This window comes from Agelaius phoeniceus, chromosome 5 (genome assembly GCF_051311805.1).
Source record: "Agelaius phoeniceus isolate bAgePho1 chromosome 5, bAgePho1.hap1, whole genome shotgun sequence".
In the NCBI taxonomy this organism is placed as follows: Eukaryota; Metazoa; Chordata; class Aves; order Passeriformes; family Icteridae; genus Agelaius; species Agelaius phoeniceus.
Window position 1 is genome coordinate 19653390 of NC_135269.1, and position 71901 is coordinate 19725290.

Genomic DNA, 71901 nt, shown 5'->3' on the forward strand with positions numbered 1-71901 from the left:
CAGGCTGTCCCCCTGCAACACATGGGGTCCATGGGGATGCAAGGATCCACCTGCAGCCCATGGAGGAGACCCGTGCTGGAACAGGTGCCCCAGGCAGGGCTGTGAACACTTGGAAAACCCCTGCTGGAGAAGGCTCCAGGCAGGACCTGCAAATCTGTGGACTCCATACTGGAACAGGTTTCTGGTAGGAGTTGTGACCCTGTGAGGGACCCAGGCTGCAGCAGGCTGTGTCTGAAGGACTGCACCCTGTGGAAGAGTGACCCACATTGCAGCAATTAATGGAGAACCGCTGTCCATGGGATGAACTCATGTTGGACAAGTTCATGTGGGATGGACAACTATCTCCTGTGGGAGGGACCCCATGCTGGAGCAGGGAAACGATGTTTCTCCCTGAGCAGCAGCAGAAACAACCTGGGATGAACTGATCATAACCTCCACTCCCCGTCTCCTTGTGCTGCTGGGGGAGAGGAGGTAGAGCTGGGAAGGAGAGAGGGCTGGGGGGAAGGTGTTTTTAAGACTCATTTTACTTCTCACTATCCTGCTTTGGGTTTGTTAGTAATACATTCAGTTAATATCCCCAATTCAAGTCTGTTTTGCCTGTGATGGTATTTGGTGAGTGATCTCTCCCAGACTCTATCTCAACCCATGAACCTTCTGTTATATTTTTTTCTCCCCTGTCCACTTGTGGAAGAGAGGGACAGAAGGGCTTTGGTGGGTACCTGGTATCCAGCCAGGGTCAAACCACTAGGAGAGTGAAGAAAGTTCATATTGACTGACAACAACAGTGGACATTTGTGTACAGGCTTGATAGCAGTTTAAAGGGTTAAGGCTTTCATCTTGCTTTGGCTTCTCAGCTGATTCCAGCAGTCCTTGGCAGATGTTCCTCTTACCACATATTTGAGTGTAAGCCACCAGAATGGGGCCACAGCCTTGGCAGCACTGTAAGGTAATGGTGGCAAATAATGGCCCAAGCCCAGACAGGAGCACTGTGACCAGCCTCACGCAGGTAACCTTCCAGTTACGGCATCTCTTCTATCTATGCATTTCTCAGCACGAACCATTAATTCTGAGGGGAAACGCTCTCCCAGAACGTCTCCGAACGCCCTTGTCTCGCCAACACCCCACAGCCCGCAGAAAAGAGGGCTCGCTCGGGAGCGCAGGGCCTGGGTCCGCCCGGACCCCGCCACGGGCCGCGCCAGCCCCTGGCTGTGCCCGCCAGCGTCCGTCTCCATCGCAACCGGGCCGCGCTGGGGCGCCGGGTCTGAGTGAGTGGCCGCGGCCGCCAGGGGGCGCCGCCGCGGACGGGGAGGCGATCCGGGCCCATCCGGTCCCGTCCCGTCCTACCCTATCCCATCCCAGCCCGTCCCGTCCCGTCCCATCCCGTCCCGTCTCCTGCTGTCCGGCCGCGCCATGGGCAGCACCTTGCGGAAGAGCCAGGCCGTGCGGCAGGCGCGCGGAGGCGCGCCCCCGGAGCGGCGGCGCCCGGCAGGTAGGTAGCAGGCGGCTGCCGGCGGACAGCGCCCGCCCAGCAGCGCTTCGCACCTGGCGGGCTCCCAGCGCAGTGGGGCGGGAGGGCTGCCGGAGGAACCGGCTCAGGTTTCCCTGTGAAATATCCGGCAAGGCGGAGTTGGGGCTCCCTCCCTTGCTGGCGGCCGGGCGCCCCGCGGGGGTACCACGCTGCAGAACAACTTTGCTGTGCTTTCAGCAGGGTGACCGCGGGTCCCTCGCGGGTGCTGGGGAGCTGTTCCCTAACACGGACTCTGCCGCCCGGCTGTCCCCTGAGTGACTTTATCGGGCGGGCTATGCGCATCGTCCCTCTCACGGTAGATGAAAACTATTCTGGGTGTGGGGCCCCGTCCCCAGGAACTGCCACAGTGTGGCTTGAAGGATGACTGTGCTGAGGAGGGAATGAGATTTGGAGTTAGGAACACCATTTGGAGTTAGATGTGAGTTAAATGGCCCTCTGGTCCATGGATATGATTTCTGCCTACCAGGATTGAGGCATCTTACCACGATAGAATGGGGAAATTTGTGTTTCAGCTGACTGCTCTGTACCTCGTCAGAGTCAGAGCTTCAGGCTGAGATCCTCCATGGGCATAGCATTAACCGTGCTCTCATTGGGACTATAAAACCCGATGAAAGAAGCTAAATAATGGGCTTGAAGTAGTGAATGCCTGAAAATGAGCCTATGCTTACATCTGGTGCTGAGCAGCAGTTCTGCCTAAATGAGCTTGTATTACTATAGAAGTGTTCTCAGCTCTACCACATCCCTGGGAGAGGGGACTGTTTTTAAACATGCTCTTACATAAGCAATAATTTGAGGACATGAACCCAAAACCACCTTAGGAGCTTTAAGGTGTTACATGATATTTTAAGTCTTAGTATGCAGGATGGAAATTGTCAAAACCTTGACAAACAAAAAGTAAAGATGCCTGTGCACTAAGAATTTGCATAAGGCACACCAGAAGCTGGCAAACACAAAGATGACATTTGTAACAGTTAAAACTCTTGAAATAGGCTTATTGTTATGGCTCCATATTGCTTAGATCTTTCAATCATACCAACATAAAATCCTTCAGTCTGAACATTGGAAGCACTAGATGGTCCTTGATCCTAAGAGGAGGAATGGGGAAAAAAAAAAAAATAAAAGCAAACAAAAACCAACCTCTCAAAGCACTGTCTAGAGAGTCCTGTTGTCCTTGTACTTTCAGGGCACAGCTGTGACCTGAGAGCAGTTCCCTTACCTAATGCTGCCACTACCATGTTATGATTTTAGAAGTACCTAATTTAGTTTTAAATCTGATACTGGAATCTGTGCAGATCTGGTAGCATGGAGTCTGGAGCAGAGTGAGCTGCTCTAGAGTTATACCCAGACCTGGTTTCTCTTGCCAACAATCTATCTGCTGGCATAAACTCAGAAATGAAACCTGAATCTCAATGAGCATTTTCAGCATTGTGAAGCTGACTCATTTAGGCTAAATGACTTAAAAGAACATGTTGTTTGGACTTTGGTTTATATGTTCTGCTGTATCTTTGGTTTTTCAGTTTAGGATGTTACTACTCCCTGTTGCCTATTCTGCAACTCTGGCAGCATCTTAAAGTAATTCTCCAGGAAGGTTGGTTTAAACTGTGAGACAAAGTTTATATTTCAGTATCAAGGCAGATTTGCTTCTGGGATAGTTGTTTATGAGTAAATTATTATCTGAAACCCAATGTCCACTTCCTAAAGGAACACATCAAAGTTTTTAGTGTCCAATGTTTTTTGTTTTTAGGACAAGAGATGAGAAGAGTTTTGGGTTCTGTTGAAGGACTTACACAGAAAACTAAAGCAAAATAATTTACAGAAATTTGAACAGAGATACATAATTTACATGCAACTGGAAACATAATCCAAATATACTAATTACTCATTGTTTAACTGACTCTGAAACATGAACAATCTAAAATTAACCCCTTTCTATAGGTGGTCATGCCATGTAGGAGAGTTGTTTTAATATCTATATATTTCTCTTGGACAAAGCATATTTAAACTTATGTGTGTAGTAGGAGAAAGAAATTGGCTTGTTGATAGCTGTAATAATTTCTTTGTTCTCTGGATTTTTTCTCACCTTTCCATCTTTTATCAATGTCAAAGTTAGATACAGTTATTAATTCACTGTAAGATCTAAAAATGTTAAAAAAATAAACAGTAGCAAGCTGGCAATAAGCACAACTGGCAAAAAAAAAATAGTGCCCAGCACAGGAAAAAGTAAAAATGTTAAGACAAGGTGCTTATATATAGCTTGCATAACAAAGGTCTTAAATACATTCCCTTGTCCTTACCTTGTGCTTTCAAAAAGGTTATTCTCAATCTTCAAATGGTATTTGAAGATACTTCAGTATCTTGAGTATACTTCAACAATTGCATTTTGCTTGAGTATACTTCAACAATTGCATTTTGCAGGTGCAGTATTTATGACATTTTGTGAGTGTAAAGGTATGAAAATTAGAAGTAACAGAGAAGACAGTGCTTTTCCTGATACATTTGTTAAATTATCTCCACACTTACTTCATTTTCTGTATTATAAACAGCCGCTTTACTGCAGAAAGGATTAAGGACTAAATTCAAAGCTGTACAATAAGGGACTAAACTTACACATCTCAGAATTAAGATAGCCTGGGTTGCAGCTTTTGCTTTATAAGACATATTGTTTGTTTCTGTGGGACTCTAACTTGTTATAATGTCAAGCGCTGCTTTTTTTCCATCCCAGACTGTCATAGTTGAATATTATGAGGGGCTGTGTTTTAGTTTGGTTCGACTTTGCTGTATGTTGAAGATGCTCAGCTTCTTTCGGGACTGGGCACTCAGGACACACTCACTGTGGGCCTGGAAAGTAGACTGGGAATGAAATTTGGGCTGGATTCTACAAAGTCAGTTTAAAAGGTAGTTTTAGCATAATTGTTCCTAATTTTTAGTGCTAATATGAGAGCCTCTGCAGCGTAACTGTGAGATGGAGTAACAGGGAATCCACTTTGGTGCTGTAGTACAAACACCAGTGGTTATTAGGTTATGTTGACATTTACATGTGGTGAGCGTCACAGTAATGAGGCTCCAAATATTTTACTTTTGCAGTATTTCCTGGAAATGTGTTGACCATATAATTTACATGTGCATTGCTCAGGTGACAACAATGGATGTGTCATAGCACTCTTTGTGCAAAAAAGTAGAGTGAACTCAAATGCTGGATGTGGCTTATTGGATGCCCATGTATTTCCTCTACCCTTGTTAATAATCATGCCATGCCCTTGATTTCTGCTGTGAACAGAAACTGTGCTTGGCCTTCAACAATGTATGGTATTCACCTCCTTTTTCCAGTCCTTTTTTATGGTTTCTCTATTTTCAAAACTTTGGAGGTAGAACTCCATTGCTTGTTCCTGTTTGAAGGTTGTTCCTCCATTAAGCCCATCTCAGTTACCCTTTGGTAGGGTGTCTTGTTTCTGTTTTGATTATGCTTGTAGAAAACAAACCAAATAACAGAAAAAAATTGTGCACTGGGGCTTACTTAGTTTACTGAATTGCTAAACTATTCTCCTTTTTCTTTACCACTGCTATCTCTAGAGGATATCTTATCTACAGCGACTCCCTTGCTTTTGATACCTGTTTTTTTATACCTGTCTGTTGTCATGCAGCTGCCTTCCAGTTTATAGCTCAACTCATGTATTTCCTGGTGTTTTTTTCCATTGCTTGTTCATTTTTCCCCCATTCATACTTTTAAATAACTTCCTTTTTGAATGTGCTGTGACATTTTAGGTCTTCCTTGCATAACCATCCCCTAACTTGCTTGGTTATATCTGATGCCCTGTCTTTTTCCTTATCTTCATTTTGGTTTCACCTTCTGTTTTTCCTCCAAAAAGTTCACAAGTTCACAGCTGTTGCTTTCCATAGCATATTGCCTTTCCTATATAAACTCTTTGTGCCATGTAGTATTGGGTATGTAAAGGGATTCTTTTATGATAAACTCCATGGAATTGTGTGATCCCCAGAACTCTATCTGACCCAGCACTGTGTTTTGCATAAAAGAGATACAAATGCAAAGAGAGGAAGTAAGTAGAGCATGCAAATACTTTTATTTCCATAGAAAATAGTAGTGATGTAGTCTAGTGTAGTCCTAGCTTTTCTTAAGAAGCTGCTAATGGACTGGTTTTACTGAGTGAATGGAGATACCATCTCATTCTATCTTCTGTTCTAGCAAAGTTGCCTGTTTTGCTTGTTGAGTCAGATGCTCAAGGAGGAAAGAGCTGTTTGACATGGTCACCTCTCTTGTGTCCTGGCATTGCATCCCCAGCATGGTGGGAAGGAAACTCCCAACTTCCTTATCTCCTCTGCTGTTTGCACAGCCTGACACAAAGCAAGCACTTCTCGGTAGCAGGCTGGCTTCTCTGGCTCACAGGTATAAGGTATTTCTTGTTTTCCAGCCTTGTTTTCCTTCACAATCATTCCCAGCCAGACCTTTGTCAGGGCCATGTGCATAGGGTTGGTTTGCCGGATTGCTTTGGTGGCAGGAGAGTTCAGAGGGCAGTGACTGACCTGTTAGGCTGTGCTGCTTCCCTCTCCTCACAGAAATTCTGTGTCATTGTTTGCTGAGCTGCTAGAAAAAGGATTAAATGGTTCCACTCAAATCCTTTTTTTTTTTCAAAGATAAAAAATTTTATTACTCTGGATTCAAATATCTGGTTTTTTTCCTCACCTCTTAAAAAAGTCCCACTTGTGGGGGGGAAATAAATCACATATTTCTGAGCCAAGTACCGAGGCACTTTTCGTGTTGTTGTACCTGCCTTAAACTTCATGCCCTTACTGTACGATTACCTGCAAAGAGCTTGTTTTCCTTTAATTGTGTTCAATTTTAATAACTGGTTTGTTGGAAAAAAAGCCTGATTGTGTGTGAGTTGTTTTCCACCATTTTTTGTTCTCTATGACTCAAATGCAAGCCTGATTTCAAAGAAATGAATGTGTGAATAAATAAATGGCTTTAGTTGTGGTAGAAACAATAAAGGCATGGCCATTGGCAGTAGGGACTAATGAATGGCACCAGCACCAGGAGATCCTGTTCCATCCCTGCTGAGTACTGTTTTACCTCTCTTGCCTCAGGTGCCACACTTATTCAAGTGAGGCTGGTGATGCTTCCTCCTTGTGTCAAAGAGTTATTTATTTACTGACCAGGAATTAAAAAGAAGGTAGCATGAGAATATTAATCACAGTTTGTGGGAACCACAGGTTTGTGTTGGCCCAGGAATTTCAAAAAGAAAAGTCAGGAAGCTCAGCCCTTTCAGGTCCTTCCAAATAAAGGGTGAGCCAGTATGAATGGCACTGTGAGCACGATACACTTTACAGGTAGTTATATCTGAACCCAGCTTCCTTTGGTTTTGATTTAGATTAGATAAAGCATTAACTAATATGAGTGAATCTCAAAGCAACTGTGACTTTTGAAGGAAATAGACAAAAATCTGTGCTAAAATTACTGGTACTGTAAGGTGATATTTTCCATTAAAATGGCATATAAATTGTTATATGAGATATTGTAGCTTTTACCACAGCTCCAGAGGCAGACAAGTTTTGTATTAAGATTTTCATATCCTGCTTAGTTTAGTTCACAATGAAATAAAATTGAAGATGAAAGTGGTCCGAGATACATAATTAATGTAAGATTGGTTGCCTTTTACTGAGAAGAGAGTCTGAAAGTTACTTTTGTTAAATTTGTACAGCTTGTTCTGTTAAAGCCAACAGAGTTTGTATTGTAGATGTTCTGGAAATACTTGAGGTCAGCATGTGATGCTATGCTTGCAGAAAACATCCCTATTAGAGCTAATTAGAGCAACCTGGCTAATTCCTGTATGGTTTACTGTAAACAATGACATAAGGAATGAGGAATGGCTGAAGACTTTCAAGGGTAAGTACCCACCGCCTGATACTGCTGAGAAACTTCTGTGGGTGAGAGCACTAGTAGGAAAGTCTGTAAGAAAGCCCAAGTCTTGTTGGAGTGGGATTTTAAGTTCCATAATTATTATGGCAGAAACATGTCTTGTAGGACTTCATAGCAAACCAAGAAATATAATGATGTCCCTGTTAAAATCCCTAAAGTAATATACTTTTTCATAAAGCAGTTGGACTTTGTGATAGCTGCATGAATATTCAGAAAAGCAAAAGGAAAACAAAAGCCTGGAAGTAGGAATTACTTCTTTTGCTAGGAACTAGAAACTGAGACCAGTTTTAGGAACCCTGTTTTCAGACTAACTGGATGAGACAGATTATAAATTTGAGTGGATGATTATTAGAGAAGGGGATGTTTGAGTGTTGAGTGTTTTGCCCTAGGTTCTTGGATGGAAAGGTGGTGGATTGCAGCCCTCCAAACACAGTGCTGACCTATCTTGAGTGGAAAACTGATTGGAGGATGTTGTTGAGTAAGTCCCCAGATGTTAATTGGAAAATTAACCTGAGAGGGTGAATTTTGTCACTTAATCCCATTTTTGAGTGGGAACTTTTCTGGTGGGTATAAAGAGCTTTGATTCAGGCTCTCCAATTGATGTCACTTGAAAGTTTGTCGTTCCTTTGATCTGGTGTTCATCATTCCTCTGTCAGTGTTTCTTCTTTGGTTGGTCTTGGTTTTGTAATTCCTGTCCTGCTATGCCTATGCAGAAGTTAGATTAACAGTTATCAGTAGATTTTTACTGTCCTTTGAGAATACTGTGCTCTGGGGCTTTCTGCTGTTTTCTGCCTTTTTCATATATTAACTGCATTTGTTTGGCTGAGAATGATGAGGGTTTTTTTCTCTTCTGGCTTAGAGCACTCAACACTTAGGTTGGAAAGTTCCCCGAAGAAAGTTTGTATCTAAATGTTTTCCCACTTATGGAATTTACTTTAAATGCTTTTTGTACTCAAATAGTTGTGGTAAAAACAAAGAATTTATATTTTCATGAAGGAAATAGGTGTTTTGGAGTAGTACTATGTACCACTGTCAGGACTCTGCTAACAGAAATCTGACCAAGTAGAATCCTTCATAGAGCTTCAACTAGTTGCAAAGTTCAGTTATTCCACATTATGCCTTGATGTTGATCCAAGTCAAGCAGTCCCTTATTTAAATGGAAGGAGTTTTAAGCTCTTAGATATGAAAAGGACATGAACAAAAATAGAATTAAAATTCAAGGGCTTTGCAGCAACATACTGGATAAATATAAGCAACAACATAGTTCAGAGAATTTCTCATTTCTAAGGAAAATGCACTTTACTCTTTTGATTGTCAAATGTTAAAGCTTGATGGGTTTTGGATTTGAGAGCCCAGCAGACAGCTCAGTCCCACTCATCCCTCCCTGGTGGGATGGGGAGAAAATTGGAAGAGTGAAGGTGAGAAAACTCATAACTGGGACAAAGACAATTTAGTAGGTAAAGCAAATGACACCATGCCAGCAAGGCTGCAGGCTTCCATTTCCTCTCAGTTTTGTCAGTTCAGCTGATTGCAAGGCAGCTTCTCAGTGTGCATTCGTGGTATGATCCAGGCTGGAGGTGTATCTTTTAAGGGCCTGGGGATTTTCCCTGGTAATCTGAATGATATAATGGCTCTGTTGCCATCACTACCAAATGTTTGAGTTTGCTCATTAGGGGAGGTAGTGATCTGTGAGGATAGTGCAGAAATGAGCATATCTAGAAGAAGAAAAACATGAAAATTTCTCAAACTACAAAGATAACTTGAACATAAGGTAAATACTCATTGTCATATGAAATAGCCTGTACTTCCCAAATGCCTGAGGATAGGGCTGTAAAGCAATTTATGTGCTTGCTCAGAAACATTTCAAATTTAGAAGTGTCTTCTGAACTCCTGGAGTAGAGACAACCAATTTTAAAAATTATTGTTCATTAAAATGTGAAGTTTGTTCTTGTTGGTAATGTTCTTTTCTGTGATACAGAAACTCTAGGTAAATCAGTGGAGACTTTTGCCTTGAAGCCCCACCTCTAGACCTCCAGAGTGAGTTGTTGAAAGGCAAGTGCTTTCCATGGGTGCCCATGTCCTGCCTCTGCAGCTGGTGGGATCCCTGGATCACTTTTGCAGGGTAAGGCAATTCTTATCCTGGAGCAGTTTTACTTACCAAGCTTGTCCAGGCTGTTGGGTTGGGTTGGTCCTGTTCCCACCTGATCAAAGCCTTCTGAAACCAATCATGCCTTTTTTCTTTCTAGCCAGAAGTTACACAACAAACAGTCAAAAGTTCAGAGGCCTCAGTGCTAGGGAGGACTTTGGTTTGTGAGGAAGCTCCCTCCCAGTAAGGATGGATATGGGTTGAAAACACCACAGTTGTTTCACTGCTTTTTTTTTTTTATCTCCCCAGGTAAGGTTTTTTCTGGTTTAACAAGTTCTGAGCAAACCTGGCAGTTTTGCCACTACCAGCAAGAGGTGTAGCTGCCTCCTCTTACTCTCTACTGATCTGGTCATGCCTTTGTCCTGGCACCAGCAGGGGTGATCACAGGATTGTTCCCTGAGCTGGCTGAGCTTGTTCAACTGGTGGGAAACTGTCCACAACTTTTCTTCTCCTGGGTTAGTTTTCTCCTAGGTTAATGAGTTGATTTGGCTCATGCATGGGTCTGAAGTCTGCCAGAACTGGTGCCAAGTATGCAGACACAAAGAAGGAAAAAACAGTATGGGGAAAGAGAATAGACTTGTCCCCCTTTTTTTAGTATTGGTTGATTATATTAATTCACCCCATACCAAGGAGCACTTGGCAGGTCATAGGAAAGATGCCACCTCACCAGCCACCACCTCCTAGATTGGGATTAACAAAACCAAAAGTTGGTGGTTATGCAGGGCAAGAGCCTCACTGGGCTTCCCTACTACAGACTTGTAAAATAACGCTGATACGTACCTCACCACCGCATCTCGGAGGGTTATCCAGAGCAGATCAATGGTTCAGGTTCTCTTTAGCAGTCTCACTCTGAAAAAAATGTGTCTGCTGACTTGTTTTTGGAAAGTATTGATTATTCACCAGGACTTTGGGTTATCACAACTGCTGTTAACAGGTGGAATTTTATGGAGAGCAAGCTGGTGACACACAGAGCACTTCCTGCTTTGTCATGCTGCCTGTGGCAGGTTGCCCAAACCAACAAGGGAGAGGCCCCCAGAAGCAGAGCCAGCCAGCATACAAACTCTTTCAAGTCTTTGCCAGGGGCTAGGATGCCTTTGGGTTTTGGGGCTATTGCTAAAGCTTGGTACCTCTGGCATGGATCTACCTGAAAATAATTAGAGATATTTATACAAGTGCCCGTGTTGGCTAATGTCTAGATTTTATCTCACTGAAGCTACAGTTTTAGGTGAACATTCCTGAGATTGTTCAAACTTGCAGGAACAAAATATTTCTTCTGTTGCTTTGGATACACACAGGTCTGTAGCTTTAATATAATATAGCAAAGCAAAAATTTATCTTTTGTGAAGGCTGTTCAAACCCTGTGTTCTCGCTTTTCTTTTTTTACATGCGTGTATTCCCCAATTAGAACAGGAAAAGCAGTATCCATCATTAATATTACTGTTAGGAGTTCTGATCTTTAAACCCCTTTGCCAACATCACCAAAGTACTCTTCCCAATATCTTTGTGAGATAAAGGAATTTTAGCAACAAGTTCCAGAGAAGAAGTCAGAAATTACAAGATTACAGACCAGTTTTCAATGACTGCCTTTTTTCATTTGTGTGTATGTGAATGTTTTTCAGGTTTGTGGGCTCAATGCCCAAGGAATGTATACATAGCATTCAGTATGGCTGTTTCTCTAAGTATGGGCACATGTCAGGGTTTGCTAATTAATGCTGGTTGTACAGTGCAAAGTATGTATGTGATTAAGTACAAACAACTGTGTACTAACCTATTTATTAGAAATTAGGCATAACGTAATTCAGGGTTATGTGGAGGAAGGCAGAGCTGATAATTCATTCCAACCCACTTTTTTCTTTTCCAATGCCACATCAAATAAAGTTTCACTGTGTGTAAATATGTTTTTTTTTTCTTTTCACTAATATGCTTAAACTTCTATATTGGGTATACATATATATATATATATATATATATATATATATATATAAGCACTCTGTTATGACCAGTGGGAACACTGATCTTTCCCAGCCTTTTTATCAATACATTGAACTGAAAGAAGTTTCCAGGCAATTAATTGCAGGAGAAAACTAAAAACTTTTAATTAAATTTAAAAAGTACAAGACTTTACGTGTCACTTTCTAGGCAAGAAAGATAAAAATTATCATGTTCTTTTAAAACTGAAGTTTCAGGCTTAGCCACAGGAAATATGATTTCCTTGCTTTGATGCAATCATGTTGTTAGATTTGCCAAAAGTACTGAAATCTCAGCCAACTCTTGTTTGGGATTTTATTCAGCAGGAAAATATTGCAAGTCATCCTAGCGTTGCAAATGAGTCATGAGTCACCTTAGGAAACTCTCCCCTGGGACAGACATGCCACAGATGAGGAAGTGATGAAGCTGCCAGGCCACTCCCCCAGATAATTTCTCTCGAGGAGCACAGCCCTCATAAAGGACATCTCTCCAGACACTACGTTATTTTATCCTTGATTTCACAGGGGGAGCCCTGAAACTGCAAGAAGGGCAGCGCGAAGCAGCAGCAGAAACTTCCCAGCCAGTTGTTTCAGCACGGGAGAAGCAAACAGGAGATCATGAGAGAACTTTAAAGGTAGGGGGAGGTACATTTCAAAGTCTGTAATTTTTGACATTGAAAAATAATCAGCATGTAGAATTTATTGTAAAATCTGTAGTTCATGGGTGAAGAGTAGAGATGATCTCAGGATGGGATCATGGTCATGAAGAAGTTCCCCCAGTAAAAGGGATGTGGAGCTTGTCAAGAGCCTGGCTGCTTTGGAGCAGGGTTTGGGAGGAAGAGGGGAAGCTTGTAATCTACTTTGTCTAATCTAAGCTTTTAATATATTTTCATGAAGAGCTATTATGAAGAATTAATGAGAAATGAACCAAAGAGTAGGAAATAAAAACTGAAGTTTCATAATCCATGTGAAAACAAAGCATTTTTAAAAGGAGGAAAAAAAAAGTAGCATGATAAAAGTAGTGAACTAAGCAAATGAGTAGTTGGTGTGGTTTCCTTCTGTTCATCATCAAGATACCATTCTTGGTAGCTGGGTCTGATGACTGCGGGGGAGTTAGTCTCCCCTTATGCTTCACACTGTCCTGTTTTCACTAAGCTAGCAAGGTGTGCTTTGAAAAGGCACCCTTTCTCTGATTTTATATCTCTAAATACAAATGAAGTGAAGCTGCATATCACAGTACAATACATGCTCCTCTGCTCTTATTGTGGTAGGAAGTTTGATCCTGGCTAATGGCAGTGTTAGCAAAATAGAAAAAAGGGAATCAAGCACAAAGCAGGTTCAGTGGCAGGGGTGGTGGAGCAGGAGGAGAAGAGGAAGGAGAATGAGGTATTTTTGGATGTCTTCACAGCAGCCTCAGGTGTTTTCTAGGTTTTGTGTCTACTGTTAACATGCTGCCTGGGGTTATGAAATACTACTACAATCTAACTTTGTGCAGACAGATACACAGCCTGAATTTCTCCTGGCATTGCTGTGTAATTCATCTAAGCAAGAGGGGATTTTTGTCAGTGGGATGGCTGCACTGGCAGCAGTCAGTAGAGTTGACATAGTTATAGAGGACTAATCAAACCTCAGAGGAGGGCAATGGAAAGGGAATAACCCCTCAGAGGAAGGCAACAGTAGAATGGGTTGAGTACAAAAGGCTGTTTAATGCAAAACAAAATCAGAATGAAAAGACAAGGGAAACTTCTTTGGGCTCTTCTCTTTCCTTTGATTTGCCACAACTATTCCAGTAGTACCAAATCAAGTCCTACCAAGCTAGACAGACAGAAACACATATTTGTAAAGTGGCAAAGTATGGGTTTCTTAGTTGATGGGTTGGGTCTTAAAAGTTTTTTCATTACTTTAGCTGATGCTCACTGATTTACATCAGCTAAGGAATCTGATTTTTACTCACTCCAGGTCTTGTCCTGCAATTTGAGAGGCATTGAGAATTTTGCCAGAACTCCAAAGGCTTGAAGGTCTGAAGCCCTAATAAATTGGAGTTTCACAAATTAAGTATGAAGGCTCATTTTAGAAAGTGTATATGAAGAGAGTGCCATGTTCGTGCCAAATGCATTTTAGGACTAATGGGTAGTTTTTCTGTGGTAGTGATTTCTGTGATTAAAAAAAATAAATCTTTTGTGAAACCATAGTGGTCACGCTTGATCCATTTAATGCCAAAGTTGTGCTAAACCAAAGAGATGATAAACACTGGCATATTACAAAAACACAGATTTCAGACATGGTTTTCTTCATTCAGTTCTGTTCATTCTGTTAGTAAGGCTGGTAATTATTGAGGATTAGTACAGTGCTGCATAGGATTGTTGTTATTTTCCTACAAACATATGCAGGAGGAGGGGAAAAACACTAATTAGGAAAGTCCAGGGCAGATGAAAAGAATAAAATAATTAATGGAATGCTTGTGTCAGCACTTATGTATCCTGGTGTACAGTACGAGGAGGCTCTAGGGTTGCATTGTTGTGGGAAACTAAGTTCTGCAAGGAAGCTCCAATGAACAAGAAAATATATAGTTCAGTATCTGACAGGTATAGAGCTGTTCATAGATGGATTAGAAAAATGAATTAAAAAACTAATTAAAAGCAGAGGTCAGAAAATTCTGATGCGATTATGTTCTCTTACCACAATATTTGCAACTGAAAATACTAATTTATGAACACTGTAGGTAATGTTTCAATATTCCCTAATACTTTTTGTTTTTTCTGTTCAGGCACATACGGAAGAAGAAAATCCTCGGAAGACAATGGAAGTGAATGGGTTTATGCTGGTGCCAGATTCCTATGACTATGATCTCATTGTCATCGGTGGAGGCTCAGGAGGTCTGGCAGCTGCCAAGGTATGAGGAGGAAAATACACACTTATACTTTCCTTGTAAGTAGGTGGGTGACATCCCCAGTGTCTTGGATTTGGTACCTTTAACACTGTAGGGGCATAACACTTTTGTCTGATCCGTGAAATTTCTTTCACTATTTCACTTTTTCACCATTTTGGTTACTGCCAATTATTCAATATACTTTTCTTTATGTTCTGAAGAATGAAAACATGGTATACTCCTTAATATTCCCTAAAACTCCTTACTAGAATGAAACTTGGTCCCCATTTATGGGAGATGATGCTGCTGGAAAACAGCAGGTAGATATCTTAATAGTGTTTTAGTAGTTTAATTTAAACTCAACTCAACAATGAAAAGGTTCTATTCAAAATTAACATCAGGAGGTATCTACTTTTGTATAGAAGTAGTATCTTTTCAGACATAGTTGTGTATCTTTTAATTCTTGGCAATGGGGGAGATTCTGTGATTTTTGAGCTTACATAGTTGCATAAATGGAGATTTTGCCCATACTTAAGCTACGGTCTCATCCTTCCTTTCCAGGGTCTGGTGTTTCCTGCCTGTAGCCAGATGAATTATGGAGTTTTGTTAGGACAGTGCTATTAGAAGCATATCTACAATTAAGTAAAATTTTAAAAAGCTGGTACAAAATACACCAGCTGTTAGAGCTGTCATAATCCCAAATATTTTAAACTTGAAGAAATTTAGTGTAAGTTAGTAGCTCTCCTTTACATCAGTAGTCAGGCACATTGTGTTTCTTCTGTCTATGGTAGGATTAGCTATTTAGAGTGAATTGAGCATTCCTGTGAATAAAATTACTTTGTTGTTCAAGACCTGGAGCTGGATTATTCCTCCATTTGGGAGTATTTCTTTTGTTCTCGAGAAGTGGAGGAGGTCATGCACAGTGAAAGAAAATAAGGAGAAAATATTTCAGAATAGTGTTGGATTCACAGTGAACCCTGGTCCCTTAGAAGTACTTCTGTTATAATGGAAATGTGCAGGGATGAGTGATGGATTGTAGATCCATCTATTTTCATAGTTTACTGCTTTCCTATTGATAGGGGCACTGTTGTCATGGTGTAGGATTGAGGACTGAAGGAAAGATCTATGAAAGTTCTGAGAACCACAAAGAGAAGCAAGTCCTGCTTTTCAGAGGATGGAGATGTTCTGGGTCAGGAGAGAGTAACGAGTAAAATAGACTTTGCAGTAATGCAAAAAGAGTTTGCAGTAATAAGAAACCAGCAGTTGAAATTTCTATAAGAAGACTAACTGACACAGTGATGTTTATTGCATCATTTTTCAGTTGTAGAATAGAAAAAGTATGCAGTAGGTAAATAAACTGCCTAATTCCTTCAACTCAGTATGTGAAGTATATTGATTCTCAGTGTTCTCACCTGATTGTTTAGTAGAACAGAAGATGGTAGATCAATAAAGTCAACATCCCTATCAGTAGTAACGTGTGTATTTCTAATCAGTTTAAAAAAGTTGAAGTGAAACTGTTTTACACACATAAACTTCTGACTTTTACTTAGATTGTTCAATTTTTAAAAAATAATTCACTGACAGTGCTTTAAAATAACCAAACCAAAACAGAAAAAGCCCCAGCTACACAACTCTCATACAAAGTTCCAGATACCTGCACTCAGGTTTGCAGCAGTTTACCCAGACTGGTTAGATGTGTGCTTTTCACTCTGAAACCTCCACCTTTGTGTGCACATCTTCCACTCTACATTGTGAGCTTGTTCCTTTGGAGGCCATTCTCCACAGGGAGTGCAAACACTGTCAGGCTGACTTGGTACAACTCAGCTACAGACTCAGAATGGTGCTAGGCCCCTGCTCTCAGCTCACACAGAAAAGCTACCTAAGCAGCCTTGCTGCATTCCCGCAGCACTGCACTGAGCCCTGAAAGGTTTGAGAGCCTACAGGGCAGGTTTGTAGCTGTGGGCAGATCACTCAGTCCACTCAGAAGTGATTCTATCTGTGTATGATCTCCGCCAAGGTGGCGATGCAATGCTGTGCTGTGTTATGTGAGCATGTAGCTAAAGGGAAGCTTGGGAATCCATGCATTCTGCTTAGCTAACCCTGGTTAAGGCTCTTTGGAACAGTGCTTAAGAGTTGTCATCATAAAGGAGCTTTAATGACACGTCTCACTCCCTAAGTGCCTTTCTGAGGAACTTTCTCAGAGGTGCTGCTAATGGATAGGAATTAGCTTCTTGGCCAGACTAGATCTTTATTGGAAGTGGAAATCCAGTACAACAGTATTTTCTGAAGGTGTCTACAGCCTGTGTTATTTGTAGTGTGATTTGCATTTTGCATGAAGTAAGATTCATTTAAAATTGAAATTCTGATTGTCAAATATTTAGATTAACAAGTATTACTGGTAACAGAATGCTGAAGGCTGTCCAGCTCCTCCCAAACCAAACCTAAGGCCTGCTCATATAGTTGTTACTGCTCACATGTCTAAGAATTCATCATATGATGCCAGCATAGTTGTGGCTACTCCAAGTAGCAAAATTATTTTGCTTCATCTCATGGGATAGTTCTCAGTATCATTTACAGGCATTAATTGTAGATTTGCTAGTGAAACTTAGGGGGAATATAGGATGATAGAGTCATTAAGGTTGTCATGCTTGGCCATGTGACTGGTTGTGTCATTTTCTGATGTGTTTTCAAACAAATGCTGGAGAAACCATCTTTGAAGGGAAAACTGGATTAATTAGGAGTTTGTTAAGTAGGTTAAAAGTAAATGGGTATGTTGGGAAATAGTCTGAACAAAGTGACAAGATGGAGGAGTGAAGAGCAGGTTGGACTCACAGAGTCTCCTGTGTATCAGCTGGTGCCATGTTGTTTTGTAGTAGGATGAATGCCTTTTTTTGCCTTTCAGCTTCTTTTTCCTACTGAATGCACAGGTGAATTCAGAAGATTAATGACTGTCCGCTCCCTTGAAAATCATTCGCTGTTACTTAATTAAAAGTCACAAAGTTTTCAGCAATGCATGATGTTATTGTCTGCTTCAAGTTTAATTTCTCATATTTAGAAATGTGTCTTATTTAATTTGTTTTGCAGGAGGCTGCCAAATATGAAAAGAAAGTGATGGTGCTGGACTTTGTCATGCCTACACCTCAGGGAAGCTCGTGGGGTAAATTTCTCTTCATTGCAATCCTGTTATAAAGGAGCTTTGCTCAGAGACTCTTATTTTCATGTTTGAAATCTGCTACACTGATGTGAAAACCACATTCTGTTCCTTTCTCTCAGGTCTTGGAGGAACATGTGTAAATGTGGGCTGTATACCTAAAAAATTGATGCACCAGGCAGCTTTACTGGGACAAGCCTTGCAAGATTCACGCAAATTTGGGTGGCAGTTTACAGAAGAAGGTAAAGAAGGACACTTTTTCCAGTTTTGTCATTTGCACTGAAAATCCTGAGGTGCTTCATAATCAGGTGCATGTTGCACTGCAGCATATGCTGGCTTTGACAATGTGAGGCAACTTTGGAGAGCTTACACATAAATTGAAGTGCTTTTCGAGTCTAAAGCCATGGGGCTTATTGCCTCCATGTTTTATCTGTTTGTTAGTAGCTCCTGATCACGTTAGTAATTGATGAGACTGTTGGATGAAAAAAAACAATAAGGTGCTCCTCCATTTCTGAATGTACCATGACATCTAAGGGAATACACCAGAATGTTGACTGACAGAAACTTCTTATAGTTACAAGCAAGGATTTCCTTTCCCTAAGTGTCTATCACTACTGTGTAAGAAGATGGATTTTACTTTTTATAATCTCTGATGTGCATGGTTATGGGATTATGATTTATTTAAACTGCAATCCTGTATTTGAAGCATGCAGAGGCACCTCTCAGACATGCATTGTCTTCATTTGTTGAGCAATGTCACCTCTTACAGCTGTCAATATATATCTGTCAATATAAAACTGTCAATAATTCAGTAAGTCTTAATTTTCAATGTTTTAAGTCATACCTATTGCACTGTGACCTCTCATGTTATCTGTGCTGATGTAATTCTTTGAATTTCAGTAGCCTTACCCTGAAATAAAACAGAAGTAAGACAAACCCAGGAAGACTGGGTCATGAAAATAATCTCTTTGAGAATAGCAATTTTGCTGTGGAAAAAGAAAAACTCAGACTAAAATGTGAACCTTCTTCTTTTGTTGCTGACAGTCAAACACAACTGGATGACCATGACAGAATCTGTTCAGAATTACATTGGTTCACTGAACTGGGGCTATCGGGTTGCCCTGAGAGACAAGAAGGTCACGTATGAGAATGCATATGGAGAATTTGTCGGGCCACACACAATTAAGGTACATCATAGCCATTCTTTGCTGTGTCTTCCTGTAGTGCTGTCTGAATAGAGATAATTCTCAAATAGAATAATTTTTCCTTTGGTGGTACTGTAAAACACTCACTTTGCACTAATACTTTGTATGCAGGCAACGAACAAAAAGGGAGTTGAGAAGCTGTACACAGCTGAGACATTTATCATTGCCACTGGTGAACGACCACGCTACCTGGGTATACCTGGAGACAAGGAATATTGCATTAGCAGGTAAAAACAGGGAGGAATACAAAGTCATTCCTTGTGTGTAAATACTTCCCCATACTGAAGAGCACAGTCTACTTGAAAGAAAACTCTGCACTTAGATATTAGGGAAAGTAGGAATAGCATAGCTGCTGATGTTATGAAGTTGGTAGGAATCTGTCTTCATGCATTGGGGCAGTCTTGAAACTCAGCACAATTTTTTTCCCAGCTATTCAGTTTTCGAAAAAACTGCATTTGAGTGTCTGGTTAATTGCTAATGCCAAGCAAAAATGTTATATGAAGATAAAATGTGTTTTCATATCACAGTATCTTTTAAGTTATTTGCTGTAGAAACAGAGGTTGGAATTACAGGCTGGCAAACCTATAGCAATGAAATAAAAATTGGCACAATTCCTCTGAAACCAAAACACCAAGTGGTGTCCTTCTCTTTTAATAAGTGGTAATGAAATTAAAGATGACAGATAATACAGCCTGTAAAGTGGTGCTTTAAAGTAGCTTCAAGATGGAGGACTCAGAAATCCCAGAGTTAGACTATCAGATTGAAGCTGTGTAATCTTCATTGAGTTCCTTGGGGTATAGGAGCTATGCTACAGCCTTTAATTGCACAATCACATTTTGTTGCATCACGCTGAGAAAAGGGACACTTATTTTAGAGTGAAATATTCACAGAATTGTACTGTCAGACTCCAAGTGTGTTAATGTGGTGCCTCCATGAGTCCTGGCTCTGTGGAGAAGCCCTAGTTTTATAGCCTAGGTCCAAAGTGTGGTAGAACTGATGTAGCTTGATGAAGCAGTTGAAAGAAATGAAAAGCAGACAAAGGAGCATGTTTTCCATAATTTCATACTTCTATCTTTGCCTGTTACTGTTGTTGTGTGTATATCTGGCACTGTGTATAATGCTTCAGCAAAAGGAAAAGTCTTCAAAGCGATGATGGTATTTTATCTTAAAGCTGAATCCCTTTCACTTTTAGTTCTCAGGAGTTAAATTTGCAGCAAAATATTTAAAGCAAGATTTAGAGGGGAAATAATGTTGCCTCTGCTTGAGGCAAGGCAACCTGGATCAGGAACGGCACGGCGGCAACCCCTTTGCCACTCAGTCCAAGTACTCGCATGCACCAATGTGGTGGACGGTAAATGGCATTTATTAATGGTTGGACAGGGTAATTTGTAGCAGGGGTTAACGGTTAACAACACGCAGGGCTAAGTAATGGTAAAGGGGAGGGGTTCTGTTTGTAACATCACGATATCCTGCGGCTGGTCCCTGATCTCCCACATTTCCCCCCCCTCTTATGACTAACCAAAAACATAGGAAGTGTAAAGGCTATAAAAACATAAAGGCTAGCCAACTGAAACGTGGTAAAAAACTCACAACTGGTAAAAACAATGAACATTTCCGTAACTCATCTCAAAGCAACTGTAAGTGTCTAACAAACAAAATGTTAACTCTTTCTAACTAATTTTTAACAAATAATGCTAACTTATTTAAAATGTAAGGCCCAAAATCAATGCCAGGGGCATTGCAGCAAGAGGGCCTAATAAGGTGGGACCAAGGGCGATCAGTCATGGGGACTGACTGAACCATGACGCAAAATATCCCTGCAGGACTTCTTCCTCAGTTTTTTTGGCGCTTTTGCAGAGGCTTCTCCCTGTTGATGCTTGGGACAAAAATCAATCAGAAACAAATCAATCAATCAATCAGGTAACACACATAACTGATAACACAATTGATGATCTGAAATCATACAATTACCGGTCACTACAACACTGACCTATCATCCCAGAGTCTGCAACAACCTTATGCAGAAAACCTCTGGGCTGATTGTCGATAATTCCATTCAAGTAGAGCTAGAACTTGGCCAGAGTTCGAACTCTACTTGATGGACATCACTTACATTTTAAAACAAGACTTTTAAAAACAGCAATTATGAATAGGCCATCAAACCATTATACAATTGAATTCCTCCGAAACTTTGAACCATGACTGAAAACATTTCTATTGAGCCTCTCCCCCAGTCCTTCTCTGTGCTAGCCTTTCTTTTAGTTCGGCCATGGATTTTCTCATGACCCCGATATGGTCTGCCGTCGGGCTGCTTGACAATTTGTCACAGCCTTCAGGAAGCAGGGCACACAGGCCGCGGGGGTGTCTAAGGATTCAGTCCTGCAAAATAAACTTCACAAGTTTTATCAGTTTTGCCCTGAAGATCCGGTTTGATTGACTTAAGCAGGCACCATTTAATTTTATCATTTTTCTTAATGGCTGCGTACCCTCGCCCTGTGAGTACCAGGCTCCAACCCTGTTCCCATTCCCCTAGTTAATTTTTAATTATGACCTGTGGGCCTTCCTCCAGTGCTCAGGTGGCCCAGTGCCTCTGGGCAGGGCTTTTTGTCTCGTCTCCCCTAGGGAACTGATTTAACGCTAGCAGAGCGGTTGCCAGGATGCGCACCTGGTCTTTTGGGGGAATGGAATTGGTAAAACCCTCTGTTTTTGCCAACACCTCTAGTTTAGCTTTTAGAGTTTGATTTGCTCGTTCAACAGTGGCCTGTCCGGTGCTATTGTATGGGATACCGTGTACTAAAGTGATGCCCCATTTTGAAACAAAGGCTTAGATCGATTTTGAGATAAAATTTGTGCCATTGTCCGTTTTGATCTGCTTTGGAACACCTAGCCATGCCATGGCCGTTAGCACAATGTTGCATGGTCGCCTTGGAGTCTGTTTTTTGATGTTGTGTGGCCACGATCACTCTGCTGTAGGTGTCCACTGTCACCGCGAGCCATGCTTGGGGTCTAAGCAGCTGACATAATGTACTTTTGGTGGGAGGTCAATGTCGACAATCGCAAGCAACTGCATCCAAGGGGGTTTTGCTGCGTAACGAATCTCTCCTCTAAATCCAGCAAGGGCTATGGCTAGGTGCTCTGATATTGTTGATGACTGTGCGGAAAGCTGTTTACTGAAGGGCACATATATCCTGGTGGGTTCAGTGCCCAAATGTCTCGGGGCGAGTTTCCTGCCTTTCATATTAAGGCTACTAAGGCACTCAACTCCCGGGGAAAAAGCGCGTGATGGTTTTCCCAAGACCACCCATTGTATTGGTTGGGCTTTGTCAGGGGGTCCTTGGGGTAGTGCTCCTACTCCCCCTTTCTTTGTAAGGTCGACATACAAATCGACTGGTGCGTTCGAGTCCCATCTGGCGAGCGTGCTCATCGACATCTGACGTTCGATAAAATCAAGCGAGCTTACAGCTTCTGGTGTCAGTGTCTTTTGTTCCTATGGGTTCTTCCCTTTTAGGAGGTCGTTTAGGGGGTCCATGACCTCAGGAGGGATCAGGATGATGTTACAGAGCCACTGTAGGGATCCCACCAGCTGCTGCATGTTGTGGAGTGTCCTGACGTTTTGGCAGATTTTTATTTGGGGCGGGGTTATAGATGAATCCGAGATTCCCATGCCAAAAAAGGTCACGCACGGTCCTCTTTTTATCTTTGCACTCGCAATTTCGAACCCATTTGCTTTCAAGGTCTCTGAGACTGCAGACGCTAACCGGTCTACTTGGCTCGTTGATGGTGCGGCGATCAGGATGTCGTCCATGTACTGGATAATGATCGCAGTGGGATCATTCTGCTGGACTGGCGCTAGTGCTCGGTCCACTGTGATTTGGCAAATGGCAGGGGAGTTCACCATTCCCTGAGGCAATACCCGCCGCTGGAAGCGCAGGTTGGGCTGCTGGCTGTTCGGGAAGGTGATGGAAAAGGCAAACCGCTCTTTGTCTTCGTTGTGCAGGGGAATGGAGAAGAAGCAGTCTTTGATGTCGAGCACTGCACAGGGGTGTCCTCTTGGTACCATTGAATTCATCGGCAACAAAGTTTGCACAGGACCCATTGGCTGGATTTTTTTGTTTACCTCTCGTAGGTCATGTAAGGGACAGAAGCCTTCACCAGACCATTTGGGTATAACAAAGATGGGGGTGTTCCATGGGCTTGTGGAGGGTTCAATGTGGCTTCGCTACAGCTCCCGGGTAATTAATTCAAGAAGGGCAGTCATTCGAGGCTTCGATAAGGGCCACTGCTCAACCCACACTGGGTCCAGTGATTTCCATATTAATTTGATGGGTAGTTGTGGGTATGCAGCAGTGGCCCTTAGAATAAATTTGTCATTCTGACATCCAACAAGGTTAGGGCATCCCTCCCTAACAAGGGTGGACATTTGGACATTACATTTGGGAAGAGGATGACGGTTCTCCCCAGTCCCCTCTCAGTGCAAAGCATTACTGCAACAAGCTGGGTGCTTTTTCGGGCCCGAGACAGCCCTCCAACCCCGCCTACCATGGGCGCTTCTTCCAACTTTGATTGTGAAGGCCAGTGTATGTTCGGAATAATGGTGACATCTGATGCCGTGTCAGCACAAAAGGGAAGGCAGATAGCAGGGCCATCAGGGTTGTTATAGAGATGGAAAACAGCCCACACTATCAGTGGGTGTCTGCCCACCTTCACAGCAAAAGCCACCCATGGGTCTCGCTCCCACACCTTTATGGCCAGGGCCACCCAGGGGCCTCATCCCCAGGGAGCCGTTCTTGGTATTCCTGGGGTATGGATGGGTTTGGCTGGGCCATTGGCTGAGCTGTGAAGCTGACCGTGGGGGGGGGGGGGCAGTGGGTATGGGACTCCGTGCCCCATTGACAATTGGCACAACCGGGCCACTTCATGTTCTGGGTGGAGGGGGCTGTGTGCGGCCCGGGTGCCCCCTCCCCCTCCTGTTTCCCTGATATTTGAATTTGTAATATTTAGCAATATGCCCCCTCTTTCCACATGCCCAGCATGGCCCCCTAGATTTCATCTGGCATGGGGGAACGGCTGTTGGTGGGTACCCTGACTGAGGGCAGTTCACTGCAATGTGATCTGCCTGGCCACACTTAAGGCATGCCATCATGCTAGTTATTGCAGTGTGGACAGCTGCCTGAATTGGGGCTAGATGCTCCTCTTTCACGACATGCCTAATCATGTCTGCAATGGTAGACCCAGGCGGTAGCGACCGTAAGATGTCCTTGGTAGCGGTATTACACTGTTGGCGCAAGCACTCTGCTAACACAGGGCCCTTTGCTTCCGATGGTAGAGTGGAGGAGTCAAGTGCTGCCTGAGGCAGTCCACAAACTGTGTGAAGCTTTCACTTTTGCTCTGCTTTATAGTAGACCATGGCGATGGTCTGGCAATAACTTTAGAAGCAGAGGGAATAGCCTCTCTGGCAGCTTGAGTTGTTGTCATGACCTCATGGGCCCGAAGGCCCTCAGCCTGTGCCTGGGGGGTGATCATAGTTGGGTCTGTGCCCATTAAACGTTGTATGCTGGAACCATGTAGCGGGTGGTCTGCCCCAGTCACTAAGGCCAGTTGCCTTACACAATTTCTTCCCATTCTTGTTTGAAAACAATCATCCCTGCCCCATCAAAAATTAATCTGCATGTTTGCTTGATGTCAAATGGAAGCATGTCATCCCCTCCAAAAACACTATTGATAAGAGTGGAGACCATCGCTGAATTAATCCCCCTGTCCGCAATTGCTTTAACAATTGACTGTATATCCTTGGGGTTTACTGGCGTATAGGTTCTCTGATTTCCGCCCGCCCCCCCACTCGGATGGGAAACGCCAGCGGGGCTGATGAGGCTCACTTGGCACATGCTATTTTTATTATCCTCCAATCATTTAGAGGAGTTTGTTCTTTTCCTAGCTTTCCCTTGACCCAAGCAGGAGGATTGTGATGGCTACCCTTGCGTGCTCTCACTCCCTCTTCATCAGAATCGAAATCAGAATCGGGATTGGCAATAGACCACTTGTGGAACCACTCGTCCCAGCTCGAGTCCGACTCGGGTCCGGAGCTCGACTGACTGGAAACTTCCGGGCTCCAGGACCTTTTCGTCAGGCTTCGACCTCGCCCCTTTTTCCTAGCATTGGGCCGCTCCCTCCCTCTAGGCTCGCCCCGTCTCTTGCTGGGGGAGGCTAGTTTCTTATGAAAAGAAGTTTTCATACGCGCGCTCCGAGTCTTTCCCCTCTTTCTTGCTCATGCATGTCTGTGGTGTCTTGCAGACCTTCTCTGCCCCCGCCTACCGCGCCCGCGTCCGTGCTCCCTCCCCCTCTGGGGTTCGCCACCCTGCGGCGCGTAAGGCGGAGGCCCCGCCCAGGCTCTGTCAGACCCTGAGTTAACGGCAGCGCCTCATGCCTCCTCAAACAGTCCGTCCCAAAATGACTGCTTTTTTTCCGGTAGCCAGCGCGCTTGGGCTCAGAAGCCGCGAAGAGCGTCCCCGCAGCTGTAAATCCCCACACTCGGCAAGCTCATGATCATCCGAAGTCTGCAGGGCTTTCCACATTTCCCGCTCTGGCCAAACTTTTTGCAGAGCCTGCATGACTCTTCCCCATAATTTAAGATTTCGCCCCGAGCCTAAGGAAATCGCCTCCTCGGCTAGGGCCTTGGTACATCTATTCCACCCCTCTGGGTGGAGAATATGCCCCAGCCTAATAACCCCAATTTGCAGGAGCCTCGATACTACGAGACTAAAATCTCCTGGCTCGCAGTCTACACCCCACTGCCTATGAACTTTAAAAACGACCTTCGCGAGCGACTCTATTTCTCCTTTGCTGGTCCAGGAGCGTCCTCCCCACCGAAGTTGGTCCAGCCGCTGCAGCCGCCGTTCACCTGTCCAGGCGTCCCCCGTCCCCCGGGCAGTCCCGGGTTTCGGTACCACTTTGTTGCCTCCGCTTGAGGGAATCGGGAATGGCGCGGCGGCAGCCCTTTGCCACTCGGTCCAAGTACTCTCATACACCAATGTGGTGAACGATAAATGGCATTTATTAACGGTTGGACAGGGTCATTTATAGCAGGGGTTAATGGTTAACAACATGCAGGGGTAAGTAACGGTAAAGGGGAGGGGTTCTGTCTGCCCGTAACATCGCGATATCCTGTGGCCGGTCCCTGATCTCCCACAAAATAAACACCTACCTTTTTCAACAATTTGTCCTAAATTTCTGTTAAAAAAACTTCCACATTTTTGTGGTGATTCAGAATTTTCATACTCCTTTTTTTTTGTATGTGTACTCCTAAATATAACTTTTTCATCTGTCATACACTGATTTTGTATTGCAGATGAACTTCCAAAAAATTAAGCAGGGTGTTTTTTGTGAACAGGAAAAGGAATAAAGTTCTATTCTTACAGAAAAAAAAAATTATATAAATCTAAAGCACACTACATTTTTCTGACTGCCTCTAATTTCCTTTTTCCTTTTTTTTTTTTTTTTTCCAGTGACGACCTTTTCTCTCTGCCTTACTGTCCAGGGAGAACCCTGGTGGTTGGAGCTTCCTATGTTGCCTTGGAGTGTGCAGGATTTCTTGCAGGCCTTGGATTAGATGTCACTGTAATGGTGAGATCCATTCTCTTAAGAGGATTTGACCAGGACATGGCAAACAGAATTGGTGAATATATGAAAGAACATGGAGTCAACTTCATTAGGGAGTTTGTGCCAATCAAGGTAGGCTCAATGTGACTACAATTGATTGGGATGTACCTATCATAATGTTTTAAGATGTAAATTATTTTAGTTAATACACAAGTTGAACTTTCATTACAGTATCTGCTGTGATATAGAATGGATTAATTTTTGTTTTAAACCAACTCCATGAAACTTAATTAATTGAACTAATTAATCCTAATATGAAAATTTTGTGAGATTATGAAGTTCACTGTTTTTATCAGAATTAGTTGGGTTAGTTTATGTTACACAGAAAATGTTACACCTGCTTATCCTGGTTCTTCTTGCAGGCCCATAATTAAGCAGATACATAATTTCCTCTAAGATCAGGGCCCAGTGCATCAAAAACAATTCAGTTTTTCATTGCCAATTTTAAAATTTTCAGCCAGCAAATTCTGTTTATATGCTGAGGATTAGTGGACTATCCAGAAAAGTAAATGGTCTTTAGAAGTATCATCTGTATAATTAACTTGGCAGAGTCCTTAAATACTTGCTAAATTTTTGTTGAATTCAGTAAGAGTACTCATGCAGCTACTTACATATATTTTATAGGCACATGTGTAGGTAAATTCAGGTCGAATTTAAACCAAATTAGAAGTAATGGAAAATTGCCCTATCAAAGACTTCAGAGGGTGCTAACAGTATTTTTTTAATGGTTTTTTCACAATAGTCCTTACTTATTTTGAAATAGCAAATCACATGTTAAGCAATTTCAATTAGGTGTTAAACCAGTGTGCTTTTGAGTTTAACACTTTGGGGTTTAAAATTCAGTGAAGACTGTTCATTTCCATTCTTAGCAGTATCAAGAGCAGCTTTAAAAATGCTCTTGCCAGTTCCTACTGTGGGTCTGAGCATCTCTCACAGAATGAGAGTTGCTGTAAGAAGACAAAAAAATGGATCTTTCCAGGAACTTAGTTTTTATGCAGGTTTTTGTTGCATAAATCCCATGCTGTATGAAAAGTAGGGATGATTATCTAGGTTTTGTTGCAGACATGGCCTTTTGTAAGCCCTAATGGGGAATGAGAAAGAAGGAAACTGTGTTTAAAAGGAGCTAATTTCAACTAAATGGCAAACAGACTCCTCCAGACACATCCTGTGATAAGCAGTCCATTGCCACCATCACAAAATGCACTTCTGTGTATTTTGCCCTGTCCCGTCACTATATGTCTTTGATTTCAATGGGAAAAAAATATTTGGCCCTGTTTCTGATTGAGAATATCCTTCAGCTTAAGTTGTTTGGTACGTTTTTAGCAGGTTTTCTCATCTCTTTCAGACATTGTGTTTGAAGTTATGCATGTTTTGCTTATTAAAACCCTTTGTTGGGACTTCTGAAGGTAGAAGATGAATTATTATAAATAATGTTGCCTTTGAATAGAAGTAGTTTAACACAGTGATCCTTTACGGTTGGTAGGATGGCACAGTTGGCTTTTCTAAATATAAAAAATGGACAGAAATAAAATCTTTATCAGAAACGTTGCTCTTTCTGCCTCTAAATATTGAACATGAAGTAGGAACAAGGGTGTTGTTGAAAAGTACCTTTTCATCTGTAGGATGAACGCTAAAATTGCCCAGAATTACGTTAAGTGTTGCGTACTTACATGTCTGTTGTATGTACTGATGAGGCTTTTCTATGACAGTAGATTCCCATGGGTGGAGGGAATGATGGCAGCACTTAGAGAAAATGTCTGATGGTGTTTCCTTCCTACTTGCTTCCTCTGTCCCCAGAGGAATGAGGGCATATGTCCCCAGGTCATGTGATGGGCTTGGACAAGAACTTAACCATGAGACCACTTTTAAAAACAGAAATGAGAATTTGTTTTGTTGGTCATAAAAATAAATTCAGGGACATAAAAAACCACATTAAAATATACAAGTAGAAATGTAAAGAATCTTTAGAGTAAGTGCCTAATTTTAGATCATGGTTAAAACTCTCTCAATGATATTTGCTGGGAAAACATACATTGGTATATTTTTATTTGAAACTTTTTTTCTACCCCATCCAATCCCCAAATTGTTGTAGGTTGAGCGGGTTGAGGAAGGAACTCCTGGAATACTGAAAGTTACAGCCAAATCCACAACAAGGGATCAAATAATTGAAGCGGAATACAATACTGTGAGTCCTGTCTATATGCATGAAGAATGTGAAATAGCCTTCCATTAAATGTTGATATTTTGTGGGGTGTTTTTATCCACACATTGGATTTTTTCAAATTATTTTAGTCCTTACAATATGCTAATTGCACACACTCAGCAGGTAATTAATCTGGAAATAAAAGTCCCCAAATCAATGGTTATTTTGCCTTGCCAAATCAGTTTGCATGCTTTTGAAACCTGTTTCTTAGCTTAGGGGTGTAGAAGAGCTTGGTCCTGTGGAACCAGTTGCAGGATTTTTTCCCTGTGGGATATTTGTAATAAATTATAAGTAATGATTTATAATAGCTTTCATAGTAATTAGGGCATGTTTTGTAGTTAGCACAAAACAATGGTCAGTGCAGGAGTTAAACAAATGCATGACATGTCATCTCAAGACCTGTTCTTGACACATCTTCACAAACACAGCAAATGCCCTGTGGCAAGTCAGTCAGGAAACTTCATTACACACTTAAGACAGTAAAATTGTAGTGTGCAGGCATGGTATTGTATGTTTGATTGACTGTTTCCATCACACCTCACACCACTCATTTTCATCAGCCTTGATGCTGAAAGGAGAAAAAAAAATTGTGAATAGAGTATTTGCAACCACACAGAATGCATAAAGACAGGCCTTTGCCAGCCTGGGACTTCAGACTGCAAATACTGTGTGCCAGTGGCCTCGTTTACCTGTACAGTGCATCAGTCATCCCCTAAAAAGAACACACAGTGCATCTGGGAGCCAATACTGTGAGAAAGTTTAACAATGACAGCAGAGCTGTTCCATAGGATTGTAATACTGGGGTTTTTCTAGTCCATAATAGTGAAAGCTTATTAGCAAGGAAATCAATTCCATCCTTTTATTAATGAAACTTTTGGTTTCTTGTTGCTACATCATCACCGAAATGCTGTCACTCCTCATAGAAGCTGAGAGCTGTGTGTGCTGCATTTTAAGACCTTCAGCTCTAAAGATGTGGTGTGTTTGATCATCTGTAAGGCTTGAAGGAGATCTTGGGATTCCTTCAGGACAGTTCTTAGTTGTCATATGAAAAGCATTGTTAGTTATCTGGGCAGTTGTCCAAGACTACAAAGCATGTAGCAATTTTCCTTGTGATAGCAGAAGTTGGAACACGATTTGTTAAGTTAGCAGAGTTGATAGGATGGGATTTCAGCCTTGACAAATGTTCAAACAAATAATATTTAAAAAATAATATTCTTTGACAGTGGTTGACTGAGAGCCTATATAAGTAAATCATATTTTCAGTTAAAAAAATACTTTTTTAATCATAATTTTATGATATTTTTATTTGCTTAAGCATCTGAGTTTCTTTCTTAAAGAGCCCTTTCCTAATGGAGCATTTTGAGGTCACTTGCTCTGGTAAGGATTCGGGATAATATCTTGGTTTAAAACTGTAAGGAAATAAAGAATCTGTCCCTAACTGATTGGTTTAGAATATTCTTGGACTATTCCTCAAGGGAAAGCTATTTTCCTGTTTTTAATCTTAGCATTAATACCTGCTATTGTTAGGTCATGGTGGTAACATGGCTTGTCTTAAACTCTATGAATGAACAATGGATAACAAATATAGTCACCTTACTGTGACCAAGCTTTAGATACTAATCTCTAGTATATATAGAAGATAATAGCCAAAGGAAATGCACTTTTGAGTTTTTAAAAATCAGTCATGTGCATTGCTGTTTTGCAGGTGCTGCTGGCAATTGGACGAGATCCATGCACAAGAAAAATTGGTTTGGACAAAGTCGGAGTGAATATCAATGAAAGGTAAGGAAGATGTTTGTGTACCACTCACTGCTGAGTTTGTGTCATGTGCTGTTACAATGGTAGTGGTGCAGAGACACCCAAATCTTTGAGGAAAAATTTGTGTCTTGTTTCTGTACACTTGGATGGGAGACCATGTAGCAGATAGCTGTATTTTCTCCCATGGTACTGCTACATTTGCTTTTTGGTTGCTGAAATGTCAATTTCTAATTCCTAGGAGAAAAAAGTGTCTATTTCATTCTTTCTAGATTTACAGGTCCATCTTAGCTTCTTACAGCCACAGGTTTTCTAGGATCTGTCAGTTGTTCCTTGTACTCTCTTTTTCTCATCTGCTTGCTTTTATCACCTCTTGGAACAAAAATCTGTTAGTTCATACAGGCTTTTAGAGCAGTGAGTTTTGTTCATATTTTAATGTAAAAGCTACTATATGTTATTTTGAAAGATAAGATTCAAGTAGCATTCCTTAAACTCCCAAGTGAAATTCTTGATGTGTTTTAGGTTTTGGAGGGTTTTATTTCTTGCCTTTAAGCAACGCTTGGATACAATCTGTGTCTTCTGTAGAAGAGTATTTGATGTTAAATGTAGTGAGGTTGTTGTACCAGGGAGTGGAGCTATCAGTAACATTTTCAATATTGGTAACTAAAATATCTTGCGGGCATGTAGGTCCTCAGAGATCTGCCCTTTGAAGGGAAAACAAGGGACCATGACCCTGACCAATGCAGAGTATTTATAAATGAATGCAGTAACTGATGTTGTCAAGGGGCACAATGTGATATTTCAAATAAGTGGAAATTTTGGTCCACTCAAAATTGGCAGATCCATGTTGGTTTGTAGAATAGTACACATCTTTCTGATGTCAGGACACCTATTACTAGCTTAATAGAATGAACTATAAAGATATTAGCATAAACTGTATAATTTTTAGTGAGTGCAAAATTGAGGATGTTGGATTTTTAATATGGGAATTGCTACTGGTTTCTCAAGTAACTGTGTTTTTGTGTCTGTCTGATTAGGTTTCCCTGTTACATGTGTTTCCTGTGGTGATTACTGCACTATCTCATTTATTGATGAAGTAGGAAATATTAATAATTAAAAACTTCCATTAGCTCAGTGCACTTACAGCTAAAAAGCTTGATGGCTGTTCCTTAGGTAGGGTGTGTAACACCCTACCTGTCTCTGTGTAGAAGCCTGAAGAATAAGTTTTTATAAACAGCTTCAGCCACCGGACTGAAATTTCAGTAGTGGAAAAATTGTTTTGTCCTACAAAAGGAATGGGAAAATGTCACTTCCTGTCATTCCTGAAAGTTGCCAGTACACAGCTCAGCTGGTGGTAGAAGGTGTTTCAGGAAGAGGTTTATGCTTCACCTCAGTGATTCAGGAGTTGAATTGCAGCTTCTGAAGCTACCTCCTTGTCCAGTGTGTGAATTCCTGTAGTTTTGGTCAAATTTACTGTATTTTATATTCCTGCCCGAGACTGTAAGTTTATGAATACGAATTCTTTCCTTCATACTTCACATACAAGTCTTTCTCTTAATGCTAAGGGGCCTGCAAGGTTATTTACACCTCCAGCCTTCAAAGCAGAAGGCTGTGAAGCAGAATCTTTTTTCTTGTTAATTCCAATTGCAGAACGGGAAAAATTCCTGTCAATGATGAGGAGCAGACAAATGTTCCGTATATCTATGCTGTTGGAGATATCCTGCAGGACAAGCTGGAACTCACACCGGTGGCAATCCAGGCAGGAAGGTTGTTAGTTCGGAGGCTTTATGCTGGGACAACCACTAAGGTAAGGAACTAGTTGCCACAAAACACTGTCACTGCTCTGCTTCTAAGTGCAGAGTGCAAGTCTGCTTGCTTGTGGAAAACCCAGTAGAATTTTAAGGATTAGCTTTGATGATCATTTTAATTTTCCCCCGGCAAAGATATTACTGCAGATGTGTTTGGCTAATTGTGTAGGATGAAATGAATACCTTGTGGATTAAGCAGTAGTCTCTTTTTTTCCTATTAAGAGGGTTTAGTTTTCTCTCAAAGTATAATGATAATGAAATTAACAGAGATCATTTCACTTGTTTTCAATTCTACTCCATTCCTTAAAAGTCATCAATCTTCCCCATCCTGTTAAGTGCTTTAACACCAATTCAAAGGCAGTTTGCTGAACCCACCTACGGTCCCTAAATAGAGTGGAATAGCAGTTTGTGATGTTAATTTTCAGTCTTATTTTAATGATTTTTTTTCATTTCTCATCTGTATGTTTTCAATGTAATATGCAGTCCTAATTGTAGTTGAATGTGGACACAAAGGAAGATTAGATGTACCAGTAACTCAGCACATGTTTATACCTGAGTAGTTGAATTAATGGATTCAGTGTTCATGTTTTGTACTAGTGCAGTTCTGGGTTTCAGCCAGGTTATGGTTGTTCAGATGGGAGTAATGTGGGTACTCATTTACACCTTATGTTTAAACCAGAAGGAAAGGAGAGTGCCTTTAAAGAACTGTTACACTGATATGGGTGCTTGTCTCACCTTCATAACCATATGGCATGACCATAAAGGTTTATCCCTTTCAGAGCCTGCTGTATTCATAGCAAGTTCAGCTATCAGCCAGATTTAGAGCATGATCGAGTTGTTTGTTTTACATCGGCAGATACTGCAGTAACAGAACCCTGAATCAGTGCACAAAATGTCATTGAAATAGCCAGGCAAGGTTTAAGAAACTGTAGCAGAAGCCAAATTTTTTTATTGCTGCAATGCTATGGGGATGTCTTAATTTACATTTTATGCCAGATAAGTCTGTAAAGGTACAAAAATTGCTATATTGCCAAAGGAAGCATTCTTATTCAGTGAATCCAAGAAACGAGTAACTACTTTAAAAAAATGGGAGCATGTCTCATACTGCCTTTGTAACAAATCTGGAGAAGGTGATTGAAATGTCATGAGGTGTTATGGATAGGTGGGGCAAGAACAGTAGTCAGCACCTTAGTTGATCCCCAGTCACAAAGGAAATTAATTAGAGTTGAAATATGTAGAAAATAAAATTGCTAGACATGAAATAGAGCTGACTGGCCTGCTAGTCTGCTATAGCAGAATGACTCATTTGGTGTATATGGGAAGAGCAGTGTATGTTTGTTTATTTTGAGTCTAGTGAAAGCTTTTTACTCTGCCTCCATAACATTGTCATGGACAAAGGGATGAATTGCAGGCTGGGTAAGTGGGCAGTGAGGTGGGTTGAAAACTGGCTGAACAGACAAGCTTAAAGGCTCAGCATTCCAGAGACTAGCTGAAGGCCAGTCACTGGTGGTGTGCCACAGGCTTGGGCTTGGTTCCAGTGCTGTTTACCAGCTAAACTAAGGGATCTGGATGCTGAGAACAAGTGCACGCTCAGAAAGTTTGGAGATGATACAAAACTGGGAGAAGTGACAAGTTTCCACTGTCCCCCCAGATGGTTATACAACATGTCATTGGTTCTTTGGCATCACCTAGGCCACAGCTGATGAAAAATGAGTTTTGAATGGTAGTGGTGCCCTTACAGCATCCCCAACTAAAAATAGTATGCTTCCTAGAAGTGGTTGAACAGGCAACTTTTATGTCCAGTTTGGCCTGTGATCTGGTACATTTGTTAAATAGGGCACTGAATTTCCTTTTCCATTTAATCAATGCCTACTAATGTTTGAGTGGCTTTAAGCTGTCTTTTTTTTTTCTTGCTCTAATTAGCACCTCTGGAATGAACAAACAAAAAACTGTACCTTAATTTAAGACAATTTAAAAAAAAACAAAAGAGCTTTCAGAATTGTGAATAATCAAGCTTTTCTTGCTGTGTTTCAGACTGCTGTATGCTGGTTTTATTACTGATGTTGTGTGGGTTTTCATTTTGTTTTGAATGCCACACAGTGTGACTATGTGAATGTTCCAACTACTGTATTTACTCCTTTGGAGTATGGAGCCTGTGGGTACTCTGAAGAGACTGCAGTGGAGAAATTTGGGGAGGAAAACATTGAGGTAAATGCCTTAATTTCACCTGGGTTTTAGTTTTCCAATTTGTAATTTAAAATAATATTAAGAGTAAATTAAAACAGCATTTTGTGCTCTCATTTAAGGACAGGAGGTGACTAGGTACATTTTTTGTCTTCCTTGGCTGTTCCTAGACATGTTATAAAAATAATCCTCAATTCCAATAGCTCTAATTACAGGTATGTTCTATTTTTGGCAAAGAGGGGCTTAAAGGTGGAATGTTTGGTTTAAAAAATTAGAAAAAGGCTTTCTATGTGTCTGAAAATACTTCAGGATAATTTTAAACTGGGTATATGCTGGAAGCAATACACTGGTTTTAATGACAAAGTGGAGCTTTTGTACCTACAGCATGGCAAATTTCTTACCATAGTGATTTTTACTTTATAAAGTCAAATGTTAGCTCATTTTCCTGTTTCCTTTGACTGTACAAAGAGGTATGTGCTTAATTATACTCATGTGAGTAATCCCTTTTCATTCCCTGGGATTGCTGGTTAGGAGTGAAATTAGACAAATATAAGCACTTAGTGTCTGAGGCTGTTCTTCCAAAATGCTGTACTGACCACATTACAGAAAGCATGAGGGGAGGAAATCTCACAATAAACTGAACATTTATGTCCTGCAAATATCATCTGAGGAGCATTATTTACAGAAATAAGCAGGTAAATGGTAGTGCATGAAGTTGAGAACCTGTCCCCCTCTTAGCTGACTTTTTCTGATTTGAACTGTGGAGGAAAATAAATAAATAAAACTCAAAATGGCAGTGTGAAAAGTATTGTAAACCTGACCACAGGGCAAAGACTTAAATTCTTTTCTCCCTGCAAGTTTGTATATACCCAGGCAAATTTTTGTTATTGGGTGAAATTCTTGGTGTTATATGTGAAACACTGGACACTTTATTCTGGAAAATGCACTTTTGATTTTGAAAGCATTTTATTTTTTAAAATATGCACCCAGAAGCATTTGTGCTCTGGCTAAGTCCTCATTTAATGTATTCTGACCTCTTTATTGTGTGACCTTATTGGCTTTTGTTTTGCAAGCCTCAATAAGATTATTGAGTCAGTTGTGATTTTGTAATTTAATAAGAACATGGTGAACTGTGTAATATTCTGGAAGTGTAATATTCTTATGGCTTCTCATTTTTAAATTATTGGATGTCACTAGTACTTGGTTTATAGAGACTTCTGTCTTTGGTGTTCATTGAGGGAAAAGAGTATCATCATGATTTCAGATGTTCTAAATGCTGTGTACATTATTTAATAATGTAATATTTTAATGTAATAATAATTTAATATTTAATGTAATAGCTCATTATTTAGGATAATTGGGCAGCTTTTGGAAGATCATGTTCTCTGCTTGGAAATTTTACAACTCTTTTTTAACCTGTGTTTTATTTCCAGGTGTACCATAGTCATTTCTGGCCACTGGAGTGGGCTGTGCCATCCAGAGACAACAACAAATGCTATGCAAAGATAATTTGCAATACTCAAGATAACGTAAGTTATCCTTAATGGAAGTTATTTCCTTCCTGGGAAAAAAATATCTAAATGTTTATCATAAAACTGTTGATGACACAAGGGCTATAAATAGGTTGTTTTTAACAAATGAAAATTAATTTAAATTTGCCTACCTTTTGAAGTGTAATAAATATTTCTAGTGATGCATATTTCTGTGTATACAAAACCAACTCCCAATAAAATACAAAATTCTGCCATTGTTATTTGTATATGATACTTCTTCCATATATGTAAAATAAGAAGTAAAGATCTTTAAGACTGTTGATTAACTTTGAGAAGTGAGCAAATCAATGCATGTAAAAAGGGTTAGGAATTTTATTGGTTTATTCTTTCTGCCCCAGACTTGGACATTCTCTTCTGAGAGACTCTTCTCTCTGAAACTGAGGTCTCTCAGAAACTATCACAACTTGTAACCACTCCAAATTCACATGTGTTCATAAAATTCTTGAGCTTGTTCTAACAGGATAATATATCTTCCATGCACAAATCCCATTTAGGATGATAATACCAGGATTATCCTCGGACTAGGATCAAATTTCCTGGCCGTGGAAATGTACAGTACCCGCTGAAGCAAAAGCAAAACTAGTAATTGGTTAGAAGAATTGGTGTGGCCATCTCAGAATGATCATCATCTGTTCAATAAAATGTAGTTGATTTTATTAATATAAATTATTATTAAGAGTAATATTCTATTAAAATATATTCCTGTTAATATGGTGGCATATCTGTCCTATGAGAAAAAACAAAACTTACTTACCCTATATTCATCTTTCTAGATACAGATTTTTCTTCCTGCAGTCTTTCTAAGCATCTTGTCAACATTTTGTAAAATTTGCAAACCAGTCCATTTCCTCTTTCTGGAGGAGTTTGCAGTAGTGTGGAAGGTATTTTAGAGCCTTTAGCTATGCTCTAATCCAGAGTCACTTAAGAAAATGCAAAGATTTAATGGTGGTTTAAAGTGTTTCATTAATTTATTTTCACTTCTTGTCTTGAAAAGTTGAAACGTGTTTAAACATCTAGGTGTAGTGTTGAAAGTTACCCTGGAAAAAAATAATAGTTCAGTGACTATTTAAAACTCTCATTGCCTTGGTTTCATTGCTATGGTTTTATTTTGACATATGTCAATATTTCTAAAGGAAAATTAAGATAATTCCATTTTACTTATTACCCAATTACAGCTTTTCTTATTTAAATAAACCCTGTGGTAAATCTCAATCCTCAGATTTACTGAAAGAATAATAATCTTTCAGTAGTATTCACTATACCCAATATATGTGATATTTAGCAGGAAGAGCAGATAACTTTTGATACTCAACTGAGCTATATCTATGCTCACCAAAAACTGATGAATTCCCTGAAGGCCACTAAAGCTCACAGCAAGTGATGTGCTAAATTTTCATGTTTCTCTCATTAAGAAATGCAGGTCAAGTCAGTACAGCTTGTTCTGCTGGATGTTTTCTGAGGATGTATGTGCAGTGTGATGTGTTCTGAAATTGAACAGGAGTATAGAGAGGAAGAGTGTGAATGGTACCTTCCTTGTAACTGGATGGGTTTTTTTGCCAGCCTCTAAGTGTATTATCTCCCACTGAAAGCCAACACTGCCACAAGAGTCATTGACAGTTAAGTTAGAATAGACTTCTTGCCATGTCTGGTTGGCCACAACTTCAGCTTGTGGTCCTTTTCTGTGAGCAACTATCAAACTGAAAATTCTTCAACAGATACAGACCCTGTAGCCACCTACCACAGGCCCTCATACTGGAAACCTTAATGCAGGGTGCTCACCTTTAGTTAGGCAAATGTTTTGTTGGCATGAATGGAATAACTCACCTGAATAAAATCTCCTGAGCTCCTAGTTGAATCTTTGGAGAGAGAGAACTAAATTACACGGCTGCACATCTGTTGGTGCTAATTATAATTCACATTTTAGTGGTCACATTAATTTGTGATACGTTTTGTGAGCTGATTAAATTATATACTCTGAATAAGAAAGCTTTACACATTGTCTAAAGAGAACTGAATTCATGATTGTGCTTGTATTTGATTGTCTTTGGCATTTAGGAGAGAGTCATTGGCTTCCATGTCCTTGGTCCAAATGCTGGAGAGATCACCCAAGGGTTTGCAGCTGCTATTAAATGTGGGTTGACAAAAGAACAGCTGGACAGCACCGTAGGAATTCATCCTGTCTGTGCCGAGGTTTGTATACAAAGTCACCTCAAAGCCCAGCTTTCATGGCATTCTGGGGTAAGGTGTTAGAAATCTGAATAACAGACCTCTATTAAAGAGGTCCAAATTTGCAGGAAGGTGGGGGGAGGAAAGGAGATGAAATTATCTGGTTTTATATTTAGAATTCTAACACTTAGGCTTAGTCTGGGATTTTTTTAATTGTTTTTTAAAAATTGTGTTCATTTGTGAAAAGTTTATGCCTTCCCTTAATCCAGTTCTCTCTCTACTGGGAAGTATAGAATTTTTATCCTACTCAGGATTATGAAGGCTTCAAATATTATTTCTACTAAAGCTAGATTAGTTCACCCAAAATAGGCTTACAAACTAGAGCTGGGAAAGGGGACCGGTTACATGACAATTTTTCTATTAAACTCTCTCCTCTTACAGAGCTCTTCTTTATCCTGTAGACTTTCAATTCATGAAGCCACACAAATATTTCTACTTTTTATCTTGCTGTTCCTCTTTAATGAAGAGCTCAATTTTCTCTAGCAGGTGTGGAACAGCTCCTCCCAAACGTAAATCAGAGATTGATTTTAGTAGCATTAGGACCAGTTTATATTAGCTGAGAATCCCTGAAAGCTTTTTTATGACCTGTGTAAGTCTTCGTACAGAGTCTCTGGTTGTGTTAGAAGTAAAGCAGTGCAAGGGAGCACCAGAATGCTCCTCTGCAGAAGTGACATCCACCTCTCTTCTTTCCTACTTTCTAGGTAGTTTAGTAAAAGCAACGCAATAAGGACTCCATTAATGGACTGCTAGCAATCTAAATCCTCTACAAAGCACCCACAATATATTCTGTTCCTTGTAGTACCATTTAATGGTATTCTTGGAGGCCCTTGAAGAGGGCTAGCAGGTCCTTGTCTTCCCAGGGGGCCTGTGGAGGGGGATCTCTGAGGGCAGCATTCAAACCTGTGAACTCAAGTGGGGTATTAGCATATGCAGTGTCAAGAGAGGATGAGAGTCATAATTTATTCTGGACATCTGAGCTGCTAAAACTGAAACTGAATAGAATGATGATTAGACATAATTCAGGGAGGTAATTTCAGATAATCAGATTTGTTTGAGTGGGGGAGGAAGAAATTGGCTCAGGAGAAATATGCTATTTAAAAGCTCCAGGAAACACCGATCATTTTTAGTGACAGTCTTCAAAAGGGTTTTTTATGCTTTTACTTAATTTAATCTCTTGAGCAGTAAATAAAAATCAAAGTGCAAGATGGCACTCTTTGATTAGAAAAATGCTTGAAAACTGGGATTTGTGAGAAATGAGCATTTTGGATGAATAGCATGATGGATAATATCACTATTATCTTTGTTACATCCCTGTAAAAGTTAAAGAAAATGAAGTCTATTTGAACAGGAAGGGCCAGTGTTACAGGGTCAAGTGCTGACATCTTCACTGGCACTAGTACTAATTAATTGCTAAGTCTCTTGTGAAACATGGTTTTATTGAAGAAAACCTTAAGACTGAGGGTCCCATTTTCACAGTCTATGAATTAGAGCCAGATTTTCCTTCTCTTCTTGAAGCAGCATTTTATTCTGCAGAAAACAGGAGCTCAGAATGGAATTTCTTGCAAGGTTGAGTGCAAATAACTGCAAGCACAGAACTGGTAGGACCTCAGCCCTACAGAGAATTACATCTCAGCCTCAACTGCACTGTGCTACCTGAAATTCAGGGGGGTACTATTGATCATCTGTGATGAAGAGAAATTGTGTCCTGAAAGCTGGGGTAATTCTTCCAGGTAGCTAATGATGGCTTTCCAGCCATTGGATCTAAGGTTTTGTCTTCCCTTAAGTAAAAAACAAATTCTATCTAAAATACTTTTTTCCAACAATTATCAAATTACTCCAGCTGGCTTACTAGGGAGCAGTGTTGTCCCCTCCCGCACCTGGAGCTTGCAGTCTGGCCAGGAGGAAAGCAGATAAATTTTGTGCTTTTTAATCTTGGTCTTTTGAAGTGAAATAACAATAAATGAAGACTCCCATATGTTGTCAGGCTGTGGATCAGAAACGAAGTCTACAAACCCCTCTCTCAAAACATGCACTATATTTTAGATAAGTCACTGTTCTTATGCCATATATATTAGACATGCATTTGTCTTCCTGATTTGTGGATAATGCTTTATGTGCTTATAGAAAGTGGAAGAGGTTTATCATTTATTGGTGTTGTCCTCTGAAGAGCTGCTAGCAATCTTAATGCAGCAAAACTTCTACTTAAAGAAATATAAGTCTTTCTGATCCCCATTATCTTTAGATACTTCAGTGTTATTTGCATAGCTGAAACGTGTATGTACTATATTCTGTGCTAACTTTATTCTTCCTGAGGATGGCTCTGATGATAACTAATTATTGCAACATTTAGATAGCAGTGGTTTTGATTTCCGTTTTTCCTTTCTACATTGTATGTATGCAAAATGATGCAATTATTTGCATAGTAAAGTACCAGTATTAAGAAGATGTTTGTAGAATTTTCCTTCCCAAATTTTACAATAATTATTTAGGAATAATATATATAAATAAATAAATAAATATATATATATATTTATATATTCTTTAATGTGACTTGAAAGCAGTAAAGACTGGAATTTTTCAAACTAGTTTTACTCAGTGTTCCCATAGCAGTTGTCAAGAGGACACAGATACCAGACATAATGTCTTTATCAGCAATCACTTCCATGTTTCTATAATGGCTAGAAAGGCACAAAGGCAAAATTGTCTCCAAATGCCCAGGCCTTGAGTTAACTTCACTTTCCCCAACAAAGAAGTTTTCTTTGAGCCATAAAGACACTTATTCATTAGGTGTACTGGAGTCTATTATTGCTGAGCTTGTTCCCACTGTAAAAACTTAGGAGCATTAAGATCAGAGGCAGTATAAAGCCATGTGACTTCCTTAATTCTTTCTTTTCCACTGTAAAAGGAAGAACGTAAGTTAAATGAAGAGAACAGAAGTAATTTGTGTGTGCTGTTTAATTACAAGGATTTTAAAAGTAGGAATTTCATTATTTTCTTACTTTAAAAAGTGGCTCCGATTTTGAGCATCATGCCCAATTTAATCTTCCAGGAAAAAAAAAGTAAATTTAGCCATGCCGAGAATCTTCTTTCTTCTTTGTCTCAAGGTATTCACCACCCTGTCTGTGACTAAGCGTTCTGGTGAAAACACCGCTGTGAGTGGATGCTGAGGTTAAATTTCCCCATCATTGCTATTGCCAGAGACTGACTTTCATCACAGTGTCTGACTCCTGCAATTCAGAAGATTTTGGGAGAAGTTGCCCTTGGACACCTGCAGAAATGTGTAGAGCTTAACCTGGACATTCCATCATCCTAATGAGAAGAGCTCTGTGGGAGTTGGTCACTTGTGATGCCTGGCTGGCAATTAGCAACGCAATGGGAATCTGGACTGTTGAGTTGCTGATTAGCAGGGCATTTAATAAATGCCTTCATGAAGTCATAGCCTGAAGCCTGCATTGTCTGGTGGGCAGTGATGGAAGAACTGCTAGCACAGCTGGAAAACAACTGTTTTGGTTTGGCTTTATTCCTCTCTAGTTTCTTTCATGAACATTCCTTTCTAGTTCTTTCCAGAACCAAGAACTTCCTACCTCAGAAAAATTCCTCCCAAGTTCAGGTAGTTTTATCAGATAAAATAGCTCCTGTGTTCTGGATCATGACACACAAATGCAAGGTCTCCTCATGAGCATACCTTTTACCAGCTCACATGCCTATAGAGGGCAAATTCTACTTGTTTGATCATGAGGAAGAAAATAGCCTTGGAAAAAAGTTTAGTACCACCTAAAATAACATATTTCTTGCCTTCCAAACTGACTATGTTGTGACTTTTTATTTAGAGAGCCTTATTTGTGAAAACATTCTTCTTAGTGAGAAAGGAAAATAATTTATGAAGGCCTTTTGATACAGAAAGTTGTTGTGTTTCTTCCCTGAAATCATGCATATAATGCAGATGTGATGATCTTAGCTCTTTCTGAAGCTTATGTGATTATAATGAATCTGATTTGGAGCTGACAGAATTCCAATGTTGAATGAATTGTCCTTCTAAGAACTCTGTGCAACTTCATTAAATTTGAGTAAATTTCTTTCTTTCCAGGTGAGCTGTCATAAGCTGCACTGTTTCAGGTCTCAACTGACCACTTTGAACACAAAAGTATTGAGATTTCCTGGAGATTAGTGAACCCTTAGGATAAAAAAAATTACGCAACCAAACAACACCCCCTCCCCAAAACAACTATCCAAACAAACCTTCCAGCCAAACTCCAAAAACCAGTAGAGAAAAATCTGTTGTGTGTAAATAGGGTCTAAAAGTTCTATTTAGTTTGATGTGTGCTATGTTTTATATTTAATTAAGAAAACAATACTTTTAAAACAGAGGTTTCAATGAAAATACCAGGTTCTTGAATATCCCTCCTGTGTTGGATAAGCTGCATATTTACTTGTCAAGAAATGGCAAAAGTGGTTCTTTGTAATGGAGATGAATATGTTTTTTTGATCTGTTTTTCTATTTCCCTCTCTTTTAGCAGAAAGATTTCGATTACTTTTATTAAATGGTTCTTGGGAGTTCAGTAGTGCAGTGTGAACAGGAGGTGAATTCCCCAGCCCTGTGGGCAGAACGCCTCATGCCTAAATTCCTACCTGATAACAAATTCTTGTATTTCTACTGAGATTTCTAAAATAGTGTTGTTACTTATTTTTATAAACCCATACGTAACTGAAGAATTTTTAAACGTGTTTTGTATGGTATTTGGAAGGGTCTGTGATGGTATTTTTCTAGCCAGTTTAATAAATAAATCCATTTGCACAATCAGATGCTCCTTGTGATGTCTCTTCCAAGCAGACACCAGGTGACAGCAAGGCGACTGTTTTTTCAAGGGCCAGAAGAGGGCACCGTGATAAACCCAGATTGATTTGCCTTTGTCTTTTGCACTTTGAGGGTAGATATTTCTCTTAAAAAAAGGGTTTGAGGCTGTTTCATGAATATTTGTTTTGCATGTTAAATATTTCAGAAGGACATACTTAAAAATAAAAGATAATTAGGAAACAAATCTTACACTATTTGCACCAGCTGCCATCCATGTAACTTCTGAAAACCCAGGAGTGCCGGTTCCTGAGCTGCTGGGCAGTGTAGCTGCTCATATTTAAGCACAGCACATGGATATCAGCATTTTCAGGCAGGTGTCTAAGAGAGGTTCTGGAGATCAGGATCCTTTATTTCCTGGAGGGAATAAAGATATGTATGAACTTGGCTTTGCAAGGCTAGACCTACACATATCTATTCTTGGGTCGTGTAATCATTTATGATGCATGTTTCTACACTATTTGCTTACAGTTCAGTAGGTGTTGGGCTTAATTACTTCTATTTTTACTTTAAAATTGTAAGACTTTTTTTGGTAGAGTTTTTTTCCATTAATCCTCCATAAGGAAGACATTTTCAGGTGTGTATTTATGTCATCTGTGCACGATGATACAGGTATATAATATATTATCACATAAGGATTTATTAAACGCCAAAGCTAAGCATTCAGTGTTTTTTATCAAATTAAGCATACTTGGGGTAATGCATGCTTTGGAAGCACATACTAGAAAATTTACTAAGATAATCAGTATTTATGTTCTGCTTGTATTGATTTGTAAGTAACATTTTTGGATGCTCTTACATGAGGGTTAAAATCATCCTCAGATGCTACAGATACATATGTTGACAGGAAATTTCACAGATTTGAATAGGGAATTTAATAGAGTTTCACTGACAGCTCCCAGAATTTTTTCTTTTTTACCCCTCTCCCCTTGATGTGAGTCGTCTGAGCAATCCTAACTTTACTGTAAGTTTTGTATTCCAACTTGCATCCCACTTTCCCTCCTTTGAGCCCTGCTGCCTGTCCAGAACCCTAGTGCAGAAGGCTCCCTTCCCAGCTGTGGAGCTGTAGGCTGGGCAGGACCCGTGCCAGACGGTGGATTTTCTGGACATGCCGTGAATGCTGGAGATTTCATGACAGGGTCTTGCTGTGCCGTGTAGGATGACCTTGCACTCATAAAGCCTGTTACTGATCCTGTCTCTGGCTGTGCCAGAAGAAACCAGATGACTGAGTCTTTTACACAAGACTTAATAGACACCTTTCAGGTCAAAATAGGGTATAAATATTTGTGGAAACTGTCAGCCCTGCCGAGAGTGACTGTTGCCGTTCATTTGGGGGGAGGCTCCCCAGGGAGTCCCCGGGAGGCCACCTAAGCTGTAAATTCCCTGATAGCAGCAGGCAGGCAAGGAGACTCCATGAAGCTTCTGAGGGTGCTAATTAGGTGAGGGTATATGGGGAGTCCCACCCCTGGGAGCAGCATGGTTTCTGAGGGAGAAGGGGGAAAGGGGGAGAGAGGGAGAGCCTAGGGGAAAAAAGGGGCCAAGAGAGAGCAGTGGGCTAAGAGGGCTCCCTCGCACAGCTTAACAGGGAGATTCAAAGTGGGTGCGGAATAAGACTTGGGCCAATGGGATTACAGATCAGGGGAGGATCACAGGCTTTGAACAAACTGTACATTTTTGAGGGGTGAGACAGAGCATACCATTTAACTAAAATGTAAATCACAAGTGATGTTTCAGAAGCCCTTTCTCTTTGATGATCGGCTTTTCTGATTGCTCAGTTGTCCTCAGTGTGGGATGATGTGAGACTGTTCTTGTCAAGGCCTGCTTGGCCTCCAGAGAGAAATTAAACCTGAAAAGTACAAAGAAAAAACGTAGAAAGAAGGCACCAGGGGATGGATCTGCCACACCACTGGCCTCCCTTCTTCATGCACAAAATGGCAAAATGCTCCTGAAATATTTTCATCCTGTAGGCAACCATTTGTGCCTCCGGGGTTTTGGTTTGGGTGCGGCTGGTGGGGGGGTGGGAGTAGAGCAAGGGCTTTGACATCCATCAGGAAGGGTTGCCAGTGTGGAAAGGCAAAGGCACAGTGCAAGTCACATGCTGTGATGGGTATCAGAGGGCTTGGTGGTAGGGGGGGGATTGGTAGGGCTGAGAGCGCTCCCAAGATTCCATGGAGCTTGGGAAACGCAGGAGGGCCTCTGCAGTGAGGGGCTGTCCTTCAGCTGGGCCCATCCTACAGGGTCCTGTGGGAGCTTGCAGATCTAAATGTTTGCTTTCCTTTTATTTGCCAAATGCTCCTGACAAATCCTATTGTGCAGAATTTGACTTTACACATATGATTTCTTTTTCATTCAATTGTTCTTTTTATGTCTCTTTTCTAGAAGCTAGAAATCTTCCTAGTTACAGACTTGTCTGAGGGAGTTCTCCCAGTGCACTTCTGCATCTTAACATCATGAAATAAGCTGGCACCAAGTGGGGTGTATATCAGGACAGAGAGGGCAGGCTTTCCTTTCCCCTTGCAAACCTCTGTGACTGGCCTTCCTCAGCACCACCAGTGACTCCTGACCTGCCCCATCAAGTTGGCCGACCATCAGGTGCCAACAGGGGATGTTTTTTCTGCCAAGAAGGCCATGGTGTGGCCAGACTCCTTGAGTGAGCCCATTCCCTGCTGCAAATGGCCATCATGAGCCCAAAGAAGAATGCATCCCCTTCTCTAGACTGCAAAAGAAGCTACTTAGGCCTATAGTGAAAAATCTGCCACTAAATCCCAGATCCTTCCTTCCTCTGTATATACTTGTCTCATCAAGTGATTCTTTCCATGAAAATAAGGTTTATCCTAGGTTGGGCACAGAATAAATTGAGCTCTGCCTTTTCACCTGCTTTCAAAAATAAATGGTAACACATTTAGCCTGAAGATCTTCTTTACCTCTTAATGTCAGTGTAAATTGACCACCATGATGAGAAGTGTGTGTATGCCAGGTAGGCAAAAGTGGTGACTCGCTTTTGGGTTTGACCCAGAGTAGCTTTTCACACTCTGGAGCTTCTGCACAATTAGATATATTTATGTTGTATATATAGATATCTATATGTATATACAGATACATATACATGAACTGTGGAATGGGGCAACTTAAGGTCTCTTTGCAGCCATATTTTCTCTTGGGTGACACTTTGAGGTTGCTACATCATGGAAGGGAGGGACAATACAGAGAGAGAAACTGCATGACGTGAGGTGTCTTGTAGACCCAACACCACAAGTGTATCTGAAAATAAAAGCTCATGACTTGTTTTAATTTTCTCTGGGGTGTGAGGGGCCACAATGGAGCTGTGTGTGGAAGAGAGCACGGCAGGTCAGCACCATGGTGCCAGTACAAGAGAGGATACAGAGAGACCACACCACCCTTATTTATGTTTTTCTTGGCTCTGCAAGCACCATTTCTTCCTTACCTCTACAGCTGCTAAAAATAACCATGCTAAATTAATGGCTTACATTCACATTAAACTGTTGAAGTAGCACTGGTCACTCCAACATGGCATGCCAAAAGGGCTGCTTATTGCACATTTAAAGCTTATGTCCTCCAGGTTTCTTTTTGGTAGCTGAAGTTGGATAAGTAATCCTGATTGTGGAGGTGTTTGTTTTTTCTTGGAGCAGTGATTTCTTGGAGGAGGGTCAGCTACAATCCAGGGAAGGTAGAAAGGTGCCCATGTCTGAGGTGAGTAGTCTCCCTGAGGGCTTCAACAATGGACTTGTGGGTTATTTCTGGAGGACATTTGATGAGCAGAACTCGTCACAGGGCTGGGATAGGTGAAGGCAGCATGTCAAGGCTATTTCTGCAGATCACCGCCCCCCTCCCCCCCCTCCCCCCCCCATGAACACTCCGAGCAGCTCTTACTATAGGGTCAGAAGAGGAAGCAAAGCAGTGATGCTGCTAACCCCTTTGAATGTGCTATTTTAAAGAGTCTGACAGATGGGTACTGAGCCTATGTTTATTTCTCTGCTATCTGAGGTACAATGTTAAAACAATGGAAAATGTATGGGAGCCACAGCTCAGTGCTCAGACAGGCTCTTTTTAATACCTGAGGCCAATTAAAGCACAGTTGTTAGGCTGAGACACTCGATGGGAAGTATGTTGGGGTGTGTGCATGGGTGCCTTTCAATTTAGGAAGATAAAAATGAAAAATGTGTGTGAAAGCAAGAGTTAGACTCTTGACTAGTCTGAGGATGTATATATGAACCATCAGCTGTGTACACTGTGAAGTACCTTTGCAGGTGAAGTCATGGTGGAAATCAAAGCAGCCTGAAAAAAAAACAGTGGGAAAGTTGCCATAAAGCACCTCAAAGTAGTGCCTGATTTAGACATGCTGCCTCCTACAAATAAGACAGAAGAAAAGCGATGCACTCGGGAAATGTGAGGTGCTACTGATTTTCTTAGAAAAAGAGGCATGGTACCAACACCTATTTAAATGCTGTAGAGCTTTAACACTCTGAGTTGATACATATTTACTTTTGCTTTAATCTGCTTGTCTTTCTTCTTCCTTTGTTTATTTACCACTTTTTTATTGGTTTAGACTTGTCTTGTGGGGTTCTCTCAGCACACTTTTAGAAGGCAAACAAGGAACAAGGATTCAGCATTTCTCACCATAGAACAGCTATGGCTGAAGCAGTCAAGGAAGGCTGGGGTTTTCTGCACATAACTAAGTGTAAGTCACTGTCATGGTATGTTGTATTCCAAAAATACACCTATGTTGAAAAAGAAATTATTGTATGCATACAGAGAGTGGGTTAGTGAAATCTGACTGTAGTTTATGTTGGAGGAAGTGGTGGAAGCTTGGGCAGGAATCCTACAGGAAACATCACTATACATTCATTATGGGTTTTCTTATATAACTTTTAACTAATCATTTTTTAATGAAGTGGTAGACCTGCAGTTTACATGAAGGTGTTTTGCCTCCATTTTGGAGTGGTTCTGGCACTGTGCAGTTATTGCAAGATGTGTTCATACTGCTGTTTGAAGAACATTCAGTTCTCCTCCAGTGGTGCCATGAGCTGAATCAATGTCTCTGGTATGTAAAAATGGCATTATCCTGTCTAAGATACTTCAGTTGAGAGAGTTGTTAACACTGGTCCTGTATGTGAATTCTCTCATACACAGCTGCTGTGGAGTCCTCCATGTGCCTGCCCTGGTTGATGACACCAAACCCTGTGGATACAGAAGAATTACAATAATTGTTTATGAAGGGTGATTTGTACTGGAGACTGCAAGCTCAGTTACCTTCTGAGTTCACTGCTTACATAGTTCTCTGGAGAAGGGAGCTCTCCCCAGCTGGCCCTGCATTCATCTGTTTTTCAGTTTGGTGGATTTTCTTTTCAGACCTTCTCCCCTTCCTTCCTGAGAGAGGATAAACCCATCAAAACAAACAAAACCAGAAGCTATCATTACCACTTAAGATGAAAAACTGCCTTTTTAATGTCTAAAGTCATGAAGAGCCAAATCCCACTCTAGGGAAAATGAAGCCTTGACAGAACTGACTGCTCTGGACTGTGATATAACGATACATATTTCTATGGAGGAGGGTTTCTGTGCTTTGAATGGAGATGAGACATATCCACAGATCAGTTACTTAATCCTATTAATATAAATTGAGAGTTTTTGTTGTGATGGCACCAATCTTATTCCAGCTGCCTTTAAAAGCTGTCATTCTGGTGGACAGACAAGTCAAGTTAGGAATAGCTACAGGCATTAATTTACCTCTCATGTAAGGCAAAATTATGTGTCACAACAGAGCATCATGCAGAAATACTCCCCCTAAATTACCTCCCTCCTTCTCAGCCTGGACAGCATGCTCAATCAGCGTGGCTATTCCATGTTGCCACCCAAGCCTCAGGCTCTGGAAGGCAGCTCCATTATCTCCACGTGGTGCTTCCCTGTGCTGTGATCTTTCAGAGCACAGGCAGGGTGGAAGAAGAAGGCCTGGTGTGCTGCAAGTTGGAAAACTGCATCCTTCATCAGGCAAATCAACACAGTGATTTTACTCTCGCTGCATCAGATGAGGGATCTGACTCCTCCAAGTTTTGCCCTACTGTGGGTACTCAAGGCTGTCACTATACTGATTTATTCCAGATTTTCTTTCAAAACTTGTCCTTGTAGGGTTTTTCAGTCTGTTGTTCCTAGTAAGAAACTGTATTTTTTAATGGACTGTAAAGACATAAAACAGTCTAGGCTCATATGACTTGTTAATTAAAGTCATAGTCAATAAGCATAAAATTGTACACAGCCACCCAAAAAGGGTGAGTGAACCAGTCTGTGCAATTCAACTTGCATTTTAAATCACATCTATTAATAACCAACTTGTTTACGGAAAACAGACCAGTAGAGCAGTTTAAAACTTTAATAAAAATTTTCAGAAACGTTTTTTACTTTTCCTTACTCTTAACTCTTAACAAGTTACTCTTGGAGCACATCAAAGCTGACGTTATTAGCTTGCTTGCAAGCTTCTGAAAACCACCCACAGTACCTGACTGTGGGATATTTTTCTTAAATTGGTGTGTTTCCCAGAAGAAACAGTTTCCCAGTTTAGTACAAGTCCAGAGCACTGCTGGTTATGAATCTAGGCTTACGGAGAGAGTGTTCTGGGAGTAAATAGCCATTGGCTAATAAAGACAGTGTTCCACAAGCTGCATCCTCCTCTTCCTCCAGCTATGATGTGGAATTAGAGGTTCATTAACTTTTGCATGTGGAATTAAAGCTTGGTTGCAAAATAGTTCTGTTTGAGTGTTAACATTGCAGAATGAAATCTTGTTTTATGGAGAATATATTTGTATCTGTTATAAACAATGTCGCTTTTTGAAAAGACAAAAAATAGCATTACTTCTCTAAAGTGGAAAATTATATCATTATTTGCAGTGGAAAATGTCATTGCTGTGCTGATAGCTGTTGACAGTACTTGTCGTGGCTGTGTGCTGTGATGTGCTAATTAGTCTGAAGTTCAATCAGATGGCATTTTGTGTTTTCATTTCAACTGTAAAAACACAGTATTTGTGACATGTTGACAAGTGTGTGTTTAATTGCTCCATGGATATCTTTCCAAGCTTGTGTGTTTCCCACTTACTTTGTGGAGAAAGGTGCATAATTAGATCTCAGCCTACAAGGTAGGTTGCTCATTATTGTATTTTCATTTCCTCTGCAGTGATAAATCCAGAATGGTGACACATATGAAAACCCATCTTTGATGCTCAATGATACCTCAACTGGAATGCAAAGGTGGCGAGTTCTGGCTGATTTTGCAAATCAAGGACATGAGCCACCCATGGTAAGAGCTTCTTTTCTTCCTCAGTCTTTTCTTCCTCAACTTCTCTCTGCCTCGCTTCCATTTACAACTCTAGAACCTAAAGAAAATTATCCAAGTGAATCAGACATTTAAAATGTCACCATATATGTTGGGGACAGTCTTTAGCATTCATACTGCTACAGATTGTATCTGTTGTCTTTCTTGCTTATTTCCTTGGGACTGTGCTGATTTGTGTCATTGGTGTCAGGATCATGATGCTCAATGATGATCAAGCATTGAGCATCATGATGCTCAAACAAACAAAATATTACAACTTCTCTAACCCAGCTTAAAGTAAGTGAATTGGGCAGATGTAACTGGAAATAGAGTTGTGTTGTCTCTTAGTCCAAAATTGCTTTTCCCTGGACTCAAGGGGGTCTGGGTCTAAATACCATAGCTGTTAACTCTTCTGGTGCAAAATGTGCATCCGTGTTTAGACACTGAATTTTGTCCCTTGTAGGTGATCAGGACAGATATTTTCTCCATAGAGCTTCTAGTCTGCATATGTGCAGGCCTGGATTCAGTGACCCTGGAACTGCCTCATGGTCCTGTCACTTATGGACCTGCCCATGGTTAGGAGGCAATTGACATAAAACTGACACCAGTAGCACAGTTATCTACCATTTTCACTGATGCTGAAGGTTGCCATGCTGGATCCTAGTGAGGAGTGCTTTGAATAAATCTACTAACCAGGATGAGATTTAGGAGAAAAAAGCATGAAGATTACACACCCTTCTTCCCTTACAAGGATGATCTTCAGTTGCTCCTCAGATCAGGAAGAAGATGAAGATGATGGTCTTTAGGTGCATATATGCATTAGGCTGGCTTTCATAAGAATTTATTACATGCAATTATACAGAAATTATAATTGTAATACTTGGTTTTGTTTTGGGTTTTTCTCTTTTCCAAATACATTGTATGATTTGTTTTAAAGACAGATACACAAATATCTTTCCTCTGTTAGAAAATGGTTTAAATTAAGTTGTTTGTTTGCTGCTTGGCTAGGAGAGCCCCAAACCAGACCCAGGAGTGTTGAGGCCCATGAGAGCAGCCTGAAAGCTACCCCTGTGCGGCCTGGCTTTTTGCCCTTTCAGAAACTGTCTAGATTGTCATCATTGTCCCTTTCAAAGTGATTCATACTTGTTGATACCCTACGTGACAGAGAGAAATGATAAGGAGGTGGTAAATATCATTCTTATGGCCTTTCTTACTTGATATGGAAGCACCAAGTCCATGGTAGTAACTCATAGAACTTTCTTCTGCTCTCCTTCTCTGCACTGCCATCACCTCTTGGCTAGGCTTGCTGCTCCCTGTGGTCTACCTGCCTGTCCCTCATATGCTCTATCACAAGCAGATCTATTTGAAAAGGATACTGGTTAGTTATGGCTGTCTGAAGGTGGGTACAAGAGTGCGCCTTCTGTTTCTTGTGTTGTGTTCAGTGATAGAGGCACTTTTAGGGTAATTTTAATGTTGAATTACAGTTCTGACTTATTAATTCTTGCTATGTTGAGAATTCAGAATAGCCAAAGTGTTTGAAGGATCCATCAATCAAGCTGTTCTCTTCTCCCTCTTCCTCTTTAAGCTTATAGTTCTATGCCTTTCCTTAGCTAAACCTCTTATGATCCAAGCAAGCTGAGAAGAAAATCAGGGGCTCATCTGAAAGGGCCAAACTTTGGGCCTGAATTTCAGTATGCCTTCCCTGTAACTTGAGCTGGGGGAGGAAATGATCTGCTATTCAAGTTACAAACTTATGCAACATCACAATAAGCTTGCCAGGATCCTCCAGCAAAGAATGTGTAGCCGTGTTTTAATATTTATAGCCTGTTGTTTTGGTTTGAAAGCAAAACCAGTGAGAGACTACAAGTCAGAAATATAATTTATGAGGAATAGGTAAAAAACAAACAAAAAACCAACCAAACAAAAAAACTAACCAAAATACATGCAATAATACAAAAGAAAAACCACTGACAGAGTCAGAATACAACCTGACACCCTGCTAGTTAGGGTGGTGGTAGCAGTCCAGATGAAATGGTCTTGTTGAAGTGGTGATCCTATAGAAACCATCTGGTAGCTTTTGTCCTCTAGAAACCAGTGGGTAAGGGCAGCTTGTTGTGTCCCAAACCCCAGATTACATCCAGGTGGGGATGCTTAGCTCCTCCCCCCTGGGCAGAGCGTCTCAAAATGGGTTGGTATCGTTCTGCATCATGCAGTGGGTCCTTGATTACCCATTAAACAGAAATGGCTTCTGGAGGGAGTTATCTCTGAGGCATGTAGAAAGGCATTGATGGGCCCATTAACGGGAGATAAGGAAAAAAACTATGCCCCTCCTGGTTTCAACAATTCTTGAGGATGGGAATAGAATACATCTTTGTATTGTAACCTAGAACACCTATATAAAAATAGAGGGGAAATTATTTAATTAAATACAGAGAAAAGGAGAAATAGGACATATTTCTCCTGCTCCTTTCTTTGCTAGTGTAAGGACCAGCCACTGTGGAGTGAGATATCCTCATCTGAGCCTTCTGCTTTTCTTTTGAAATGACTATAAAGTTATTCTGCTTTTCTGCCTTCAAATGCTATTTGTTTAAACATTTATTTTTGCCTCACAAGGCTAAGTCAAATGGTTTTGATATGTAGGCTCTTACTCTGGTTCTTGAGGGAAAATACATTCGTTTTCACACACTGATGTATTGGCAGCAATCCCATTGTAGATACAGAAGCTATTCCCTGCTCCCCCCTGCATTGAGACAATTTTTGAGTATAATACCTAGTGGAATGAGTATCTTGCAGAAGTATTAAGAAACATGAAAATTATTACCATCACAATTGCCACAACTCTCATGTGGCATGTGCAGTTTAATGTTTTTATCTTGTTTGAAACTCTTTTACAGACTTAGTTCCCTGTCTTGTGTGTTTGTGTCTTTGCACAGAAGTAATTTATTTCTCCACATACAATAAATAGCAGGTATGTGAGGACAAGCCAGCCCAAAACTCAATCAAAGGATATAGTTACAAATATAGTGTGTGTAGCCACAGCTCTCTCCATAGAGAGCAGCAGGCAAGACTTTCCCAGGCATTTTCCTGGGAAAGGCTGTAAGAAGATCAGGGAAAAGAATGAGAAACAATTCTTATCTCCACTTGCTGCACCTGTTGTGCACATGTGGAGTGTGTTATGGAGATTTGTTTACCAAAGGGTGATTTCTTAATTGGACACTGGATGGTGTTTGGATTCATTGACCAGTTGAATCTGTCTGTATCAGACTGCCGGTAAGGGGATGAGTTTCTTAATAAGTATCGTATAATATAGTATAGTAGAATAAAGCAACTGATCAGCCTTTTGGAATCATGGAGTCAATGCTAATTATTACCCACCCTAGGGACCTGTGACGACAGCTATGGTTTTTGGCTTAGATTTTTGAAAAGGTTCCAACTGAGTCGTAATGGTTTTATCAATCAGGTTAAAATGTGGGTTATTGTTAATGAAGATAGCTGGGATCCTTTCAGCCACACCAGTGTGGCTGGTACGAATTACTGATACAAAAACTTGTACCTCAGATGAGGATTCATCTCCCCTTGCTTCAGTGTTGTGGTGTGTTTTATGCTTGTTCAGTTTTCCCTCCATTGTTCTCTCAGAAAGTCCTGCCCTGTTACCAGTTTGTGTCAATCCCCAAACCCCTCCCCAGTTGTCTTGGTTACCAAATGTATCCTTCTTGTTCCCCACCCCTGGCAGCCTGCCTGTCACTCGACACCCCTGCCTCTTTTTCTAGAGAGTTCGGGCCAGGGTGTCGAGTGATTGGGTTAGGGGCCAGGGTCCCTCCCGCAACTGTGTTTGATGGGTTCTCCGATTATGCCAATCCTTAATGTATCCCTCTCTGATTTGCTGTCTTTCACCCCTCCCACCCTCTGTAAAACCGAGGCTTTTTCCCTGCCTCGGGGCTCTCAGCTTCTTCCACCGAACCTGCACGTTTCCCTACCAATAAAACCACCCCCCCGAAGAAACTGAGGGTCGCCTCTTCATTTCATCCTGCGACTTCGGAGCTCTTTACTGCGGCCACACGTCCGCAAGGCTTGACATCGCCTTAGGTACAAGCCCCTGACTCCGGGTTGGGGAAGTGCCTGACTGGCTGGAGGTTGGCTGGACACTTATCTAGCCTGGGCGTTTCACTTTTCACCGGCCACTGCTCCAGTTTTGGCGCCCGGCGCGGGGCCCCCCCTTTTTTCGGATTCGTGGACCCCACGGACGGGATTTCGAGAATCCCAGCGGTCGCGGAACTACCCTGTGGTCGAGCAGACCTTGTGCGCGAGGTAGCGCTCCCCGGGGACCCTGGACGGCAGCTCCTTGCACCTGGGAGTCGTCCTGTCGCAGGAAACCCCTCGTTCCAGCTTTTCGTTTGTCGCCTCCGGACTTCGTGAGTATTCTGCTACTCTCCCTGTCGCCTTCCCCTCTATTGGTGTTTCGTCACCACCCTTCTTTTTCTCTAGACAGGGGCCGGGGGTGGGCACCCTTATTTTTTTTTCTTTCGCGTTTACTGGAACGGGGGGGGCTTTTCCGCAGCTGCCACTTATAACATCGAGCGATGGGTGCAAAGTTTTCGCTCTCGGCAGCTCAGAAGGGGCTGTTTTACCAAGTTGTGGGTATCCTAGTTGGGGGGGGTTGTTCCGTTGATAAAAAGGAAGTTAAAAAATTAATCCGATGGCTTTTTTCTGAGTTTCCCGAAGTCTCCCCCGATCTAATTAAAGATCCTGCCTTTTGGCAGAGGGCAAATGCCAAGTTATCAAACTTGATTAGATCACGAGACACCTCGCTTTCTCCGTTAGCTTTTTGGATTTCACAAATTCGATCTATCCTGAAAGCAGGAGGAAACTCAGAAAAACCTTCGGTCAGTTTTAGTTCGTGCCCCAGTTCTTCTACTTCTCCCTCTACCCCTAACCCTTCTTCCCGTCCCCATAAACGTAAAACCGGGATTCTGAAGGGTGCAGCGCGCTCCAGCCCCGCGCAGGGTGACCATTCGTCCCCTGACCCCCTTCAAAATCCTCGGCCCCCCCGCCCTAAGAGTCCTGGCCAGTCTCTTAGGGGCTCCTCGTCTTCCCCTACCTCCCCTGTTCCCGTCCCCAGGTCCTCAGTTTCTAAAACCCCAAAATCCAAAACCCTAAGTTCTAAGTCCCCAGTTTGCTCCCAGTCGCTTCCAATTCCCCAAAATGGCTCCTATGGGGCCCAAGATGGAGGAAACCACATGGCTGAAATGGCGGGAAAGCCCTCTTCTTCTCCCCAGAATCCCTTTTTCCCAAGCTCCAACCCCTTCCTGCCAGTCGGCCACTCCCAATGTTCTACCCCCTCGTCCTTCCCCCCTCCTGGTCCCTCCTCCTTTCCAGAAACCTCCTCTTCAGTAGTCCTTCCCCTTTCTCCTCCCACATCCCCGCCTATGGCTCCTCCCTCGGTCCCTCCCATACCACCTCCCATCTCTCCACCCCCTGCCAGTCAAAAGGTTCCACCCCTTGTCTCCGCCTCCTGGGAGGGTCCCTCGATATCGGATTGCCCTGCTCAAGTTCCCAGCCACGCCCCTACCTCCTCCTCTCCCGGTTCCCACGCTCTCCCTGCCGGCTCCCACGCTTTGGGTTCCGGGGGGGGGGCAGCAGTTGGGAACCGGGAACCGGGGTCTGCTGCGATACCATCCGCAGCCCCGGTTGTTTACCATCCAGAGGGAGATGGTGGGGTGCGTCGCCAGTGGGTCCCCTTACACCATTCACAAATTAAGGAGCTGTGCAAGGCACAGAAAGATTACGGCCGGGACAGCGAATACTTTCGGGGAGTGTTGCAGGCAACACTTACCGAAGCCGATGTCACCCCCTCTGACATCCGGCGCCTCTTCACGTGTCTGCTCAATCCCACCGAGCGGGCTATGTGGGAGGCAGCCTGGAAGAGGGGAGTGACGGAGGCCCTCCCGAGCCTGTGGGAATGGCCCCACACGGGGCTGGACCTAACGGGCAATGTCCTGGCCATCGATCAACTCCTTGGGACCGGCAACTGGGCAGATGGGCACTCGCAGGCGAGTGCCATCCCCCAGGAAGCACTCCGGGAGTCAGCGCGGGCAGCCGAGAAGGCGTTCCTGGCGCTGCCGGGGGTGGCTCCTCTCCTTTCTTTTTCCAGAATCTTTCAGGGCGCCGAGGAATCTTTCCTCGATTTTGTCGAGCGTCTTCGAAAAGCTGTCTAGCAGCAAGTGGCGGACGAGGTTGCCCGGGAACATATCCTGAAGGAAGTAGCATCCACGAATGCAAACTCTGCGTGTAGGGATGCCATCCTCAGCCTCCCGATGCACCCACCCCCCTCGCTGCACGATATGCTCGAGGTCTGCACCCGGAAGGTCCTAATCATGCCATCTAGGGAGGGAGAGAAGAGAAAACAGCTGCCACCCCGAGTCAGCGCCGCAGAAGAGGCGCCTGAAAACACCTTCTCTGAAGCCACCTGCCGCTCGCCTGCTCCCGGTCCTTCCGCCGCCAAATCACCCTGCCATCTGTGCGGAAAGCTCGGGCATTGGATGCCCGACTGCCCGCTGCGGCGGGAATTTTATGAATTCAAAAGGGGGCAGGGACTCCTGGGGAAAACCCAGACAAAAAACTAACATCTGAGCGCAGTTCCCCCCTGCGCCATGATAAAAATAGGGCGGGACAACTAACACCACGCAGGGAGGGGAGATCTCAGGGACCGCCGCCTGCCAAACAAGACATATTCTCACCGGACTTGTCACATGTTGCATGTCTCCAACCTAGACCCGTGCTAACTACCTTTTCTGCTTTCAGACCCTTCCGGCTGCAGTTGACGGAGCCACTACATCTTAAGAACTCCGATTTTCAACTCGTGTCAGTCAGCCCGGAATGCCCAGGAAACTGGGGGCGGATAAGGTGTAAGTACGTCGTTGTCGGAGACACTAAGCACACACCTTTAGAGGTGAACATAATTCCAGGTCTTCTGCCATCTGACCCGGGACTGTTCGCCGTGGGGCTGCACTGTGTCCAACCCCCCACTTTCCTGCCCAAGGGACAGGTGATCGCGCAAGCGATCCCTGTTCCCGAAATAACTTGGGCCCTGGGGTTTCCTCCGGCTGAACTCCAAAATCCAACAGTAGCTTGGGCCCAGGTCCTGGGGCGGGAAAGGCCTCATGTCACCTGTCATGTCTCAAAAGGGGGAGAGGGCAAGCCTCTTAAAGGCTTGTTGGACACAGGAGCAGATGTAACGATCATTCCTTCCCGGGAATGGCCGTCACATTGGGAATTGCAAAACGCGCCTGGCCACGTCCGAGGTGTCGGGGGTTTACAATTGGCACGTCAATCAAAGAGCGTTGTACAAATTACGGGGCCGGATGGGCAATTGGCTTCAGTGCGCCCATTCGTATTAGATTACACGGAACCCCTGTGGGGGAGAGACCTCTTGGCCCAGTGGGGAGCCCGAATTGACCTCCCAGCAGCTCCCCAGGTTTTTCGGGCAGCGGTCACTGATGAGCGCCCTACCTGGAAACTGAATTGGAAATCTGATAAACCAGTACAGGTAGTGCAGTGGCCGCTCAACAAGCAAAAATTAGCGGCGCTCAATGAGCTTGTTAAGGAGCAGCTACTCAAGGGCAACCTGGTGGAGACCATGTCAGAGTGGAACTCCCCAGTGTTCGTTATCAAAAAGCCCAACAAAGATAAGTGGCGGCTCCTTCACGACCTCCGCCAAATTAACAACATCATTGAAGATATGGGGCCTCTCCAACCAGGGATGCCGTCCCCAACGATGCTCCCCCAAAATTGGAATTTGGTCGTAATTGACATAAAAGATTGCTTTTTCCAAATTCCTTTACACCCGGATGATGCTCCGCGTTTCGCCTTCACGGTTCCTGCCATCAACCGTGAAGCCCCAAGCAAGCGCTATCATTGGCGAGTCCTTCCAAAAGGCCTAAAGGCCAGCCCAATGATCTGTCAATGGTACGTCGCCTCCTTGCTGTCCCCAGTACGTGCAGCCACCAAAGACACCATCATTTACCATTATATGGATGACATCCTAGTGTGCGCTCCGACCAACGACCTACTTACCCACGCGCTTGACCTGACAATCGATGCATTGGTTGTTGCAGGGTTCGAGCTCCAGCAAGATAAGATTCAACAGATGCCACCCTGGAAGTACCTGGGCCTGGAAATAACGAAGCGGACCATTGTTCCGCAAAAATTGGCTATTAAAACTAACATCAAAAACCTGGCGGATGTCCACCAGCTGTGTGGGTCCTTGAATTGGGTAAGGCCTTGGCTAGGCATTCCAACAGAAGACCTAGCCCCCCTTTTCAATTTATTGAAAGGGGGAGAGGAGCTTAGTTCTCCAAGGTCCCTTACCCCAGAGGCCCAGACAGCGCTGGAGAAGATCCAAAACTCCATCTCGGCCAGGCAGGCCCACAGATATCACCCGGGCCTGCCATTTAAATTCATTGTTCTAGGTAAGCTGCCACACCTCCATGGGGTGATTTTCCAGTGGGATGATTCCATCAAGGGCAAGGACCGGGGCTCGGGGGATCCCCTCTTAATCATAGAGTGGGTGTTCCTCAGCCATCACAGGTCCAAAAGGATGACGCAGCCAGCCGAGCTGGTGGCAGAATTGATCAGAAAGGCTAGATCGCGGATCAGAGAGTTGGCAGGTTGTGACTTTGACTGCATCCACATTCCTTTAAAATTCGATTCAGGCCATCTAAAAAGAAAGATGATTGATAACCTTCTGGAAACAAATGAGATGCTTCAACTGGCTTTGGACAGCTACACCGGCCAAATCGCAGTAGATCGGCCGGCCCACAAATTATTCAATCAGGAATTCACATTGTCTCTAAAATCAGTTCAGAGTAGAACTCCTCTGAAGGCTTTGACAGTTTTTACAGACGCGTCTGGAGCATCCCACAAGTCAGTGATGACTTGGAAGGATCCTCAGACTCAGCGGTGGGAGGCAGATGTCACCGAGGTGGAAGGTTCACCTCAAGTTGCTGAGTTGGACGCAGTCGTCAGAGCCTTTGAGAGGTTCTCTGAACCATTCAATTTGGTCACTGATTCAGCCTATGTCGCGGGTGTAGTTTCCAGAGCCGAAAATGCAATTTTACAGGAGGTATCAAACATCCCTTTGTTTAACTTGCTCTCTAGGCTTGTGAATTTAGTCTCCCACCGAGAGCAACCCTTTTATGTGATGCATGTCAGGTCACATACCGATTTGCCTGGGTTTATTGCGGAAGGCAATAGGCGTGCTGACGCCCTTGCCGCTCCTGTTCAAGCTGCCCCACTCCCTGATCTGTTCAGTCAGGCCAAGATCAGCCACCAGCAATTTCATCAGAACGCCCCTGGCCTTGTTCGACAATTCCATCTTACACGCGAACAGGCCAAAGCGATCGTGGCTACATGTCCTCAATGCCAGTCCCACCAGCTCCCAACAATACCTTTGGGAGCTAACCCCAGAGGTCTATCTAGTTGCGAGGTGTGGCAGATAGATGTTACCCACGTCCCTGCCTTTGGCCGTCTGCAATTCGTACATGTCTCAGTGGATACCTTCTCCGGCGCAGTCTATGCCTCTGCCCACACAGGGGAAAAGGCAGCAGATTGTGAAAAACACCTAGTTCAAGCGTTCGCTGTCCTGGGCATCCCCAAGGTCCTGAAAACAGACAATGGCCCGGCGTATAAATCCAGGGAGCTGCGAAGCTTCCTGCAGCAATGGGGAATAGAGCATAAGACCGGCATCCCCTATTCCCCGACAGGCCAAGCCGTGGTAGAAAGGACCCACCAGAGCCTAAAAAGAGTTCTAGAACAACAACGAGTGGCCGTGAAGGTGGAGTCCCCCCATATCCGTCTCGCGAAGGCGCTTTTTACCATTAACTTCCTAAACTGTTCTTTCGAAAATCTCAATCCGCCTATCGTGCGACATTTCGGGAGACATGAGCAGCTGCAGGCCAGGGTCAGGCCTCCTGTCCTGATTAAGGATCCGGAGACCTGGAAAACGGAGGGGCCTTTCGATCTAGTGACTTGGGGAAGGGGATACGCTTGCGTGTCCACCCCCTCAGGTCCGAGGTGGATCCCCGCTAAATGGGTCAAGCCCTTCCGCCCTGGGAAGACTCTGAGAGCAGAAAACGTAGAACAGGTCACGGAGGCATGTTGGCGGCGGCGGCGGAAGCTCCCAGGGATGGAGCCACTCCCAGTTTAACCCTCTCCCTGCCCCGGGCAAGACCTGATGCAGAGTCATTCCTTATGTCTGTCTCTTGTTTGTTTTTAGTTTTCCCCCAATGGATGGTGTTTGCCCTTACAGTTCTTTTATTTTTAAACGAAAAAGGGGGAGATGTTGTGGTGTGTTTTATGCTTGTTCAGTTTTCCCTCCATTGTTCTCTCAGAAAGTCCTGCCCTGTTACCAGTTTGTGTCAATCCCCAAACCCCTCCCCAGTTGTCTTGGTTACCAAATGTATCCTTCTTGTTCCCCACCCCTGGCAGCCTGCCTGTCACTCGACACCCCTGCCTCTTTTTCTAGAGAGTTCGGGCCAGGGTGTCGAGTGATTGGGTTAGGGGCCAGGGTCCCTCCCGCAACTGTGTTTGATGGGTTCTCCGATTATGCCAATCCTTAATGTATCCCTCTCTGATTTGCTGTCTTTCACCCCTCCCACCCTCTGTAAAACCGAGGCTTTTTCCCTGCCTCGGGGCTCTCAGCTTCTTCCACCGAACCTGCACGTTTCCCTACCAATAAAACCGCCCCCCGAAGAAACTGAGGGTCGCCTCTTCATTTCATCCTGCGACTTCGGAGCTCTCTACTGCGGCCACACGTCCGCAAGGCTTGACATCGCCTTAGGCACAAAGCCCTGACTCCGGGTTGGGGAGGTGCCTTACTGGCTGGAGGTTGGCTGGACACTTATCTAGCCTGGGCGTTTCACTTTTCACCGGCCACTGCTCCACTTCAGGCATCTAAAAATGTGCTTCTAATCAAAGTTAGCCATCAAGCTCCCTTCTGCAGTTGTTGCAGAGAGAAAGGATAAGAGAGACACCTACAAAGGACCATTCTTCCCACTTTTCTTAGATAGATGTCTTAAAAGGCAATGGTGAGTGAGATGACTTCCCTCACTCTGCTAATGCAGCTATAGGCATCTTCTCAGAATCTGAGCCAAATATAGGCTAAGTTTGATAGAAAGCTCAACTGTACCATAAGCAATCTTTGGACTACCTGTTTCAGGCATGAACAATGTTCCAGGCTTTTGAGGCAGGATGACACTTGTACTGATCTTGTACAAAGTCACTGCTGTTTGCTACTGGGCACTGAGTGCCTCAAGCATCACTTCAGAAGGAGCTGGCCCCACCAGTGAGGGTCAGTGGCACATCCATCTGCATATTTAACTTTATTCAGGATGCTCAGAAGAGACAGTGGGGAAGGTCACAAACCTGTTCCCTGGTGTAAGAGCTGGGGAACTAACTCGTGTCTTTTGCTTTCTCTTTTTTTTTTTTATTTTATTTTATTTTATTCCCATCATCCCACCCTGCACACTTGACCAATGTTGAATACAGCCCATCCCTTGGGGAACGTAACTTTCATTTTTAGTAGGGAAATGGTCTTGCAATCATAAAAAATTGATGGCTGTCTGAAGCAGTAGTTAATCTTGCTTGAGAACTGCATCATTAACCTACAGCACAACGTACACATTATAGACACATTTATAAATGGGAGAGAGTGTAGAATTCAGTTTCTAATTTCCTTCTTGTGGAGACTCATAAAACTCACAGGGAAAACACTGCCTCTGACATGTTGCCATGGCAGACTTCTCCGCTTCTGTAGTTCCTTCCAGAAGAAGGATTGCTCTCTGTGGCCTTGTCAGTGGAGTACAGCAGAAGAGAAACCTTTCTGCTGTTCCTTTTCCAGGTGGGGCATCTCCATAGTGATGCCAGACATTGTGAGAAATATGCCCATCACCACGTGCAGCAGCCCAGAGCTGGGTGCAAGTGACCTGTAAGGCTCAGTGGTGTGAATAACTGGCAACTGAGGCGTGAAATGCCCAGCCTGTCAAGCTTTGGTCACCAGATGTGAGTGGACCTGGACACCCAGAAAAATACTGTTTCTCATCTTCACAAGTTTCTGAGATGCTAATCACCTGGAATGTTGAATCTCCTGTCTGACCCTCTCAGCCCTCACAGAAGGCATTTGCCAACTCCACCATCCCAGTGAAATAACTTTGTGAGTTACACCCATGATGTGACCTGAAACAATAAGTGTATCCTGAGCCTCATATGAGCTCACGTCACTAATAACGGGAATAGAAGGGAACATCTAACACAATGTTGGGTTCTCCCTGCATCACATTTACTGTAAGCAGTGGTTTAATATCTTCATCCACAGCAGTAAACCCACAGATGTATGTCCTGAAGGACCAGGGCTCTGTCCAACTCAGGAAGACGATTTCCTACCTCAACACAGATCTATTTCCTCATGACTGTCATTGTCCTACCTATCTTCATGCTTCATTTCTTCATCAGTGAAGAAAGAGCAGTACTTTTTCCTCTGTTCACCTCTTTGTTTAGATTAAACAAATTTTATCATTTATCACTTAAGTAAACCTTATGTTAAGCTGACAAAAAATGAGTGAACCTGGACCAGTTTGCTGTAGTCAATGACTGAGACCTGCTTTTTATTATGAATGGTAAAGTTTTCTGTCAGGCATTTTAAGTTTGGACTTTTTATGAGCAACAAATAAACAAGATTTTTTCTGTATATTTCAAGTGAATTACATCAGCTTTAAGAAAAAAATCACCATTTCACACATCCAGGTTCTTAGATGTGTTTAGTCCATTTCAGTAATTCAGTGGTCGAGACACAGTTAAATTCGTCTAGCTATGAATTCTCTCAGAGATGACCCTGTATCTTTGAAAGGGACTAGAAGATCACAGCTAGCAGCCTGGTTCTTGGTTACTGTCCTAGGTTGACTATATGATGCTTTTATCCCCAATCGTCTTGTTCTGTTTATGCTGAGACTTGTTCCAGAGAGTGAAGCAGGGAGAGAAGTGTGCAGTTTGTTTTCAGACACTGCACTCACTCCTCCACATTCCTGCTCCTGGATTGTGCTGTCTGCAGATGGACAGACAGCGGGACAGAGCTCTCCTTTGCTTTTAGTTAGTTTAGCTAGCTGAGGCAAAGAAGTTCCCTGGACTGTGGTTTTTTCCTTTTTCCCTTTTCTTTGGACCTATTTAAACCTGCTCTGGACTGAACACCCAGAAGAGCACCAGCAGCTCACACCTGTGGCCCGCTGGGCCTGAGCCATGGCATTTCCAGCACTGGACTGATCAGAGACTGAGTGAGCTCAGCTGCAGCCTGGGGAGGGGACTTTCTCAGTTTGTCATCTCTTTTGGAGTAGCAAGGGGTTTTATTGTTTAACATTGTTTAGGTTTTATTGTTTAATAAACAGGTTTTTTCCACTTTTCTCTAAGGAGGTATTTTCTCCCGGACCGATTGGGAGGAGGGGCCGATTGAATCTGCTTACCTAGAGAAGCCCCTTTGGGGGGGTCTCTCCAAAATTTGCCCTGAACCAGGACAGTTACTCCTAAATACATTGGAGTTAGGGTTGCTCAAGAGGAATCTTATAACTTAGAGAAAAAAAATGGAAAATATTCCAGTCTGTGGCAAAAAAGGTGGTTGTGTTACAGCTGGGTACCATAAGCAGTACAATTTGTTATATTCTGCCTGTTCTTCAGAGACAGTGACATCAGTAGGAACTGTGAAGAGTGAAAAGCAGTAGCTGAAAGCTTACTGCCAACAAAAATCTTGTTGATCTGTGTGCATGTATCATTTACAAATAACCTCAGAGGTGTTTCCTGGTAAGGTGCTTGCTGTTCTCCTAATTTTAAAATGATGGCAACAGTACTCCAGTTATGTTGTGGCCGTATATGCTTTTAAAACACATAGGTGTGTGGACAAAAAAAATGTTTCCAGGGTCTGTTGAGAGCTTGTAATGGAACATGTTATTTCTCAAGCATACTTCTAAAATTTCCACTTCTCCTTGTATACTCACTATGGAAATTAATTTGGTACAGAAAGGTTATTCTTGGCAAAACAGAAATTTGTCTTTGGGACATTTCATAGTGCAACCAGTCACTAAACCAGACTTTGCTGTCCCAGCAGCATATCTGTAAACAACTGGCAGTGAATAGAGATCTTAGAAATACCACTCTTCCTGGTTTTTATATTTGTTTAGAAAGCAAAAAACCTGGAGAGATTTCTTTGCTCAGGAAAGGAGAGGACTGAAATTTCTGGTGATGGCTGAGCTTAGCACCAGTAGGCAAATAATGAATTACATTCAGTTCTACTAATGCCCTGTGTACCAGATGTAAAGAGGCCTGCTGTTTAGCTGGTCCACTCCTAAGCTGTAGGATAAATGTATTTTCCTTACATCCCCAGCTTGCCCTCTTTATCCACTGACATATGTGTCTTAAGGGACTTATATGTTCAAGAAAGAAACCTACAAGGCTGTGCCTCCCAGTAAACAGAAAGGACGGCCAAAGTGTCTGTTCCCAGCATGTGCTTGTCAGGAATATTCTGGAGTCCTGCTGTGTGGCTGAAGGTTTTGGGGACTACAATAACACAAACTAGACTAAGTCTCTCACACTGACCTGAATGACTGTGAAGAGTCCTCTCATCCTGCCCTCTTACCTTGCCTTGTCTTGGTCTGTCTTGTTTCCTTAGCTTTTAAGTGCTGCAAGGAATAATAAGTACTTTTAATCAAGTAAGTATGAACAAAGGAAATATTTTTCAATTTGTTGGAGTAATGGAGGTCATGGGAGATTCCCCTTTTGGAGCAAATGTATTAAAGTTCTATAGAAGCATCAGAAATGGACTCAGCCACTTGAAGGTTAGTGTCAAAGCTGTGCTGGGAAAGCATGTGAAGTGTCACGTGAACAGAAGGAAAAGCCCTGAATGCTGTGGTTTTTCTCCCATTCATCTCTGCTTTCAAAGCAGCTGAGGACCTCTGAAGCTGGGCTTAACTGCAGCAGGCTTTTTACTCTACATCTCTGTAAGTTGTTATCTAAAATTGGCATCCCAAGGAAACTTAGAGGTTCTTGTCATGTGAGCATATTTTGTGGCCCAGGGGCTTGCTCTATCACCATCACAGCTTGCCGTCTCTGTAGGGATGGGTCAAGTGCTTTTGGGCTCACTGTTTCCCACTGCACCCATTCTCCAGACCCTAAATAGCACAAGAAGAATAATTCCTCTTTCATGTTGGGATAGATCCTGCCATCTTTCAGCAGCAGCACAAATTCCACAATCAGATCTTGCTAGGAGTCCAGTCTTGGTCAGATCTATGACGAATGGCAACTTAAAGGGTCCTGGCTGTCCAGCCTGGATATTCTCTCTCTTGTGAATAAATTTGCTCTTGGGCAGGGGAACTTTTGTATTGCAGATAAATATCTCTTATAAACTAAACTGGGATGAAGTAAAAAATAACTACTGGAGGTTTAAGAGAGCATGTCAGGATTTTGCCCTGTGAACCTTAACAAGAAAAAGGAAACTCTTACCTCACTCTGGATGGAAGCCTATTTTTCTTATTACAAATTAAATAACAATGACAGAAGTCTGACCTTTTCCATGCCAAAATCCAATCCCAAAGAAACAGAGTCACTGGAAATCTAATTTTGCCTTTGAGGCTGAATAATTATTTGATCATGCAAGTGTTGGCCAGTCAAACAGTTTACTTTCTTGCATGGCTGCTGTTCCAGTTAGGAATGTCACCTCAGAGAATAGTCAGTTTAGAGTTTCAACTGAGAAGCCATAGAGAATTTCACACATTAAAACTGGACCCACTCCCACACCTGTTTCTTCAGCAAAAGTAGGTGTCTGTATAAACACAAAGAAACAAAGAGCTCTTGGAGGGATGGGTTTTATAAACAGCTACCTAGATTGCTGGTAATATGATAGAAATCTTTCCATGGCAGATATTTTACACGGCATCCCTTTTTAAAGCAATGTGTATTTGGGATCTACTACTACTCAAAATGTCTTGCTGACAGGATGGCAAAGCCAAGTAGCTGCAATGCTGAAGGGAGAAGGCACTTCAGGCACAAGTCAGTCCTACGGCTCTAACATAGAGGGCAGTAAGGCAGAGCATGAAGCTGGGGGCCAGGGACACCCAGTGGAGCTGGCAGCAGGAGCTGCTACTTGCTCACATCCTCCCACTATCTCAGACCAAGTAGCAGAAACTGCACCAGCCTGGAAGAGTGCTCTGCATGGCAGCTGGGCTGTGCAGTGAAAAAGAGCCCACTGTGCTTGCGCTCTGCAGGCACTCAGCCTATCCCAAAAATGCACAGGCTTGTTTGCATCATCTCTTCTTCAAAATGTGTAACAATGGCTGAAATAGCAATCTTTTTGACTTGCCATTATGGTTTTCTGCAGTGCCAATGGAAAAGTGCAGGAAGAGATTTTACATGCATTTGACATCCTAGAGTTTTTGTTCCCAGGGGTTTTGCCAAGGGGCATTTGGAAATTTTGACAATTTGTTTGGAGTTTTGAGATGATCTTCAGCCTTGCTAGATAAAATACCATGCATTACTACTGGCCACACCTCATACATTATTTCTGTCCCAGGCATTCTGCTTAAACATCTGGAAATACTTTTCCCTGAATGATAGTGGGGTACCGGGATAGATTATCCAGGAAGACAGCATTATCTTCATTGCTGGAAAAGTATTTAAGAAACATCTAGAAAACTGTCAGTCAAGTGTGGCATATACCAAGTTCATCCCTGCAAGGATAAGATCCTTTCCAGCTCTGCATGTGTGAATTCTATGTACAAAATTTCCTAGAGCAATGTGGGCATGCCCACTGTTGCATAAGCATTTGTGTTGTAGCCTCTCTGCATATAAAATATTCTCTGGCAAGGAATTCTTTTCAGAATAGCCCTCTGTATAACTTACCACATCCCTCTCAATGGCATTTTTCCATTTCTGCTGAGACAAGGGCTCATCTGTAGTTCTCAGCAGAAGTAGTCTATGTTATAAGTACTTCCTTTCCTCCTGCCAAAAGGTAAAGGTGGGAACAGCAAACTGGTTAAGAAAGGCATTTTGTTAAGAGTGTGTTTCTCAGTATGACAACGTGGTTTGGAGAATATTCTCTTTATGAAGAGCGCTTTCTCTCAAAGGGGAATATCTCCCAGGGAGAATAAAATACTCTGGTACTCTGGCGTGGACTTCTGCCACACTCATTTCTGTGTCGAGAAGCCCCTAAATTCCAGTTGGCTGCTTTTCCTTCTACTTCTCTCTATTTGTGGCTTCTGGGCAAACCTCACTCTGAGCTCAAGTTAAGTGTAGCAGAGCATAAAGCTCCAGCACAGACTGGAGCCATTCCTTGTCTTATGCATCTCTTCCTGATCTCTGCAATGATCCTCTGACAAAAATGCAAACAAGAAAATGTTTTCAAAGGATTTGTGACGTCTGGGGAAAGAAAGAATTTCCAACGAGCTGCCTTCATCCCACCACCTGTCAAAACTCCTCCAAAAAGGCCACAGGGGTAATCATATTTAAATTAGTAGTAACAGAGAAGGTTTACTCTGAAATTACAGAAAATACCCTTTTTCTGTAATTCCTTTTTCGAGCAGTACATGTAGTAGGAAAGTCCTTACCTCTAAAGCAATATCACAGTACCTGTCAAGGAGCTTGGTGTCATTATAGAGCATGACACAATACAAAGTACCATGACTCCATCCAAGACGAGATTTATTACAGCAACATGTTGCTTTTATACTTTTTCAAGATATTTACATTCATCCAACATACACATTCACAGCCCATTGGTTATAGGAAAGAAACAAAGTTCTCAGTGGGTGACCAAGAAGCCATGTCATTCTGTGAGCCAGCTAGAGTCTGTATCTCTTAACTTTCTCTCCTTCATCACATCTCCATGGTGACAGCCTTGGTGTCTTCCTCAGGAGAGATATGGGGCTTTCCTTTATCTTCAGGAGGCCTTTGCTGGCTCACAAGAACAGCACGGAATGTGTCTCCTACAGGTAAGTGCCTTTGGTGGGGGGCAGCTGAAACATGATGTTGTGGGCAGTCTATTTTTGCCAAGGCCTGGTTTTAAAATTTAGGTGAGCATAAGATTATTGGTGCTGCACCGGTTTTGAGATGCTCTGGTGAGTTATTTATCAATATAAAATTACAAAAAAGAAAAGACAGGGTAAAAGAAACTTTTACTCTAAAGCTTTATTTATACAGACAGACACATTCAATGCAGCATTGTTATCCCACTGCTTTACCAGCTTCAGCCTTTGTCCAAGTGGAAGAAAGTTCTCAGGTCTTCACCGCTGCAAAATACCACTTTGGTAAAACAAGCAGACAAAGCTCCTGTATCCCTAAAACAGGTAGTGGATCATTATTTTGGGCAGGAAGGAGAAGAAAACACTGGGATTATTTTTTCCCGTCTCTTTTTTCTTAGTTCAATCTTTTTGCCCAGTGATTCAGATTTCAGGAGAAGCCTTTAGGCAAATGATACTGAAGAACTGGCTCTTTTCTCCACTTCTTGGTGGTGGGACTCATGTGAGTTCATTGCAGGACAAGATGCCACTTGACTGCCATCCTCCCCTCTCAGGCTGGTTATCCCACACTGATGAATGTCCAGGAGCAGAAGGTGCCCAGCATTTCATTCCCTGCAGGCCTTTCTCCTGCAGCTGTGCGGTGTCCCTACCCAAAGCCACCTGGTCACTACATAATCCCTCTCGTGCCAAGAGGCCAGTGGCAGTCCAGCCATGGTTGGCTCCACCAGGAGCTTGGAGATCTGATGATGTCAAAGAATATCCTGAGTTGGAAGTGATCCACAAGGATCATCAAGGTCCAACTCCTGGCCCTGCTCAGAACAGCTACGAGTTGCACAATGCCTGAGAGCATTCTCTAAACCTTTCTTGAACTCTGGCACGCCTGTGGGGAGTGTTCCAGTGCCCAGCCAGATTCTGGGTGAAGAACCTTTCCCTAACATGAAATGTAGACTTCCCCTGGCATAGCCTCAGGCCATTCCCTCAAGTCCTGTCACTGGTCACCACTGAGCAGAGATCGCTGTGTGCCCTGAACTCCTCCTCGTGAGGATGTTGCAGACCCTCAGTCTCCTCTTCTTCAGGCTCAACAACCCAAGCGACCTCAGCCCCTCCTCGTGCGGCTTTCCCTAGCTCGTTCCGCAGCCCCGCGGCGCTGCTTTGGGGCAATAACGCCGAAATTCCCCATTTCCCTGAGGCGCCAGGCCGGGCCGTGCCCTCCTGCGCCGCCAGGTGGCGCCGCCGCCGCGCGGGCGGGGCCCTCCCCGAGCCCCGGGAAAACAACACACCATCAAATTATTAGTTTTTAATTACCAATGAACTCTTAATTCCTATACGAAAAAGTACTAGTAAAAAAAAATAAAAGACAGTAAAAACTTTCCTGTATTCTGACTTACGGGTTATTTCATTTTACCTGAACATACGCGCTTTCTTTTTGTACTAGAAAATCTTAGCTTCCACATAATCTTAGGAACTGATTCAGTGATTCAAAAAGAATATATAACACATATTTTATATATGTGTTTATATATTTTAACACGAAAAATAATTATACCTTAATTTTTGGGAAAGATGGTTAATTGGCTTTTTTTTTTCTATCACAATAACATGCCCAGAAGATGTTTTTCTCTATGTTTTCACTGACATCTTCTTTGTATGCATCACATCAATGCATTTTTTGTGATGTGTTGTCTTTCTCCTTGTTGCTGGTGACAAAAAGGACATGTTCATAAACTTAAATTTAGTATTAAATACTTGTGCAGGCTATGTGCCACCTCCTCTGTGCCCCACTACACCTCCAAGGGTAGAAAACCCTGCTGTCCCCTCTGGGGCTTGACACTGGGAGCAACTTGGGCTTGACTCACCTCCCACTTCTCAGGGCAGCAAAATTCAATTTTGTCTGTGCCTTAATCTGTTCCAGCATCCTTACAAAGGAAGAGCAAATTGGTGTTTAGCAAAAAGCCACCCAGTTAGCTGGGATCCTCCCTACTGGGAGAATGTAGGGGAATTCCAGTCCCAGCAGATGAAGCTCTGTATAGGCAAGAGAGGGGGAAAGAAGTTAATTTGCAGGCCTAAGTCCTTATTTTCTATTCCTAAGAGATCTAAGGGACTCAATTTTTCATTGTGGTTTTCATTATATGTAAGGCTGGCCCTGGAAACCTACAAAAATCCCAAGTGCCTTAAGGCTATAGAAACACCAGGCTATCCATTGTCTGTGGAAATCTCTTCAGTAAGCCAGATTTTGCAGCTGAAGTTCATCACTGATTTCTCCCTGAGTTGCTCTTAGGACTTCCCAGACCTAATTTGTAAACGTGTAGCTCCTTGAGAGCAGAAGACAGAAGCTTAACGAAGAGTTAAATGATGGAGCAGCACAGATGTCCTTACCTAATCTACATCTAGCGTAGCACCCTCTTGGGCTGCATGGGCCTTGCTGCTCTGCAGCTTTCCCTTTCCCCTCTGGTGGCAGAGAAGGGCCATCCCTTCTGTCCTAGTGTGCTTTAATCTTAGGCACCGTGATGGCTGCAGGAGCTGCTGCTCTGGGAGCTGCAGTGGCTGCCTGCCCTGGGCTAGGCAGCCTGAGTTGGTGTGAGGAATGTGCTGAGATAGTCCCTTTTGAGGAAGCCAGGACTAAAGCTGTCTGGAGTGTTGTACGCATCAATCTGTGGCTGATATTCAGGAGAAGAAAGGGGATTAACCAGTCATACACGATGCTCGAAATTGCTAGGGGAAGAGGCAGTTACCTAATCCTCATCTTTTACCTGGAACTCTGTCACCTGATCCTCATCTTTTACTTGGAGCTCTGTGCGTCCATATCCCGACTCATGGTCCCCTGGACACTGTAAACCCGCTGGGAGAGGCACTGCTTTTTCATTCAAGATGTGTCCAGTACAAGATTCTGTGGTGGCCTTTTTCACTGATTAGAGACCTATAATGACACCATGTTATCTACTTTTGGTTTCCACCTCCCTTTAAATGTAACTTTGGCACATCTCCCAGGGCTCTTGGCATTATGGCTAATTAGCAGTGATGGATAGTCATTGCAAAAGCAGAAAGTGCAGAACACATTCAAGAAACATATTGGAGAGTAGGTGAGATTGACCATAAAGAGCTTTTCAGCTGTTACTGATTGTGGGTGGTACTCAAACAATGCAAGGAGGAAGGTGACTGCTTCTGTAGGAGAAATAGCTACAGATAGCACAAGCAAGATAATTGGGACGGAAACATTCAAATGCTGTATTCTGGCTTGGTCTCCCACTTTTGGTTAGGCCAGAAGTCTGCCCTCTTTCCTGAAACACTAGTAGCCTTTTGAGACAATATCCATTTTATCTGTACTTTGGAGGTAAAGGAGCTGAGGAAGATGATGAACATGAAGCATTGGCCTTACATAGCATCTTCATAGTTGAGGTAGAAGCAGAATAGAAGTCTACAGGTGACAGTACTACAAATACCAGCCTGCTTTTCTTCTCTGAGGAAGAAAATAAAGCACCTGGAGGGCATGATGGT

At 42.6% G+C, this 71901-nt stretch overlaps 1 protein-coding gene across 2 annotated transcripts; it reads left to right on the forward strand.

Moving 5' to 3' along the window:
- The first annotated feature begins 1291 nt into the window (after nucleotides 1–1291).
- Nucleotides 1292–42975, forward strand: TXNRD1 (thioredoxin reductase 1). 2 transcript variants are annotated; one of them, XM_077178458.1, is made up of 15 exons: nucleotides 1292–1489; nucleotides 12099–12208; nucleotides 14341–14466; nucleotides 17527–17599; nucleotides 17716–17835; nucleotides 18638–18780; nucleotides 18910–19025; nucleotides 26301–26526; nucleotides 28547–28639; nucleotides 30363–30439; nucleotides 32063–32219; nucleotides 34321–34428; nucleotides 35838–35933; nucleotides 38013–38147; nucleotides 41288–42975. In XM_077178458.1, exons 1-15 carry the CDS (start codon nucleotides 1411–1413, stop codon nucleotides 41348–41350), a joined length of 1722 nt encoding a protein of 573 aa, XP_077034573.1. In that variant the 5' UTR covers nucleotides 1292–1410; the 3' UTR covers nucleotides 41351–42975. The 2 variants fall into 2 exon arrangements, with proteins under 2 accessions (XP_077034573.1, XP_054487282.2); XM_054631307.2 differs by lacking the exon at nucleotides 1292–1489 and adding an exon at nucleotides 7982–9582.
- Nucleotides 42976–71901: the final 28926 nt, after the last annotated feature.

Excerpts from the sequence above, each read along its gene's own strand:
- TXNRD1 (XM_077178458.1), top strand. The coding sequence starts at position 1,411 with ATGGGCAGCACCTTGCGGAAGAGCCAGGCCGTGCGGCAGGCGCGCGGA. Across the intron at positions 30,440-32,062 it reads GGAGTGAATATCAATGAAAG|AACGGGAAAAATTCCTGTCA; the intron begins GTAAGGAAGATG and ends TTCCAATTGCAG. Across the intron at positions 32,220-34,320 it reads ATGCTGGGACAACCACTAAG|TGTGACTATGTGAATGTTCC; the intron begins GTAAGGAACTAG and ends AATGCCACACAG.